General features: G+C 37.7%; 7 protein-coding genes across 7 annotated transcripts; all 7 read left to right on the top strand.

Moving 5' to 3' along the window:
* The first annotated feature begins 4,106 nt into the window (after window positions 1-4,106).
* Window positions 4,107-5,751, top strand: HOXA13 (homeobox A13). Its single transcript, XM_065399456.1, has 2 exons — window positions 4,107-4,779; window positions 5,507-5,751. Exons 1-2 carry the CDS (start codon window positions 4,107-4,109, stop codon window positions 5,749-5,751), a joined length of 918 nt encoding a protein of 305 aa, XP_065255528.1.
* A 15,072-nt stretch (window positions 5,752-20,823) lies between these two features.
* On the top strand, window positions 20,824-23,220 carry HOXA11 (homeobox A11). Its single transcript, XM_065399105.1, has 2 exons — window positions 20,824-21,511; window positions 22,988-23,220. Exons 1-2 carry the CDS (start codon window positions 20,824-20,826, stop codon window positions 23,218-23,220), a joined length of 921 nt encoding a protein of 306 aa, XP_065255177.1.
* A 9,299-nt stretch (window positions 23,221-32,519) lies between these two features.
* Window positions 32,520-34,765, top strand: HOXA10 (homeobox A10). Its single transcript, XM_065398702.1, has 2 exons — window positions 32,520-33,339; window positions 34,491-34,765. The coding sequence occupies exons 1-2, from the start codon at window positions 32,520-32,522 to the stop codon at window positions 34,763-34,765; spliced, it is 1,095 nt and encodes a 364-aa protein (XP_065254774.1).
* Window positions 34,766-41,403: 6,638 nt separating this feature from the next.
* HOXA9 (homeobox A9) lies at window positions 41,404-43,022 on the top strand. Its single transcript, XM_065398145.1, has 2 exons — window positions 41,404-41,956; window positions 42,784-43,022. Exons 1-2 carry the CDS (start codon window positions 41,404-41,406, stop codon window positions 43,020-43,022), a joined length of 792 nt encoding a protein of 263 aa, XP_065254217.1.
* Window positions 43,023-50,339: 7,317 nt separating this feature from the next.
* HOXA7 (homeobox A7) lies at window positions 50,340-52,509 on the top strand. The gene is made up of 2 exons (XM_065397703.1): window positions 50,340-50,712; window positions 51,638-52,509. The coding sequence occupies exons 1-2, from the start codon at window positions 50,340-50,342 to the stop codon at window positions 51,919-51,921; spliced, it is 657 nt and encodes a 218-aa protein (XP_065253775.1). The 3' UTR covers window positions 51,922-52,509.
* Window positions 52,510-58,662: 6,153 nt separating this feature from the next.
* On the top strand, window positions 58,663-60,480 carry HOXA6 (homeobox A6). The gene is made up of 2 exons (XM_065397891.1): window positions 58,663-59,098; window positions 60,221-60,480. Exons 1-2 carry the CDS (start codon window positions 58,663-58,665, stop codon window positions 60,478-60,480), a joined length of 696 nt encoding a protein of 231 aa, XP_065253963.1.
* Window positions 60,481-62,417: 1,937 nt separating this feature from the next.
* On the top strand, window positions 62,418-63,997 carry HOXA5 (homeobox A5). Its single transcript, XM_065397817.1, has 2 exons — window positions 62,418-62,979; window positions 63,747-63,997. Exons 1-2 carry the CDS (start codon window positions 62,418-62,420, stop codon window positions 63,995-63,997), a joined length of 813 nt encoding a protein of 270 aa, XP_065253889.1.
* Window positions 63,998-71,326: the final 7,329 nt, after the last annotated feature.

A 71,326-nucleotide genomic window follows, 5' to 3' on the forward strand; every position in this document is an offset into this window, starting at 1 on the left:
ATGTTTATCTTAATACCGAATGCGAAGAAATTATGGAAGCAGCCAGCGTTGACAGCCCTCCTCCAAATTAATGTTATGGCAGGTAAATTTCATTTGCTCATGAAAATCAAATTCGATTAAAGATCTGCTCCTACTATCATTTTACTCTTGTGTCTTCCAAGACTTCTGGTCTCTTAAAGACTGAGACAATTATTAGTTACTAACATCATCCTATACCCACAAAGTTCTTTTAGCTTGTTTAGAAGGATTTAACTGTGACTAACCGATATTTTTGGGTTAACACCCACACGTTTTCCCTTAAGATTATTAATTAGCTCTATTAAAAGGGTGGGAAATAATATTGGATTTCCGTTTAATGCGTATAGTTTCAGATTGTTTGTGGGGCGATTCTCTGAATTTTATTATGTAATAAGAAATAAAAGTATTTGTAAGTGGCCGTACCTGCGGCACTGTTGATGTCTATGTGCTACCACACAAAGGAACTCTTCTAAGGAAGCTCTTTTCCATTCGGTTTCTAGGAATTCTGTGCCTATAAATTCCCTGTTTGCAAAACATGACCTTTAGTTGAAGGTACTGTGTGTGACTTCAAGAGAAGCTGTGAGAATTTTTTAAAAGTTACCATATTTCCATTTTAGTAGCATATTTACAGTTTATTAATAATTTTTTGGTGTAAGGCCAAAATCCTGCAGTCTTTACTCAGGCAAAACTCATTGGCTTCAGTGAAAGTCTTGCCTGTATGAGCAATATAGGATGTGGCCCTGGCTAGTGACAAGGGGCAAATTCCGCTTTAATTTACATCTGCGAGTTGGTGGCGTCAATTCCGATTTACCCCGGTGTAACCGAAAGAAGACTAGATCTTCAACGAGTATTCGGCACAGCTGAAATAGAATACTGTTGCCTATAGAGATGAGGCAATGCGTCCGTTCACTAGATGAATACAATTTCTGATCAATAAAAACTGTATGGGATTGAAAAAATTCAGGGCATTATAAAATGCTATTAGTGACTACAGTGCTCACCCTTGTGCCCCCCGTAGAATTAATACTCATTTCAGAGGAAACTTCTTAGCAGATTTATTTATTTCCAAATTTATAAAGCACTGTGGAGGTTCGCCATCAAATTTCAGGAGAATACTGATACTTTACCTCTCGTTAGTATATTTCTGACTTTGCCTGATGTTAAAGGGACAATAGTTAGTAGAAGCTTTTGATTAGTCCTTCCGTTGAATATATAGGTGCATTTAAATGACCATATTACGTTTCCAATGATTGTTGTAGAGGATGGTCAAATCAAATCAACTGATTAAGGTAATAATTTAATAATTTTTGGTGGAATCAGTTGATACATCCAAATACGTTGTTTTGGGACACCAAAAGGTATTCAGTTAGCGTTAGAGAATAGTTTATATATAAGCCTGGAAATAAATTCAAACATATTATTATACCCAGTGTTCATTACAAAGTCCACTGTTTTCGAACACCATTTGTTCTGCTCGATATCTCACAGCCTTCAGACTGAACAGTTAGTTTTACTGTTTAGTTGCAGGTACTCATTAAAACATAAAAGAATTCTATTCATATAGGATGAGAATGCAAATTCTTTAAAATATAGCTGGAAATTGCTGACATCTTCCTCCTTTCTCAATGTCAATACCCCGATAAACCTGAGTGCTAGCAAAACAATTAGGTAACCAGAACAAACAGGAAAGTTCCTTTTTAGCCCGTGAATATTCTTTGATTGAGCATATACAATTAAGATGCTATTTTGAGGATTTTGAGAAGAAAAGGGGAGGGTATTATTAAATATGACTTTCATCCATGTCATTGCAAATAAAAGATGGGTGCAATTATATCATTGGGCTTATCAGCCATGATATGCATGCCCACATTTCCAGCCTACAATTTGTGTGTGTGTGTGATCATTTTAATTTAATCTCCCTTCTCCCCTTTGCACAGAGAGTTGGAACAACGCCAAGTGGGTAAACAAAAACAGCATACCGGATGCCCCCACCCTTCTTGTACAGTTTGCATCATGTCTCAAAGCTACAATTTCAAATGGCTTCTCTATAACTGTAGAAAGAGACTTGAAAACCAGAGGCAGATAGGCGGAAAAAGCTTTAAAGCTGAGCGAAAGAAGAAGGGGGGGGGGGGGGGGAGAGAGACGCTAGCTAGGGAGATTAGTGTTCTCATGGCTGCCCCTTTTAACAAATCAGACAGGGTCTTCAAGCTTTGAATGACAGTTCTCACATTGGCTAGACTACAACTTTCAACTTGACCTTGGCCTCTAGCCGTGTCTAACCCGTATGTAAAACAGTACCGTGTTTTATTATTTTTTCCCCTCGTTGCAATGCGTTTTTAAGAATGAGATCAAGAAATCAGGGGAAACAAATCTACACAAATAATGTCAGCTAAGCAATTTTTTGGGACGCCACAGGTTTCAAAGCTGTAGCCTGAATGAAAGGAAAAAATGCTGGGGAATAACTATTTGCATTTGGTCATCAAAAGGAATGCGGAAAAGATCTTACGGAATAAAATGGGAACTATTTATTGGCTACAATTGATAGAAATCGCTTAAATATTGTTAAATAACCAGACAAACGACAACAGTCCCATTCCATGCACCCAATACATACCACTCTGTGTCGGCCTTTGAAAATAGATAATCACCAAAGTGATAGTTAAACTAGCTAGCAAATCTGTTCTTTGCATTGTTCAAGGAAAAGGCAGCCCCAAAACAATGCATATTTTATAACGCTATGCTTGTAGCAAAGCATTGAAAACAATGCAGCAACGTCAATGGTTAGCACAATAGCTAATAATAGATCGCGCTGTCAGACATGCAACAATGAAACATGCAGCTAAAAATTTAGTTTTCAATCTATGAGCATCTTTGTTATTTCTGTCCATATACGTAAAGTCGAAACATATTATTTTGAAATTGCTGCATTATATTTAATTCAACTGTATATTTATAGTTCACTCACTCACTGAATAACAGTCCGACTAAAAGGGTTTATATATTAATATTTACTGTACAGCTATGTGCAAAATTTTGTTAGAAAATAAAGTGTTTTTCATTAAAAAGAAAGCGCAATTCATTTTCTAAGCATTACTTACTTTTAACATTGGCACGACAAAAATAAGCTTTAGCATAGCAACTTTTTTCCAGCAAAAAGAGGATTGTGGCCAGTAATGCACAATCTATAATCCTCGGTAATATCTTGCAGTCAGAGAAGATTCAATTAGAATTGTAGGCCCCAGGTTTTATCATCAGAATACGAAATAATACACTCAGGTTAATACTAAGATTTGGTTAACCCTTTCTCTCTCAAAACCCATGCTGCAGATCTGTATTTCTTGATCTATTTATTCTAATCCTACTTCTGATGCTTTTTTCCCCCGAAAAGAAAATTGAAATTAATTATAAACAACAACAACAGTGTAATCGAGTTTAAACGGGCAGGAAGAAAATGTGTGACATCAGACTTGTCTTCAAATAGTGTATCTATTCTGATGCTATTGCAAAGGAGAGTGTGGCCCTTAAAACATTTTCTTTTAAAGATTTAGAAACTAATATTATGTCACCGTCAGGTTAGACCACACCTGTATGAATTTAAGATGTGGAACTGAAAGATTAAAAACAAAAACCCACCAGCGGACTGATCGGCAAATAGTTGAACAGCAGAGGGCTTTGAATTTCAGTGATATTGCAAATAGCATGGAGATCATGCTGAAATTATTTCACAGAATGGACTGGGGGAAAATCACGCCTGGGGGGTGGGAGGATACCTGTTCTTCTTTGCAAGCCTTTTATTCCCCCCTGATCATGCACACTTGTGAGTGGAAAGGGGCAGCCACGGATCTGTGCCGCCCGCTGCTGGAATTCCAGCCCCTGCACGATTATTACATTATTTAATTATCTTCATTTTATTCCTCAGATGTTTATCAGCTGCTTTGCATATCACGTGGGGCCGGTCGGGCCAATGGGCTCTCGCCTGGCGCGACACTGGCGCGTCAGCTCTGGTCAAGTCTCGGAGATTTAGTATCTCTTTTTTCAGTCTTTGGGGCTTTTAAAAAAGAGCCACTAGTCTCAATGCTGATCGGGCTATGACAGCCTCCGTGCTCCTCCATCCCCGCTGGATCGAGCCTGTCATGTTCCTCTACGACAACAGCCTGGAGGAGATCAATAAGAACATGGAAGGTTTTCATGCAGGCAGCAACTTTGCGGCAGCGGCGGCGGCCAACCAGTGCCGGAATCTGATGGCTCATCCCGCATCCCTGGCCGCCCCCAGCACGGCTGCCTACACGTCGAGCGAAGCGCCAGCCTCTGGCATGGCTGAGCCAGCTGTCAAACAGTGCAGCCCCTGCTCGGCGGCCGTGCAGAGCTCCTCCGGGGCCGCCCTGCCCTATGGCTACTTTGGCAGCGGCTACTACCCCTGCCGCATGACCCATCACAACGGCATCAAGTCCTGCGCGCAGCCCGGCTCCACTTTTGCGGACAAATATATGGACACCTCGGTCTCGGGCGAAGAGTTCACTTCCCGGGCTAAGGAACTGGCTTTCTACCAGGGCTATGCCGCTGGCCCCTACCAACCCGTGCCGAGTTATTTGGATATGCCTGTGGTGCCCACAATTGGAGGTCCTGGAGAGCCCAGGCATGAGCCCTTACTCCCCATGGAGAGTTATCAGCCTTGGGCAATCACCAGTGGGTGGAATGGGCAAGTGTACTGCCCCAAAGATCAAACCCAGCCACCCCACCTCTGGAAATCCACTCTCCCGGGTAATGCACCTGCATGACTTGTGTCCTCCTGCAATCTTTTTACTGTCGCCACTATTAACCTTAGAACTAGTTAGTAGTAGTATTGTGCGCTTGCTGTTGTTTTTGCTGCCGCTGCTTTGGGTTTGGTGGTTGTGCTATAGTTTTTTAAACATTCAAGCTAACCTTAAAACTGACCCCTCCTCCCCCATCCCCTCACACACATATACTTATACTAGTTCTGGTGGTATTAATATGATCAGGAGTGACTTTGCTCCAGAATTCAAGATATGCCTGCTTGAATTACTAATGGCATTAAAAAGGGAAATAGCTGGAAAAGTCTGCTAAAAAAAAGGTATTATGCATTCACGCTTAACAAGAATTTTCCATAAATAGTGCAGCTTGCACACTTCATAAATTATTGAAACAGTGTATAATTTTTCCTAAAGTTCCTTCAGGACATGTGTGTGTGTGTGTGTGTGTGTGTGTGTGTGTGTGTGTGTGTGAGAGAGAGAGAGAGAGAGAGAGAGAGAGAGAGAGAGAGAGAGAGAGAGAGAGAATCAAGACTTTTGCAGTTGAGTGCTGTTTACTATAGAAAAAAAATCTCATATCATTAACGGTCGCTTAGTGGCCCAGCCTGTTGAGCATGGTAGAGTTAAAGTTCGCTGTAGATTTAACCTCTGTGCAATTTGAAGATGTCCTAATCATTAATAATTTTATAATGCCTACATACATGGTTTTTCTGTTCCAGACGTCGTTTCGCATCCCTCAGATGCGAGCTCGTACAGACGTGGGAGAAAGAAACGAGTGCCTTATACAAAGGTTCAATTAAAAGAACTCGAAAGGGAATATGCTACAAATAAATTCATTACCAAGGACAAACGAAGACGGATATCGGCAACCACAAATCTGTCAGAGAGACAGGTCACAATCTGGTTCCAAAACAGGAGGGTCAAAGAGAAAAAAGTTATCAACAAATTGAAGACTACCAGTTAATGGATTAAAATGGAGAAGCAGCAGTTCACAGGTTTCAGAACTATTTTTGTCCAGATTAAAATAAATAATAATAATTAAAAAAGACAATGAACCTCTTATTTCATAACAAGGGATCTGTATCTTTGGAATTATAGCATTTAAAAAAAATATTACTGTAGGAAATGGTTAAGACTGACTGTTCCCCCGAAATCCAGACCAGACAGTTTAAATGATAAACTATAGAGCCCAAATGCCCACCTCTCAAATGCTCAGTTTCAATTAAGATACACGTTTTACTGAGAATCTTGTAAGTATTTCTCTGACCTTAGTATTCTAGAACACTATTAATGGTTATAATCTGAAAGCTGGTTCAAATAAGTTCGATGTAAACATATTTTTTCTTCCATTGCAATCCAAACTGCATGTTGAATTACTGCTCAGGTAAATCATAGTGAAAATATGCAATTACTGTATGTTTAATAAATGCATTTTATGTATGAAAAGAAGGAACTAAATAAGGATTTCAGAGGCATCAGTAATGACGGAAGCTCTGTGGAGCAAATTAAAAACAATGCAAACTATTGGGGATAGAAAGGCTAATACTTGTTTCGAAATAGCTTTCTTTGAGTTATTTTTCAATAGCTGATTTTTTAGCATTCGAGCTGTTTCCTGCAAACAGTCTGACAGATATTTTCTAAAAGAACTCTACACATATTACACCTCAAATGGTCTTCAAGAATTGTTAAATAGGTAAACCCCAGTAAATTGTAAAACGTTTAACTCTTGGGTGGATACAAATACGTGAATGTTGGCATTTTGTTATAATAAAAAAGTCCTTTCCGGGGAAAAAATATCGGAGAACTCCAAACTGAAAAATACATGTTGTGTTCCCAGAAATATTTTGATTTCTATGTTCTATATTTTGATCTATAAGTAATTAGTCATTTACCTTGTTTATTGTCTGTTCTGAGGCAACATTAAGAAGTTGAGGGATTCATTTTACAGCACCTTTAAAATCCAAACAGTTATTTCAACCAGCACATTATTTTTGTTTTTATTCACTATAAGATGCTATCTTGTAAATAATAATAAAAAAAATCAGCGCACTGTGAAAATGTATTTGTGCACCCTTATTTTTTACATTTCTATTGAAAATGAAAATTCAAGACGTGTAGATAGATCTAGTAGTATTAATTCTGTTAATAAAATAGTCACTGTAACAAAACCTGAAAGAAATACTCTTTATTTTTCCATATTTACGTGCATTTCGTGAAAAAATAATGTATCTGTCTTGTAATAACGTTCTCTTCGATCACTTAAATAGTTCATATATTTTCCTGTAAATTATTTAGCTGGGGTGGGGACTCTTGATAACTAGCTTTACTAAACTATAAATGTTTCAGTCAGGTTAAAGAGTCAGGTATTTTGAATGGGGGGGGGGGGGAAGGAATGACATCAGTGTAGTGCCGGAGCCCCTGAATGAAAATGAAAAACAGTTGTTAGAAGACCCACAAATGCAGAGATGGCAGTATTTAAGGTTTATTGCTAGGACTGGATATGTCTACGAGGGAAGGTTTTGGTATTTGTTGAAGTGACAGGACTAGGAAGGCCTTAAACCTTGACCTTGACGAAAAAAGACAATTTGTGACCTTGACTTTTGACAGCTCATGAATAGTCGTCTCTAGGATTAGTAGATCAAGGGCGCCACCTGGCGTTTCCAACTCGTCTTTGTAGCGAGAGAGCTCCAGTGGAACGAAGGCTGGTCACCTGGCTCTTATTTTACACGCCTTACCTCTTTTTTGTCCAGATGGGACACACATATATAGATCATGCGTAAGAAAGAAAGTAGAACATATAATGTTGTATATGATATTTTACTTCATATCTATATTTATCGAGCTATATTATAGACTGAACCGTCGTAAAAATCAGTTTTCATCTAATCTGAGTCTAGAAGGCCATAATTTCTATTAAGAAGCTGCGTACCAGCCTTTGATTCTTGTGTATGTCTTTGCCAGTTGACAAGACTTGTGATATTCAAAGAAATGGTCTTCAATAACTTTTTTTTCCTGTCTCCCAAGGTGGTCTGCTACCCTAATTAGAATTATTGGGAAACCTTTACGGCAAATAAAAGTATCCTATACCGTGCTAACTATAGACTTCTAGGATTACAGTTCAGAAATTCAAAGGAATCTACCTCTTCACAGGTCAAAATAGAGGCCTTTCTGGAGTTTAGATCTACAAGTCTGATTTAACGCAAACCTTGGATAAGTATACAGGGCAGAAATGTCTTTTTTTCCAGGAACTTCTTGTGTCTGAGAGATTTCACTTAATACGTTTTGATATTTCAGAATACCAGCTGACTTTCTAAGAACGCAAACTTGTGTAGAAAACGTGCAGGATTTTATTTTGGTTTTTCTCGCAGGTTCCTCTAGTGTGTTAGGGGAGTGAATTTTTGTATTTTTGAAATGGTATAAGGCTAAATCACCCAACAATCCAGTAAAAAAATTAATATTTACTACGGTCACTTGTATCTCTTCAAAAGTCAGCCACTGTTACGTCACACTCAGTAAAAATATGTTAAGCTACATTTCTCTGGACTGCTAAGAAAATCATTGAGAATAAAATCATACAGTATTTCAATTACAACGTCTTATATTGACTTCTTCTTTTTTTTTTAAATAACTACATAAATAAGAAATGAAGTGAAAGTGTTCTGTCGCTAAGGGTGGGGAGAACAGGCCGAAAAGAAGAACCTGTCATTACAAAGTATCAAAGAGGTTCATTTATAATTTGCTCAAGCGGAATTATTAAAGGTCTCGGACAGTTATACTGCTGTTGTAATCCATTCGTTCGGAAGCACAGATTCGGATTGTGCAAAATTCTAATCATCTCCTGAGACGGGCTGTGGGCCCTGAACGCCGACTGAACTAAAAGGGAGTTAAGCGAGCTCAGCATCTTGTTGCATTGGGCTCTTAGGGAGATATTCTGCAGTCCTATTGATGTCCACGTGAGTTTTGCCTGAATAAGAACTGCAGGAGAGGGTGTCTATTGATGGGGACCGGGGGTAGGAGAGAACAAACATCTACTGATGCATCAATCGAATGATACTCTATACATTTTCCTAATAAACCGTGGAATGCTTATGCTTCTATACTGAAGAAAGAAAGAGAGTAATCAGAATGGCATACCATTGCATTTTGCAGGGGAACATCTGAAAGCCCAGTTCTGCTCAGTTACACCGGAGTATTTCCGGAGTAATGCCATTGACCTTCACAGGAGCTCTTCAGCTTTTCACTGGTGTAGCTGAGAGCAGAATCTCACTCTGAAGCTTAGTTGAGACATAGTTTTTAATTTGTTTTTGTAGCATTCTAAGCTGTAGTGAAAGGAAATGTAAAAGCTCTCACTATATTCTGGAATTAGTTACAATTCTGAATTCGACAGTTTCAGTGTCTAACACTTTTGATCACCGAAAATATATATGAATGTAGTAAATAAACGGTAATTATATATATATAATTTACTAGATATAGATATATAACTATATATCTATATCTAGTAAATTATATGTATATATGTATGTGTGCATATATGTATATACACGCATTATGCACTATATATATAGTTAGCGTTTATTTACTACATTCATATATATTTTCGGTGATCAAAAGTGTTAGCTTAGATCCTGAATTTGTCGAATCCAGAATATATGTATATTGGCATAGACGCAAAATGTGTCTGCACATTTTCTCGGTTTCGTTATTTATAATCGTTAGTTTGACTGAAGAAATACAGATACAAACACACGCATTTACACTCGTATGTACTCTGTATGTATATAACATACTTCAAATTACATATAATTTACACGTAATTTATATTTGTATTGCACAATTCAAGTTGCATATAATTTGCGCTTAAATATATTATACTAACAAATAGTTTAGCAAACTCTTCCAAAAGCAATAGCAGTTACATATTACCCAAGAGTAATTGTTTAAAAATGTGAATAGGTTTAATAAAATCACTTTAAAACCATTTCTAGTAACTCTTTATCAGAACTAATGAATGAAAATTTTGTTCAGATTGACTACCTATCAGCTAAATCCCCGTGCTGAAACTGGGTTACTGGATTTAAATTTCCACTGGTGTCTATATATTTTTACAGTGTACGTATTTTATAGTGTAAAAAGTGTGCAATTTCAATTGTGATGCTTACAAGGAGCAACATAACATTTTGGACCTGACCCTGCTCTCATTGAAATGCATTGCAAGTTCCCATTGACTTCAAAGGAAATAGGATAAGGTCCTCTTTCCTAACAAATAAAGGTTCCTCTCCTGCTTCCGTTTAAGTATAGAAAAATCCCACTGACTTCAGCAGGAGTGGGATTAGGCCCAAGGCGCAGACGTATAACAATAATTCAAACCAGGGTCTAGCTCTCGTGTAGTCTTATTCAGTTAATGGGAATACACCAACACCTAAAAATGGAAGGTTCGGGCCTTATTAAGAATTGTTACCACAGTAAGCATATTTAGCAACACAGAACTTGCATCTGAAGAGATGAGGTTTTTTACCCACGAAAGCTTATGCCCAAATAAATCTGTTAGTCTTTAAGGTGCCACCGGACTCCTTGTTCTTCTTTTTTAAGGCACATTACGTCCCCCATTAACTGTCCGGCAAACCACCTCCTGATTTAGGCTCCGACTCTACAAAACATACATGGGAAAGTTAATAGCTTTAGTCAGGTGAGTTCTATTGATCTTGCTGGGATTATTCACTCGAGTAAAATTATTTACTTACGTAGGGGGTTGCAGAATTGGGCCAATAACTGACCTCACGTACGGATTTAGCTTGATCCGTTGGTAATTGTTTTACTTATCAATGCGTCAACTGATTTAATAACAAATTAAGAATTAGCTGTGCTTACTGATTTATTAATTGAAGAATTCTTTAAAATTGACCGCGCTATGAGATGTAGGGAGAGGGAAATTCGCTGTACTTTACTTAATATCGAATAATCTGTCAGCAAACATGAAGAGGAATAGGTTAATGGCATGATTTTAAGACACTTCACTGATTAAGTTTTCTTCTTTTTAATTGTGAAACATATGATCGTCCGCTTTATTTTCGAATATCTATCTATCTATCTATCTATCTATCTATCTATCTATCTATCTATCTAGTCTTCTTGTGTATACATAAACACACCTATATATGCATGTGCGTGGGTGTATGTTATTTATTACCTTAATTTACCATCCAAAAGCTGTTGGCATATACATTTTCATATACAAATTGCTGTTGTATTAGATATTCCCGTCTCAGCAATCTGACGCCAACGTTCTAAAATATGTCCGTAATATGTGTTTTATAGGTAAATACATCACCAACGAAAATAATTAACAAACGCGATACACTACTTCACAAAGTACTCCCATGCACATGGGTCTGAGAAAAACATTATTTATATTCTCAACACTACCAGGAATATATTCAAATGGGGGGGGGGGGGTGTCATTGTATCTGTAATGTTTAATAGTGTTATACACATTCAGCATTTTATTTGCATACATTTAAAATAACCCAAAATAGCCTGGGAGGGTTGTTGTTGTTATTAATGTATTGTTTATTATTTATTATTATTCTTTTATATATTTTAAAATCAGAACAAATAAAAGACACCTAGAGGTTTTAACTTTCCCCCCCAGATCCCTGGAAAATGCTGTATATAGAAAAAAATGAAGGCAAGCTAATGCTTTATATTTAGAGCATTTATGGCAACAGTAATGTCAAGGTAATATTTCTGTCTCAGTGCAAAATGAAAAACATAATTAAAGATAAAAAGATTAGCGCAGCCTCATATTTTGCAATTCTTGCAGGATTCAGCAACATAAACCTTAATTCCAAGTGTCTGAATATGTTGATTTATAATCTTCTAATGCCTGACGTCCTTAGAACATTGGATTTAGAATTCCCATAGACTAGAAATGTTTTATGATATTTGATGAGGACGGAAGAGTAAAACAAATGTTTTGTATTTTTTCCACAGCAAGAGAATAAGATGGTATTTAATCTATCTCCGCCTTTAACTCCTGGCAGCAACAAAGGTGGTTTGCAACGGGAAATAAAACTTGACAGCAGCATATTTCCTAAAAGGGATTAGTTTAACGGCAAAACTATGTCTTTTTCCTCTTTCTTAAAAATACTTCCGTTTAAAATTACTGGATTTCTAAGAAATCATTTCGAAAGAAACCCACTGTGGTGCTTAAAATTGTAATGATTGGGATATAGAATTATGTCACGCTTCTATGGAAATGACTTTATTTTTTTCATGTCTGAACAAACGGTAAGTATCTAGACCGCCAAACTATAAATTTAAGTTTACAAAATGTTGCTGTCTTAAGTAAAATACACATTTCAGTGTCTGTGTAGGCAGCGTTAGCAATGAAATCAAAACAGTGCTTAATACGAAAAAGATATGCTATAAAAAGGCGGTTTGTTGTCATTGGGAACTTTTAAATGAACTTAAAATGAACTTGAAATGATGATTTGAAGAGATGTCCTTAAAGATTTTCTTGTGGTTGAATTGCAGAAAAAATATGAAGGATAGTCGTTTTCTTTCCCAAATTATACTTGTTCCCAAATAAACTACGGACCATGTTGACTGCTGACATTACAATTATTTTCTGACGGGACAGTTCCCGCAAAATGTGGGATTGGCTTGGGTGTTTTAGCCTATTGTTGCTTATTTTCTTTGAAGCCTCCTATTCTTTTCTTGCTAATTGCCCCTTTTGTAGGGATTTGGCTCATTAACTGCAGCTACGAAATGCAAATGTTCATTAACGCTCTGCGAAAACGCCCCAGTGAAAATATGGCGTGCTGAAATGCAATGGTCTTTGCCGCTCCTAGATCTGATTTCTGATTAAAGATCCCCTAAGAGAGCATCTTCCCTTCCCCCCTCTCCTCCTGCAGCGTGAAAGAAAGCGCCCTCCTCTACGTAGTAAAGGTCAAGTCCTACAACGCACAATCCACGGTCATTACTGTACTGTGACCCACGGTGTATTGGAGAGGGAACGTCAGTGTGTCCAGTGATCAAAAACTCTTGGACTTTTCCTCTAGGGCGACGGGAATACACGGAATTATACTGCAGTTAGCCTACTGCAATTACCTTGTTGTATTAGAATTTCAGTCGGAAATTTTAGCAGGACTGAGAAAAGAAATGCTTAACATGATGCATTTTCCAAGTAGGCTAGGCTGAAGTCTGTGAGAAAGCTTATGCACCTTAGCGGCTCAGTTTCTTTGCGTGCCTGGGTGCGATAAAAAACCTTTAGAGTTCCAGAAGAAATACTTTTGTGGACCAGGTGTATTGTATGTATAGGAAAGCCACTACTGAGTGGGTGTCTAGAGTGTTATCAAGAGAGGCGCGGGATCCTAGCTATTAGTCTCCGGTTTTTGATATTTGCACAAGGGAAGAAGATTTCGGACACTGGGGTAAGATTTAAATGTTTTTCCTCGATCTTGCTCAATGGTTTCCCTCTCCCTGCTGCTGATGTTGAATTCAAAACAGTGTGGGACCGGTGATTTGTACAGCAATGTCATTTGGAAGGCCTTTGAGGCGATTTTTCAGCCCACTCCTCCTCCTCTTCCCCTTCTTAACCTTCCAATCTAGCTCTCTCCCATGATATAAACAGAAGTACAGATTTTGCTTCAGAAGTTTGGGGGAATGCGTGCGGCTAATGGTGACGATCAGGCCATTTATAAAAGTATTAATTCTGATGGTCGCTTGGGGGCAAGGCTCCAACTTGCCAAAAGATGCTACGGAGCACAACATAGGTGGAAACAACAAAAGGGTTTTAGCATTAAAGAAAGATGAAAGGTGCTGGGAGTGTCAAACCCAAGATTAGAGGGTGCATGTAGTGACGGTGCTGGATAATTGGATTTGTATTTGTCTGTTTCTCTAAGAGTTTGCTCAAATGTAATTGAAAAAGAATCGGTTGAGTTTCTTTCCGAGTAATTTTTTTTCATTGTTTGCCTCTTTTTGTTATTATTTAATCTTGCAAGAGAATTAAGGAGAGGGGAAAAACCCTACAAGAATAAAGCCATCCATGGACGAATTTCCTTAATGCTCCCTTAGGATGGTTATTTAACCTGCCTGTTTTGGCCATATGTGGAATGTCCGAAAACAAATTTCCACAGGATTTTAATCATTTAAATTTAAATGAATCCGAAGTTAATTTTAATCACCTTGATTCAAACTCCCCAAGCATAGTTTGATTTGTTTAGTATATCAGAAATTCGCCGCTGTACCCAGCCTCGGTTAAAAATAATCGGAAGGCACAGTATTTTAGGCCAGTCTGTTCTTAACCTTCGGGATGCCGCTGGGTAGACATAAAAATGAATAGTTCTTAATACAAAGAAGGCTTGGATTGCTTTCAGCCGTAGCTAATGGTTGGCATATGTCTAAATATAAACAGCTTCAACAAAATAAAAATACCACATTGAATAAACAGGAAAAAGGGAACGACTAGAGATCCACATCTCAGCTCTGCTTGTTTTGTTGGAATTTGAGAAGTTTACATACGTGCATGGTATAAAATGTATTGTTGTGTTGCTAAATAGTTTCATTTATATCTATATTGATGTTTGAACCATTGCTAGACATGGGCCAGGAAAAGGAAATTGACAATACGATGGACATATTAGGATTTGTGGGGAAAATATTTGTATAAGCACCCTTGTATTTTATTTGCATAGCTAAAATACAGTACACAAAAGGAAGAAGACCTTACAGAACAATATAAAACGTGTGTGGTAAAGCTATTACATTTTACAATCCACAACTTGTGTTTTACAAATATAAGATTTAAAAAGTTACATAAGTACAGGTTACCTTTATTATAATATAGTTCTTAGAGTCCATCAGAATATGTTAATGTTCGAAGTCGTTGGTTTGACAGGCTCAGTATAATGATACTTCCTGTACCCGCCCCCTGAAACAATCCTTGATGAAGAAATGTCTTTAGGTCGGTGTGTTTCACAATTCTTGAGTAGGGCTCTCCTATACAGTTAGCAGGATGGCATAGTAGAATCTGATTTTTTTATTTATTTTTTGGTGAGTGGACAAAATATTTTTTTAAAACCCCTTATCTATCGCTGTTAATATTCAACATGCATTAGCGAAAACACTGAGTATTACACAATCGGATTTAGCTGAGAATCCAAGTGATCGACTTTTTTTTTAGGATGCTCAGCAAAATGCGGATCTCAGCCCCCAAGAATAACCAAAATAAAAAGAGTTTGTCTCGCCGTAGCGACATTTTATTGCCTATAACTTTAAAATCTTAACATTAAGAGCATATTATATATACCACAGGAATTGAACTTCGTTGTTGTAACCCTGAATTCCAATATAACAAAATAACCTTCTGTAGGAAGCAATACAATCAGCAATACAAAACTCTTTTTCTCCCAGCATGTATTTCATTGATTAACATACCTAAGGTCAAGTTCAAGGCATCACCTGTAGCAATACTTCTAAATATATGTGGGCATTGGAATGTTCTGGCGGGGTTGTTTCTGTTGTTCAGATAAACAGCATCGCAGTTCCCAGACAGCGCATCAATTGTGTAAGCAAATGGTTGTGGGTCAAATCTCTGTGGACTTTGCATCAGGAGATCACGAGTCTGTACATTTTATGTAAGGATAGAGGTAGTCTTATTGTTTTATAACTAGGTTTCTTGAAATAAATCTTGGAGATTAATGATTAATTCCACATAAAATACATCTGCATGAAAGGTGATTGGAACCTGTTTACTACAGGTGACGTTAATTATCCTAGTCATCTGTGGATATGAATATGGGTGGAACTCAGTTAAAAGTGTCTGGCTTTCTATATCAAAGGATAACAAGGGAAGAATTTTGCTTTCGCAGACACTTTAGAGCAACTGGTTTAGACACCCATCCCCTGCACCCCACATTTGTCAGAAGTCTCTTGCACCTGTATGTGGATACATGGAAATAAATTAGTTACTGTATGTTTTCATGTATTGGAAAAATATAGCTGCACAATCAAGTAGAGAAAGGAAGATATTTATGGTAACATCGACAGTCAAACAATTTCAGAAACACCTAGACGTCCAATATAACACCTCCTTATGCCCACCTTATTTTTGACCCTGCCTCGATTCTCTTACAGATGGTACACAAAAATACCATGACATTGTAGGCAAATGTATACTCTGGGTCTCGACGCTTTCCAGAAAAACACGTTTTCGGAAACAGAATAATGAGAGAAAGACTCAGCACTTAAAACGGTGCTTGTGGTATGTTATAAATAATATCTAATATTTTGGTTTAAAAGAACAGGAAAATAACATTTGAAAGAGATTATTCTATTTAGCAGAATAAATTCCTTGTTAAAAAGAGAAACACCTCTGTGTTTATATTTGTTACAGTTATCGGAATGTTGCCTTACTTTCAGTAACAGCTATTCGATATCGAGCATCATTCTAAGTGAATATGAGATATTCTTGTTAAATGCTAAAATCGTGTAGCTTTATTCATATCGTCATAAGTCTTATTTAAGTATTAAAAGAGACCACGATAAAGGAAAATCATTTTTCCAAACATTGTAACTTTAACATACAACATTTTCAATGCTAATAAAATCATGTACAATCTCCAACTTGGTAAGTAAAATTGTTTTAAAAAGCTTATTCGTCAGAATTAATTTAAGGCCGTTAAATATACCAAGACTTCAGTTGAACTGTGACTCAATTTTGTATTTACATTTGCTTTCTCTTTATATATAAATTTGCACCTCCATAATATGACTACAATTACGTAGTGCCTGGTTTTGAATAATAAAGAGACTATTCCATATCATAATTTTGGAAATGCATCTTGCTCTTTTGATAAATCCCTACTAGCTGTAATAGCAGAGGTATTAGTGTTTGAAATCCATTATCAAAATATTGTTACAATTTTTTTTCTTAAAATGTTAAAGAAATGTGTTTAGGTGAAAAACTATATTTTGGTTATTACCGTATAGCTCAGTAGTATAGTGGTCAAAAAGGAAAAGAGAAAAATAGCTGAGTAGAGAACTAGTAAATCTTAAATAATGTTTAATCCAAACAATCGTCAGGAAATTTAAACAATTACATTTAAGACAATTTTTTTCAAAGTGTTGCGACCTTATAAGCAATTTTAATTAGAAAGAAAGAAGTTATGAAGTTTTCGTTGGCCAAAATATGTTGCGTATTTCCTAATATTGCCCTACTATAATAACTGCATGTATATAGAAAGAAAAGCATACAATACCCGTATGCTGTAACAATTAATTAGTTCATAATTTTGGAGACATCAAAATTCTATCAAAAATCATGCTTATTGAAAATATGCTAATTTTCAAAAATCAATAAAGGTGTAATATTTTAGTTAACTCGTTTTACATATAAATTACACTTAGTATACACTTCTACTCTGAAACACAGGTATTCACCCTAATATTTAATATAAATTATAGTGCGATTTGTTTTTATGAAAACCCCCACAAATATAATACAAAGTGGCAACATTTTACACATTATAGAACTTGACCTTTTAAAGATACCCTATATTGTTTTTAAAAGTTCCTTCCGCACACCAGATATATACAAACTCTGGACGTGACATCCTAGCTTTGTTTATATCGCTCCAAAGTATGGATTAATTTTTCTTCGCTTTGTATAGGTAGACATGGCCCAATCTGCTCATAAAGTGTATTCACCTATTAGCGATATTTGCGTCCATTGTAAAATGTATCTAGAATGTCATGCAGCGCAGTTGCAAAGCACATAACATGATTATACACATTGCCCTTTCTCAGCCAGACGAAATAGTTGTAAAAGAGGACTGAATGCATTTTGCTTCTCAAAATGAAATGCCTTCTTTTGTTTTTGCTGTTCTCACTGAGGTTAGCAGGGGCAATGCACGGTGTTATTTGCTTTCTAAACGCGGAAGTCCCAATGACTGTATTAAAAGAGCAATTCAAAATTAGACAAAATAATAAACAGTATAATTGTGTTTAAAACAGCAACATAAAAGCAGTCTTACTGCAATTACCCAGACATTCCGGGGCTTTAAGCGTACATTATGTCTGTTTCACTTAGCAGCAAATAAAGCAGAGAACTAACTCCGCCTTGGGTGTCTGCTTATTCTTACACTAGCTGCACCCTTAAATCTTTTCAATAATCGTTTCTAATTGTTCTACAGATGTAATCATTTGTCAGGATGCATTTTGTTTTCTCCTGTGTTAAAGCATGTTCTAACAGACTAAGTACCCTACTTCTCTGGGAAAATACATAGCAAACCATCAAAACTAAGCATGTATATTCCGCATAGGCTGTGCAGTGTCCTTTAATATAATGCTAGCTGGACTTGCATTATTAATTGCGTTCTTGCCTTCATCCCATCATGATTTCCCTTTGTTTCAAATAGGCATACATGAAAACAGCAAGTCAGAGCCTTTAACTGTACGACAGAAATTGAATGTAAATAGGAGCAGGAAATAGCCACATACAAACCTTTTTTTCAGAACTGCAGCCCGTTCTATCCCCCAGGTTTGAGATTTATTTAATTAAGAGGGGACTGCAGCGATTCCAAGTAGGTGGTGTCTCCCGATTAACCGTTGGTCAGCTCTGTCATGTCTGTTCTCACACAAGCTGAAGTTGACTGCCAAAAGTGCTATAAAACCGCAGGTCAGTCTAGAACTGTTTTCGGTTCTCCTAGACGCGCCGTGTTCAATTATAGCCTTAAAAGCCCTAATACAAGTGCAAGAATTTGTTTGCCATCACACAGAGGCGGGGCGAACCTCTGCAATGGTGGCGCCTTTGTTATCTCAAAGTCGCTGAAATCCTTTATACATTCTTTTTGTCTGGAAGGGGGAAATAGATTTTAATATCAAGAATTGAAAGGGAGGGAGGAGGGAGATGAACTGTACTCAGAGAGCAAAATAGTCTCTTTAAAAAAAAAAAAAAAGCCTAAAGGGGAAACTAAATAAAGGCAAAAGTGTAGAATTAAGGAAGAAGTCTAAGCATGGATGCTGCAGAGTTCTTCTGCGGCTTAAAAACATTTTTATAATCCCCAAACGACAATGGAGTCTTCAGGTAGCACTTTGATGACATGCATATCTCTTACTTCCATCCACTTTCTGGCAAATATGTCAAGCTTGAAGATTAATTAATAATTTCAAGTTCAGCTCACAAACACTGAGGGAGCATAAAAGTTCTTGCAGCACACCAAAATAAAGAGTTCATTAAAGGGATATGTCCAGAGCATTTGATTTGTGATTCGTAACCCTTGTAAAATAAAAAAGGCATATAAACATTAATGCTAATAAATTAGTTTACTCTACTACAAAGTAATTACTTGATAATGTTGATATTTACAGCTTGAATTCAAATGTAATAGTTAACTATAATTTAGCGAAAATACATAATGGGAATATTTAGTCAGTGCACAACGTGATAAGATTTGTTATTAAGTCAGTTACGATAAGCTAAGCAATAAATAAACAAATCGATGTTGACATTTAAATACCGAAGATCTCCAAAATTTACAATAGAACTTTCCCCTGATATATAAATACTTCCACTACATTGTGGACTTAGAAAAATTCAAAATGTTGTTATTTTAATATTTTTAGTTTTCCTTCCATTGCTCGCCCAGGTCCACGGGAACAGAGATGGTGAAATATTTCCAATTTCTTAATTACACCAACTTCACAATAGTCGTTTGTGGCCTTAGTGTAATTCTGTTTTACTGTTTTGATTAAAATGAGCCAGAACCTGAATATTTCTTTTCTGATATCGATAGGAAAAATGTTTTTTTTTTCAACAGCGTAAGGTTGTTCAGGCCTCAAAAGGTGCTGGCTTATTTCTCTGTTTTCTTTGGCAAAGATCATTCGATGGGATGTGCATTTTTGTTGGCAGAGAAATACTTTTTAGTCTCTGCCCTGTACAATCCGCTTTCCACATCATCCCTTTCATGCAACACTAGTAAAAGCTTCACTACGTTTTTAAAATAGGTCTATCTAGATCTCAACGTCCAGCGATGGTCTGAAGAAAAAATAAAAGTATCTGGGTGCTGGAAGTTTGTTTCTAGGGGTTAATAGGATATAAAAATATTTTAACAAGGCTTCTGGCAATTAAACATAGAATATTTGTGAAATCGGAATAGCCCAACATCCTTTGGTTTCCCAGGTATTTAGCAGCACTGTTTAGGCAAAGAGATCAGATGCCCTCTTTACGCAGTGGTCTGGAATTTAAAGGACTTCCTAACATTGCAAATAAAGAAAGCAACGCTTTGGAGAAAAGGCAAAAAGAGAACCTTCATGATGGGAATAAAATGTTATTAAATATCTCTAGCAAAACTTGGATAAAATCGGACAGGGTATTTGAGGTTAATATGTTAAAAAGGAAAGGAAGACACTAAGCGCTTCGGAAGTGAACATGAATGCGAGCATGTAATCTATTCACCATGAAAATCAGTACAGACTTGACCCTGGCACATTCTTCCAAGCAAAACCCTGCAGGGCGACTATCTTCTGCACAAACAAAAAAATACCGACCGATTGCTTTGGGAGCATTCAATGCTAGAAATCAGATCGCAGGAAAAAACAATCATTTAATTTCTCTTGATTTTTTTGCAAATACTGTATACAAATAAAAAAGATCTCACCTAACATGTGGGAATTGCTAATTCTTTCTATTCCACAGCGACCTGGTGCAATTGGTCAAACTGATAAGTAGGAAAAAGTGTCATGCGTCTTTTTGTCCTCTAAGGGTACACAAGGCAAGCATGAGTTATATTTTAGATTACGTGCTTTTGGTGAGAATACCAAAGTGACGATCTGTTGCTTCCCTTGAGATGGCTACAAAGAAAAAAGGGCCCATACTTGCAGCTTGTCAATTTCAACATTTGGTCACATGACCAGCACCTCCCTGCTAAGGATGGGGATAGATTTCCACGTCAGCTTACGTCTCCAAATTTCTTACTTCACGGATCTGCTTCAAAGAGGCAGCTGCATTAGAGAATCATGTTAAGCTCAGCTAATGCGGAGAACCCGAGGTAGCCTAATGATGGATTTTGATGAGCGTGTTCCTTGTTCCTCTAACATGTATTTGCCAAGTTGTACTTACTACGTCTCGGGTCCTGATTTCTCCAGCCTCCCTTCTTTTTTGCCCCAGACCCCGTCTTCTCGCCCTATGACATACTCCTACTCTTCCAACCTACCCCAGGTCCAACCTGTGAGAGAAGTTACCTTCAGGGAGTATGCCATTGACCCCTCCAGTAAATGGCACCCCAGGAACAATCTACCCCACTGCTACTCAGCAGAGGAGATCATGCACAGAGACTGCCTGCCTGCCACCAACACGGCTAGCATGGGCGAGATGTTCGGCAAAAACACAGCAAACGTCTACCACCCCACCACCAACGTCTCGTCCAATTTCTATAGCACGGTGGGGAGGAACGGGGTCCTGCCCCAGGCTTTCGACCAGTTTTTCGAGACGGCGTATGGCACCACGGAAAACCTGTCCTCAGCGGACTATTCGGGAGACAAGAATGGCGAGAAAATGCCTCCGACAGCTACTGCAACTTCAAGTTCGGAAGGCGGCTGCAGCAGAGAGGCGGCAGCAGCAGCAGCAGCAGCAGAGGAGAAGGAGAGGCGGAGGAGGACAGAGAGCAGCAGCAGCCCGGAGTCATCTTCCGGCAACAATGAGGAGAAATCCAGCAGCTCCAGTACGTATAAAGGCAGCGCCCAAGCGCTTTATGAAAGGGAGTTTGAAATCTAGCGCACCACCGCTGTTAAATTTTTATATGCTGTTTTATAAGCATATAAGGTTTATGAAGGGCCTTTAGATTTCCCCCAACAAAACTTTGTTATAAAAGGCAAGATCACGTGTTTAGTGCTGAAATTGGCCGTGAAATACCCACCGGCCAATGGATGCCTTTAAAAAAAATCGTTCTCCTTCCTTTTTTTTTTTTTTTTTAAATAATAATAAAAAAGGGCTCTGTGGTCAAACTCTCGAAAATATAATAACGTTCGTTTGTGCCTGTAAAGTCACCAAAAAGGGATCCTGACTCCTTTGATATCAAGGTAATCCAGTGATTTTATAAAAGCCATGTGTTGCACCAGAAGTCTAGTTAGGGGCTGAATTCAAAGCCATCACCATTTTAACGATTGCACTAGCATAGTGTTTAGCAGATAAAGTAGCCGCCTGAACTGTAGCAATATATTAAAAGAAACAAATTAACCCAAAGCTGGCCTTTTTGTCTAAAGGAAGCCATTTTACTTAGGCATTATGGCAATTACGTGTTGCCTTCTGTCCAGCAGTCTGTTACTTACAATTGTTATTCAATCTGTCAAAGTCTGATTTGTATATGTGTTTTTTAAAAGGCAAAGCAAGTAAACAACTTTGAAAAATACCTCTACAGTGGCCTGTACCAGAAAAGGAAGTTTTTTTAAAAAAGGGATAAGACCAATATTTAATTTAAAGAGCTTTTGAACCTTGAAAACCTTCCAAACAGAACTACTCTGCGTAGTGAACTTTAAGCCTATTGTGGCAAATTGAGAGACGACATTGCTATTATAACTATATACCTGCATTTTAAAAAACAGCGGAGTCAAACAGAATGCAATGATTTAATAGCAGCCTTAGACGCAGTGCCATTTCCACTGATTAAAAAGAAAGGGGGGGGGGCAAACACATTCATGGAAATGTAAAGCCAGTATCTGTAGACAGAATAAAAACCAATTGTAATGGTCTGGAGAAAGATTGGGGTTGCAAATGTGTTTACTAACCCTGATAACATAATGTCAGCTGAAGTGAACCAGGTGATTAAAACAGAAATGTCTATGTGCAGCTGTTTGTTTAGTCTGTTACACCACGGTACCAAGCATCGCATATAGCTTTTGAAAAGTGCAGGTACAAACAATGAGGCAGGTACTCTAATTCTTGTTCTGTATTATGCCTGTCCACCTTGCCGAAGTGACACGTTGTTTGCCATCATTGCTTTTTCACATGAAGAAATGTGGGCTCTGCGTTTTCTGTACCCTTTCCCCATAGAAAGCTCGATAAGGTTAAGAGCTAGCCTGTAGAATAGGACCTAACCGTTATACCCATGGAGTAGGCAAAACACTTTACAGATTTGCCCCTTGACTGAGCTTTTCCCAGTACCAAGTTTCAAACACTTCTGCCTTTTTTCATTCCACAGGTGGACAACGTACCCGTAAAAAGAGATGTCCATACACCAAATATCAGATTAGAGAATTAGAAAGAGAATTCTTCTTCAGTGTCTATATAAACAAAGAGAAACGCCTCCAGCTTTCCCGAATGCTCAATTTGACCGACCGTCAAGTAAAAATATGGTTTCAAAACAGAAGAATGAAAGAAAAAAAAATTAACAGGGACCGATTACAATATTACTCAGCTAATCCACTACTTTAAAACTCATAGCGTTTTTCAAAATGAGATTAAATTCAGATTTCGCCCTTGACAAGGTCAAGCCACAGGGTTACATTTAAGAAGGAGGTGTGTAACTGACGGGACTATGAGACCTATGATTTTACATACATGTAAATCAACTCTGGACTTTTAATTTTTTAATTTTTGATATTTACGTATCAACTGGAATTGATTTGATGCTGACCCACATGGCATCTAGCGCCAACAGGCCAGCCACAATCTTTGTTCTGAGTGCAAAATTCATACCTCTTACCTTTACAGACACTTCCGCTCGTTCTGTTCTGGTTTCAGTAATTAAAAGTGGGAAGTGAACCTTTGCCTATTCACTGTTTAACTATTGTTGATCTTGTTCCCTTGTTTTACTGTGGAATGTGTGTGTGGAAATTACAGGTCGAGTTTACGTGCTGAGGACCACTGCAAAACAAAGCTTCGCAAAATAATATTTTTTTCCTTCGGAAGAGAATGTCTCTGTTAGAGCAGAGCTCCATGACTAATTGATTTAAATAAAAATAAATACATATTCCTTTACAAGGTCAATCAAGAAAGTTATAGTACAGACGAAGTGATGGATATAATCGTGTTTTATGGGGGGGGGGGAATGATATGAAAGACTTGATTATTTACTTTAAAAATATGTCAGGCATAAATTTGCCATATATCGTAAAGAAACAATCACTGAAAATAAAATGTTGAGCAGTTGTCATATTAGCTCTCGATTTATTTATAACAACTGTCTATACCTTGCCATCCTTTTAAAAACTAATCATGATCCCATATTTAAACGTTTAAAAGATTGCAAAAGGAATTCCAAAGTTTTAAAAGAAAAAAATAAATAGAAAACTAACCTTCTGGCTTCTGGCTCACAAACTTTCTTCAGGAAATACCTGTGGAGAACGAGAGTTTGGTTAATACCACACAACACTTAAATGTAACTTGGATTTGTACAATGCACTAACATTTGAATCACCAAACTAATTTAATCTTCTATTTCTTTAGAAGGTTGCTTGTAAGGAATTTATTCAGAAGCCGAACAATGTAAATATGGTAATTTTGTTTTCATATGTTGTTGTCTACTTTAAATGTCATGAGCTCTACTTCGTCCCTCAGGCGACATATACAAAGAATGGATAGTTGTTTGGAGTTATTTTAAACATATACATATATATATATATATATAAATATATATATTGTCCTGCAGGAACCAAAGCGAGAAAAATGCAATTTAAAAAAATATTTAAAATTCTATATCAGTTTACAAAGGATACGATATTCTATCGTTAAGGTAATTTGCTGTTGAGAGTACGTGAATGTATATTTCATACAGGAACAGTGTTTTACAAGTCTTGTAAATAAAAAAACATTACCTATTTTGTTTTAATACATTTTTTACATATGTTTTTCCTTTGGGGTGAGAGGGTGTCTTTTTTTCTCTACATGAGCAACAAATTGGTGATAATTATTTTTGAACAATCAGCTTACCAAATGGATGTAATTTCTTTTTACACAGTTCACAAAATGCAATATCTTTGTATTACATCACTGTTTTCAATATCTATCATCTATATGTATATACAGTTTTCTTTTAATATGCGAAAGTATTTGGTTGCATGTATACAATGGAACAGCGCACAAGGAAATAAAAAAATGGAAAATTTATATTTTTATTCTGGTGTTACATTACTGTGTATTGTTTTATCTAATCTAAATTTTACAATCAAAATCTGCTGTGCAAGTTACTCGCCTATTTTTTCTAATCCTTCACTATTAGCCAAAGCACAATGTTCACACTGGTGAATAAACATGCAGACCAAAGCTCATTTAAATCTAAATTTCAATGGATTAAAAAGAGAAAAAATAATGCTTTTAGTAATTCACTGTAAATATCACGCCTTTGTTCTCAGCTGTAAAATACACACAAGACGATAACTTGTTATGTTCTAGGAATTAAAAATATATTGTTTATTTCAGACCACACATGTCTGGACGAACCATTTTAAAATTATTTTTAGTATCAGTAATGTTTGGGAATATTTTATCACCATAACCTTAAAGCGAATTTTAAAATGAGCTGACGTGTGTGTAAAGGAGTGAGAACATTGTTTTCTTCGAAAAGTCTTCCATGTGTGAGTGGTGGAACTGGGCTGTATGAAATTGTCCTTGATCTCGAAGGGGGGAAAACAAAAGTTGGGAAAACAATGTCTAGATGAGACTGTGGTATGGAGAATGGCATTTTAATCTCTAATTCTTGTCCTAATCTTAATCAGGAAAAGAAAGTGCATACTGTTTTTGAATTGTTTACTGGCTTTGAACTTCTGTATTGCATTGGACATCACCCATAACCTTGAGGTGAAGGGCTAAATGGCTCTGGACCTGTGGTTGACAACCCCCACCCAGTCAGACAACGTCTCGTCAAAGGAAATGTTTTAAAAAATGAGAAAAGTAGTTTGCTTGTTTGTTTGTTTATTTGTCTAGAATGCCACAATGGTATGCAAGTTTTAAAAGAGATGGACGGAAAGATACAGAGAGAGAGAGTGAGAGAGAGAGAGAGAGAGAGAGAGAGAGAGAGAGAGAGAGAGAGAGAGAGAGAGAGAAATAGATGAATGGCAGTGAGTGTTTAGCAAGAAGCTTCCTTTCCTAGTTAAAAATTAACTGGTATTCATGGCTACTCCTGGAGGTAGTTGAGCCATGGCGTTTCTCTGGTTGGGATTTGATTTCCTAACCCAATAAAAACACATCCTCTGTGTTGCTGTGACAATGTGATTATAAAAAGTGTCCATGACTTGTTCATTTGCATATATGGAATGCCCTGCTATAAACTAAGCAGAGGGTCTACAGCAATTTCTTAGATATAGAAATTAGATCTGAATAACACTTGTCTGGACACATTCTCTAGCATCCTTTTATTAGAATAGTGAATCTGAATTCGTTAGTCAGTCACTGTTCCTCAGGTGCTCGATTGCCACAAGATGGCGTGCTTCAGATCAATGTCAAAGCCGCAGCGGGAGAAGAGAACCCCTGGAAAAAAAATCTTGGCCTTTGTTCACTTTACATTCTAGCAGCAGCACGTTAAATTATTGCACTTTCTATGCTACGGTTGGCAAAAGTAGCTTCAGTGGATTGCTTACTTGACACATGAAGTTAAACATTTCGCAAGGCATTCCTGAAAAATTTAATCCCGATTGACTTTGGTTTAGAAAAAGCATGAAGGTAAGTGCTTAGATCTGCCATATGTACAGAAATTAAAATGGAATGGGTTGTTATCAAACTAGTTCTTGGAAAGTTTGCGTGAGCTTTATTTGTTTTGTTTCAGTTAAGCATTTTGGAGGAGAACTATAGAGAGGGGAACTATTCCAAAAAGTTGGTTATTAAACTTAATACATGAAAGAATATTTAAGAGACTTTTTAAGTTTTAGTTGACTATTTTTCTTTTACTTAATAAAGTTTTGGCTAACAGTATGGAAAAATCCACGTTATGGGGATTTTTTTTTCAGAAGAATACTGTAGATTTCTTCCAATTATACAAATCGTTGCACTGGAAATATGATCAAACTTGACATTTATGTGTAGAACGCTAAGGGTCTTCAGTCAAATAGAGCTATGATAACATACACTGAAAATGACAGGTAATTTTGATGTTCTTATTGGACTTGAACCGTAGTTTGCTTATTGGTCAAAATTTTAATGGAATGGCTAGGACAATATTTGTTTAAAAACGTCACTATTCTGAGGCAAACTTTACTCTTTTCTTAGTTGCAGCTGGAAATAGATGTTGGTAAACGTATAGTTAAAGTCACTTGCACAAGGAATAAAATATTTGATTGCGTATTAAGTGAGTGTTTGAATAAGACTAACTTTAAAATATTCATTATCTATCTATCGCAGATAGAACACTGTTGCAGACGGATATAGGTCAAATATACCCATTTTCTAAGGCGTGAGTTGGGATGTAGTTGCTAACGTATCTTCAACGTGTAATTTAGCAGCTACTGTACTTCTGGTTATTCCTCCTGTTTCTTCAGTTCCACGCTTCATTATAAAGTCTGCATTTGAAAAATGTGTGGTTCTGTGAATTCACTAGTTTAGCCGCATATTTTAATACACAGGGTCCTATAGTCTGAGTACTTTGCTTTTAAATATCAGATTCAAATACAGTTAATTTAAACTTTGCTTCCTGATTGTAATACTATGCCATCGTCAAAAGAGACTAATGAAACTGGTATGCAATATTTTGCACGAAAAGATCATTTAAAACATGTTTAGAGAAATGTTGAGTGAATTGTTAAAAACCCACATGCAATCATTATAAAGTATATTTTAGATCATTATCAGAATCTATGTATTAAGAAAATATATTACATTAAAAGTACAAGAATTTTGATCTTTTTTCACTTCTGCGGATAGGTAGGCGTCAATACTTAAAAAGGCACCTCAAAATAAAGCGGGACGAATACCGAAAGCCCTTTTAGTAAATTCTATTTTACACCAGTCAGATTAGGCTTAGCATATTTGATCAAATATTTTCCTTGTTGTTCCCTTCCCCCATCCAGTACTCAAATGAATAAATCAAAGAGACCCCAGCAGTAGTTAAAGCGCCCTCTGGTTACAAATTGTTTACTGATGGTCTTGGTCATAGGACAATATTTAAAAAAAAACAAGCTTGCTTCTTACAATAACTGTTTATTATTTCACATGGTTTGGAATAGCGTGTTTTGGAGGAAAGAGTCTAAAAGAAATTCAGTATTTACTGTGCGTTAATTATTCATGGACACAATTCTATTTTGCGTGCTAATGATACCACTTCCTATACCAAGGGGAGGTTTTTCATAATGTTTTGTCACAACCTTTTCATCTAATGGTCTAAAATTGCAATTTGAGGCCAATATCTATCTAACCATCTAGCTAGCTAGCTAGCTCTCAAGCTGCCTCCACCTCGAAAAGGGATACTTATATTTTACATCAAAACTGTATTTAAAGAGAAGGTAGTCACAAAAAAGACAGTAGCTATATAACTTGAAATGTTTAATATTACTGTCTGTCCTAAATCTACATTAAAAGACAGATCTCTACGTCTGTACCGTATTAAGGGCTACATAGACATTAGAAAGCACTAGAAGGCAGCGGTCTCACAGAGGTTAGTGATTAGGTAAATCCTTAAAAATGGTTCTGGTGTAATTTTTTATACTGTATAGTAATCATAGGGGTCTATACTATGGAAAGGGCTCATCAGAGTTATGTGCAAAATACATTGCTAATCAAAATTAGTAAAACGGCACACAAAATATAAAATATATTCAGAAGATAGAAGGGCTTCAGACGGCTGGAATACAAATTAAATTGCAACCTCAATTTCAAAAAGGATAACATCCCAAGGTTCATTTTGTCCCTTATAGCGTGAAACAATTTCTAGTAAAGATAAAAATTGGTGAGCTAGTCATTTATCACCTTTCTTGGCGCAGACACGGTTTCTAAACCTCCTGATTGAAAGCCGCCTTCTTTGGATCAAATCCAGAAAGAAAAGTAAATCTGGCACACATACACGGTCCTGACAACTGACAGTTCTAATATTAAATAAGTATTCACTGACTGCATTAGTTTTTTGAGATTTATACAATGTAATCTACCTCTATATACTCATATAGGCGGCGTACACACGCCCATGACAAACTTCAGGAGGGTTTACATTTTAGTATATTGCAATTTGCCCACGTCAGAAACAAAAGCATATTTTAATTAGCATACAAAATAGCATCAGCCGATTAACAGTGTTGTACCTTTTGTTTTGTCTAGGAAATAAGAAAGAGATAAATCATTATTTAGCTTGGTGCATTTTAAAATTTCGAACCAGAGTTTGCATGAGGGTGAGCTATCCTTTTTAATTTATTTCTTTTAGTTTTTAATTTTTAGTCTAACTAATAAAAGAGTTTAACGACTCTATTAATACATCCATTACACTTTTCTTAGATTGGTAAAGTTTTATTTTGATCTTGTTGTCTGTGTATGCCATTAATTTAGATTCCCCACCAAATAACACTTTTACTTGCTTAGATGCTTTTTAAACTGTACTTGCTCATTTGTATTTACCGCCAGATGGTGTTGCTTATATAAGCAGAATTTAGAAGAAACTATTTCTCGTCCCTTGGAATAGACAATATTATTCAAAATTTCTTTAAAGTCGGGGTTAATCTTCAAGAGACACATTGTTAAGTGTTTAAAATGTAGTAGCTACACACGCTGCATGCCAAATTAGTTTAGTTTATCCAAAATTGGCCATTATCTTTTATAGTTAAGAATCAAGTGAACATTATTAGTTTTACTTCACTGGGTTTGATGATGTTAGTTACTATTTGCCTTGGCCTTGTTAGCGATTAAAGAAAGCACAGATAATACACAGCCGAGTTGAGTTCATGATCTAGACTAAGTGCTTTGACCATCAAAGCAACACTGTTCATTACTATAAACAAAACAATAAAGGGCATAGATTTCTGTTTCCTGTTGCAAGTTATAGGTGAATACCTATCCTTTGGGTTAAAGTAATCAGCATTACTAATGCTAAAAATCAATCCCTCTGTGGCAGATCTTTTGCTACAAAGGATAAAAGAAAGTATTGAGTTAAAACCTGTTTTCTTTCTTTGATTAGTCTGTGTCCTGTATTTCATCTCCCTGATTTCTTTGCCTTAGCATTTTTTAAAAAGGCAAATCCAATTATTTTTATAAAATTTGCAATCGTTTTATTTAGGCTGACAAGGATTTTACATACTTTTTCTATGATCCTTTTTCACTTTAATACAAAACTAATTTTAATTTTAAAAACTAGCTGGTTATTTTAAAAAACAGTTTTTGAAGGATTTCAAGCGTTACTCTTCTATTAGTATAATTTCTAGATTTGCAATGCATTTCTATATAATTTGGCAAATATAGAATAAACACGCCGCAAGAGCAGACTTCCCCGGTGTAAATTTTATACCTGATTTGGGTAGAGAAATGTACTTGGAACGTGGAACTAAGGGTCACATTTCATTTTATTTAGATCTGTATTTATAACGCTAAGCCTATTGATAATAACCTTCTTGTATACTAGCCAATAAACTGGTTCCTTATATGGTATTAATTTTGTTAGCAGTGATATGGCCCTCACAGGAATCTGATAAGGGTTTGTCTATCACACATTAACACATTGTGGGGTAAGTCGAGTTTGGGAAATACACACAATATTACAGCAGGAAAAGAAAAAAGTAGAGGGGTTCCGATAGGCTGTTTGATTTCCCCAGATCACTGCACTCGACCATTACGTCCTACTTGGCAGTCGTATGTAAGCAATGGTATAATGCTCATTAGATAACATTTGAAAAATAAGCAGCATTTCCATAAAGATTTTATGGGCACTGCAAAGTTGTAACAACCTCTACCAGCTCACAGCATTTCCAGCTGACAGGGAAAGAACCTTGGGAGGGCCCCTTCAGCTTAATTTGCCCATGGAAACTAACATTTGTGTCCCGCTGTTTTCTGTACGTTTCAAAATAACTTGTCTAGGGGAATGTCAAAATGTGGAAAGGAATTTCCTCGTTGTAGGCAAACACTAAAATATTAAACCACGTGAGGCTCGACAGATCAATAGATCGAGGGGAAATGTACAGAGTACAGTTGACACTGTTATTCTTGTAATATTCTCCTCGATGCTTTGAACGCCAAGGGTATGCGCTGCAGGAGTGTATGGCTGAACGCCTGCCTGTTCTGACTGACACAGTCAAGCGTGGTCAGAAACGAAGCCAAATGACCACTTTAACTGTTTCCTTGGCATTCTTATTGGTTACGGCTGGCTTTATGGCAGAGCTGGGTGCCAGAATGAGGCGAGCATTAAGATTTAATGAGCAATATTTATTTTTCAAACGGTTATTTGTACTCATCGGGAAGCCAAAGACAACCGATCCTTTGCTTCTAGGATCTGAGGATCAGCTTTGTGTTTTAAACAGAAGACCCATATGCTAAGCGGGAATGTGTCACCGAATGCTTTAAAAATATTTAAAAATCCCACGCAGCCATAGACCTTGCACAAAAGACCATGATTTCTCCAAGTCAGTTGTATGATTTTAAAATAGCATAAATGAGAGATGATATAAGTGAACCATCATCCAGCTATTTCATTACAAAGTCTATCCAACGCTCCGTCTGCATGCCTGTCTGTCTGCGCTCTGCCTAGGAGCTCCGCTACAATTACATATTGACTGTACAGCATTGTCTAATATCCCAGGATTAGTTGTTTTAGTATTTTACTGAGGAAATGGACGGTACATTTTAACAGATTCACAGTGAATGATTCAAATGAGAAAATGTAAAACATAAGTACCGATATATAAACACATAGGGAGGGTGGTATCATGTGGGAATCCATTTTCACTGTTTAGATTTGGATTCTTTCTGTGACTTCTATCTTTTCATTGGAAATGTTAACCAGATTTAGGGACAAATCCAAGGTGAACCATGGTATTAGAAGATGCAATCACAATATTCTGCCACAATGGAATTAGTTATTAATTGATTCTTCAGTACTCTAGCCAACAACTATTAATCTCTAGTACATTTCAGACTAGTTTACAGTAATTCACATTTGGTGGTGGTGTTAGTCTAGGAATAGCTAATTTCTTAATAATTTAAGGCTACAGAAGCCAGAATCCTTTATAGCGTCAAATGGTGCGTGATAAATAATAACAATTTTTTAAAAGTAGGCAATCAAATAAAATGTCACAGACCCCAGCCGTAAAAACAGAGGATTCCTGGCTTTATTAATATCATCACAAACACATGCTGTGCAACGAGGCGAGCACGCCTTACTTCCGGAAAGCACAACTGTAGGAAAAGAAGTGATAATAAAAGGTTTATTTATATCCCGCTTCATCCTAGGTAATAATAAACATCAGACTGCTCTGCTACTTTATAGCAGTGAATGTGATAATAGAAGAGTATAACGTATGCTAACACTAAAATAAGGTAGGAAATTGTTTTATACTTTTCAGTGTGCATCTGTATCTCCGCATACACGTATACCCTATATCTACCTATAGCTATCGATATGGGTAGATTTAGGTGTGCGTCTATATGGAAATAGATATTACACATTAATATACATATATATTCTAAATACAGAGGTCGACCTGAGACCAGCTCTCTGCATACGAAACCAAACTGGGAGGGGTTGCTGGTAGGGCTTGGGTTTCCATTGGCTGTAAGCATTTGCCGTGGTGCGGGGGTATCTCTAATCATATTCAGCATGTTTTGCACAAGAAATGTCAGCCAGAAAGGGCTATCGGCTCCCTTCGCCAAATTATTCCACAACAATGTCATGCTCAGAGAGCCCGGCTGCAAACTCTTTTTTGGTAGACTCCTTGATCAGCTCAGGCAGAGGGGAAGGAGGAGGAGGAGGCGGAGGAGGAGGAGGCGGCGGCTACTATCCCAACAGTAGTGTCTTTTTGCCACAGGCGTCCGATTTGTCCTATGGGTTGCAAAGCTGCGGACTTTTCCCAGTTTTGAGCAAACGCAATGAAGGTGCTGCTCAAAGCATGGTCCCCACTTCTCATCCCTACATGTCAGGGATGGAGGTCTGGCTAGAGCCCCCAAGATCCTGTCGCCTGGAAGAGCCTGAAACCCAGCAGGCTACCTCCTGCTCTTTTGCTCAAAACATTAAAGAGGAGAACTCTTACTGCCTCTATGATTCAGACAAATGTCCTAAAGGTGCAGCTGCCACAGATCTATCTACTTTTCCAAGGCTAAACGCTGAGGTCTGTCCCATGAACAACGCTAGTGGGGTTCCTGTCCCAGGCTACTTCCGCTTGTCTCAAGCTTATGGCACTTCCAAGAGCTACAATGCTGGGCAGGTTGTTGCTTCCCAGTTCACACCGCAGCCCCAAGTTCGTTTTGATGCGGCTCCATCTTTGCCTTCAGTCCCAACAGAAGCGGGGAGGACAGAGACCGAGGAGGTTTCCCCCAACACCTTGGCTTGCGTCTCCCAGAGGGAGGAAGACGCCCAGGCTTCGTCTTCGGCCGCAGAAGAACTCTCCCCAGCTCCGTCAGAAAGCAGCAAACACTCTCCTGAGAAAGAACCCATAGGTAAGCAAATAAAAGCCGTGTGAGGATGATAGTTACATCACAAATGGAAAGGAGGATTCGAGCAGCCTGGAGAGCTGGCAAGAAGCGCCGCTCAGACTGACCTTCTGAACTTTTTAATATTTGGGCGTGGGGATGTAGTAAAAAATAATGTCCATCCTATAGTTTAAATGTTAAAGCCTCCGCTCTGGGCAAACCTTAACCTGCATGCGGTTTAAACATATAGAAAAACAGAGATCCATCTTCCCAGTTGATGTGAGGGTGCCTAAGAGATAACATAGATGTTTGTAAAGCATCCAAAATAAGCAATAGGCAGTGCCAATAAATAAACCCATTAACGGGGTAAGTTATATTTTACGATCCAGAATGCTTTTCAAAATAACTGGCGCGGTGAAATGTTCTTTCTATGAACTGCTATCAAATTAGACTGATGAATGCTCCACGAATATCCTTCAGTGTCTTCAGTAGATAACAGGGCTGTTATTATTTATTATTGTGATCCCATAGGCAAAAATAAAACCCTAGTGGGCGATATTGTCAGACTTTTAAATTGCTGATCATTTTACAATTGATTTTTTTTAGATATAATACAGTTGCTCTATTAAACAAAAAAGGAAAACCAAAACCATCACCCACTCCACTAACAGACCAATATCTAAATAATAGCAACAAACACCTACAAAGGGACCTTAGTTTGTTTTTAAAACTGGGTAGAAGCTTCCTAGTTAAGCGGGAAATAAGGAGAAATAGCTCATCTTGTCTTCCATCTGCAAAACTCGCTTATAAAGTTTAAATCCGCAGTTTTTCCTGACGCAGTTTTGAAAAGAATAAACTGAACTGCAACACCAGGGTTGGGCGGGGGAGCCATTTAAAAAGCACTTCAATTAAATTAACTGACCACTGACGTATCTCTATCACTGTAGGAGCCAACCATTCTTTTCATTAGGAAAATGGAAACACAGACATTCAGTTTTAATGATCTCCCCGGGCTTTTGGGGGCTAGATTTTTAAAGGAAACGCCGGCTACTCTAAACAAGAGGCTGAGGTGCCCGCAAGGACTCCCTAATCTAGAACTGTGACCAGGGGTCGCAACTTGAGGAACCCCTTTGCCTCTGTCATCTGGTAATGTCCCTTTTTTACTTTCTTAAAACTAGGCAATTCAAAAGGAGAAAATGCAGCAAACTGGCTAACCGCAAAAAGTGGCAGAAAGAAACGATGCCCCTATACCAAGCACCAAACTCTCGAGCTGGAAAAGGAGTTTCTATTCAATATGTACCTGACTCGTGAGCGTCGCCTAGAGATCAGCCGCACAGTCCACCTAACAGACAGACAAGTTAAAATCTGGTTTCAGAACCGCAGAATGAAACTGAAGAAAATGAACAGAGAGAATAGAATTCGGGAGCTCACAGCCAACTTTAATTTTTCTTGATAAACCTATAAGCACATTTTTTATGGTTTAAAGAGCCAGTATCATTTTCCTAGGCTTTAGTAATCTGCACCTGTATGGATTAAGGATTTTATACATTCTCAGTATGTCCATAACTTCTTTATAGCTATTTCTGGGGGGGAAAGCCATAATGATGCATAAAATTCCGTGTGTGCCGCCCTTGTTCCATTACAATTCCCTTGATGTTATTTGCTTCTTTAACCTTGAAACAGAGACGTATGATTTCAAGAGCTGCAAATATATTTTTTTCCTCTTGAAAAAGTAAGCAAACCCGGTTAAAGGCGCGTTACACTTTTAAACGATAAAAGGTATATGTGGACCGTGTGTAGCTTAATAATGAATAATTGAAGCCTTGCCATAGTTCTATGTAATGGGAGCTCAACTTTTCCCCCTCCAAATGGCAGGAGTTCCAATAATTAAATGCAGGCATGCTTTAAAAGAAGGGCTTCAGGGGAACTGGTGTTAGCCTCTGTTTTCTTTTCCTTTTCCTTTAACATAACAACCAATATCTGAAGCTTTCAAATTGGCCAGGAAAATGAGACCTTTTCTCTTTAAGGATATAAAAGATCTCGTGTTGCTTATGGACTAAATTATTACACTTCCCTCTGAATTTCACCCACTCTGTCTGGTTGTAGATATTGACCATAATGTAGTTTTGCTTAAATATGTGGAATTAGTGGATTTTTGTCTATACATGACGTTACCGCTGGTAACGCATGACAAGCACACAACAATCCCCCCCTGTCTTGAGAAAAAAATAGTCCCTTTTGCTAGCTAAGTTCATTGAACATCAGAAGGACTTGCTGAGCCAAACAGCGAGGGAGAATGTGTCCGTCTATCCTTTATACTGTGAAGTTACATGCATTAAAAAGGTCAAACGTGTAGGTGCAAAAAGAAATAAAGAAGGGGAAAATATAAATACAGATATGTATAAAAGTCTATTATTATAAAAATGACGATACTGGTTTAAGCAAATGCATTCTATCATTATTATAAATGTTAGTTCTAGCTCTATCTAGTACTTACCTTAAATCGGAATAAATTAATATTGTAATGCTGCTGTGCGTGAAAAGACGATGTTTATGTTCTCATAGAAGAATAAAAGACGTGGAATGAATCCTTTTAATTTTACCTCTTTTTGTGACTGTTTATCCTCAGGTTCTACTTTATGTCTTCAAGAACTTTTACAACAGGAATAGTTGCCTAAACACCCTGCAATTACTTTAGGAATCTATTTAAATATTACCTAGACGGTCGTAATTTGTCTGGGCCATATAGCAATGGTGCAGTAAGGTTTGTCGGCTTTTGTTCAGTTTTATGACTTGCTAGTATATCTGGATTGTTGCTGTCTTGGACGAGTGGTTTCAGTTGAGTGAGGAGCTGCATAGACAGAGGAAGCAAATTACTATTTCTTGTGTGTAGCGTATTGATTTTTTTTTAAAATAAAACACCTTGAAATATGCTGATGTTTTTGACTCCAAAGGACGGTGAAAAATCTAGCTTTAGCAGATGGCTCAGAAGAAAATCATAAAGGTGAGCACATGTAAATGAGGGTATTAAGGTCTTGTTCTTCTTATCAAACAGGTCCTAGCCACTTTTACACATCTGTATCCTCTGCCTTTCTACCTGTCTGCATGTTGTCAGGCTTATTTAATATGCTTTTTCTTTCCTTGCTGCATGTTTAAGTATTAAAGAGTTTTGCACTAGGGGGAAACAAAATATAGGGCCTGAATAACGGCTACAGCTAATTCTTTCTTTCGGGGGGAGGGGCGGCGGAGATAGACTTAACCCGGGCTTATGGCGAGTCTTTAGCTTTTTATGATGTACCATTACGGCGCACGGCTTTTCTTCACTTTTTCATGTGCATGGAGAATTAGAAGAAAAACCTCACAAGAGAATATTCCCCCCCCCCCCCAACACACACATTTTAAAAAATCCTAGCCAGATTGGAGTCGGTGACCGGTGTAGGCTGTGGGGGAGCGAGGGGAGGTGGAATGTTTTGGTCACATTCTTTTATTTTTCTAGCGGGATCCTTGCGTAAGGAACACGGCTATGGGGAGCGTAATAATTAGAGCGCTGAGAACTGTTCTGTGGTTTAGGTAGTTTCATGTTGTTGGGGCTCCACCTTTCTCTCTGCAGCACGAAACTGCCTTAATTACTTCAGTTGAAATCATCACCAGGTATGATAGTGCGAGCTGGTTTACTACCGAAGAAATCTTACAGCTGAAGCTATCTGTAGGCGTCAAGTCCCAATGCCATTGTTTCCTATCAGCAACGAAGGTTCATTCACTTCCCAGTAAACATTGCAGCCAAGGGGGAAATCTTGGGGAACTCTTCAAGGTTAGCTAGTTCTTGAGTAAGCCTGCTTGCTTATGGAATTTTTAAATATATCTTGTCGTCTCCATTCAAGGTCAGGTGCGCTTTACATTCTGCTCAGCAATTGTTCTGTTTTTTTTTTTTTTTTTTTGGGCTGGATTTTTTAAATGCGTTACAATTCAATTGCGTGCCAATATTCATACACTCTGTCATCCTGAGTCCTTGCAATGTAGCGTCAATATAAGTAAGCAAAGGTAGCGACTGCAACCAGACCAGAGACGGAGTCTCATTTTTTTGTTAAGATATTTTATGTCATTGTGTCACCTTTTTTTTTTGCCTGCACACTGTTGTGTTATTTCGTGTCCATCTCAGCCTTGAGTGTATCTAAAATCTAAGTCTGCTTCTACATATGTCCAGGGATTAATCATATATTACACAAAAGGACTTTACCGGAGGTGAAGGGGTAACCAGAAGTGATTTAAAATTGGCCAAAACCCATTTCCCTATAGCTCACAAGGCCTCGGTTACGATCATTATTACAGTGTGTCCAGGCGCCGACATTCCATTGAGGCTGAATGAGCAACAGCGACCTCACTGGGCCTTGTGCAGGGGATCTAGGGCTGCCGGCTATTGTGTACATAGACCAAACAGAAATAGGAGCTGCAGCCCTTGTTTAGATCACAGGCACAACATTTATCCTTAACGTACATGATCGAGATTTCTTCTGGCTGCAAGGACTTGGGAAGTATTTGAAAATTGAATATCCTTTTTGATCATTCGTTTTTAAACTTTTCAGGGCTCATATAGGCTACAGTGAATAAAAATAGTTTGGAAACGGGATTTTCACGGATTATGTAGATGTATTATAATTAAATTCTCATAGGAAGGGATGCATTTACAAAGAAAGAGTCAAACCTTTAAATTGCAGACATATGACTCTGAGTGTATATGTCTGTATACACACTGTATGTATGACGATGTATACTTATGTGTTTGTATCTATCTATCTATCTATCTATCTATCTATCTATCTATCTATCTATCTATCTATCTATCTATCTATCTAAGTTATAGTGTGTGTACATAGGCTTGCCTCTGCTTTATTTAAAATTTTCAGTGTATAATTCTAATTTCATGAGCACTTATCTCAAGTTCTATACAAATTTCCATTTTAAAATTTCTGGAACTGGTTAGTTTTCAACTGGTTAGTTTTCTTTAAGAGGCGATCCAGCAATTCCCAGTCAATCAAGACTGAAAATTCCTACAGACTATTTATCCAAATGCCAAAGCCTATATGCAAGCTCTATAGTGCATTAATAGATAAATTGCATTTACTATTTCCCTTCAGTTAAAAATAGCAATATCCTTTCTGTTACATTGGGTTTAAAAATCGTATCTAAATTGCAGCTTTAGAGTTCTGATTATACAGGTATGGAGGACAGAACCATTTTTAAAATTACTACAGATAAACTGTTTCTCTTCTAAATACCCCGAAATACCATATACACAGACCAATTTTATATTAATTTTTCCTGGTGGTGACTAACTGTCTACGTGATTATGTTTCTTATAGTTTAAAATTATTTGTGATGCAAACTATATCAAATTAATAATTTCAATACCCTGATTATCAGAACTTAAAATTGATTAAAAAAACTCGCCATAAAAGGGAAAAAAAGAAAGGAGAACATATTGAGTGTGTTAGTCAGAAACCTGCCTGAAAATAGCGTTATTTATTATGTATTATTATTTTAACTCTAAGTGTCTTTCAGTCTCCTAATGCTCCTTTAATCCTGCAGCGAGCAATTTTCGGAATACATAGGGTGTTTAAGAATCTGCCATATTATTTTACATTCTGTCTATGTATATAAGTGTGAGCAATCAAAAATGAAACACGCTGCAGCTTCAGTACCCAAATTCTAACACAAACATCCAGGACTCCTGGAGTTAAGATTATTTTTCTTACTGGAAAAAGGAAGTTCTGCAATCACAGTTCACCCCAGTTGATTCAATAATAAATACATATGACGTGGAGTTCCGTCTTTCAGTAATAGACATAGACTTCTTTTTCTATTGCGGTATGTCAGTACATGCATGAAAAAAAAAGCTATAATGAGTACATATAACTTTATTTGCATTAAAAATGTTGTAAAAGAACGGATTGCCATTCGCTTGGGCAATCTCTAGGGGTTTTTGGTTTTTTTTTTAGGTTTTCTGACTAATGTATTAAATAATAGTTTCATATAGCTCTTGTGATTTCAAATCAGGATAGAAACTGTTGTTAAAAATTACATCTCTGTAAGCTTCCTGGTGTAGTTGTTGGGAAAAGTTGAAAAGAAACAAAAACAGAGCGCGCGCGAGAGACCAAATAGTGATGTAAAACTAATGAGAAACATATTTTTGCATGCAGAATATTCACACATGAATTTAATTATTACGCAGTTGCTCTGCCGTTTGCTGGGCTCTATGCTGAATAATATTTTTCAAATGCAGTTGACAGAGATGTTTCCCCCCTCCCATTGGTCTCTTTTTCCTTGCAACAACAGGAAATAAGCAGCACACACATAAACAGAAGAAGATAATTAAATCAATTGTCATACTTTCAAATGTTTCAGCCATTAGTTTAATTCATAACACTGGACTTGATCTGGGAGCCGTATCACTTTTTTTTTTATAGGACTGTAACCCTCCGCTTAGTTTTGATGCTGTAGTCTGTGCACAGAAGTCAAAGAACGTGCCAGCAAATACCTAGATTTGCACATAAATTTGATTAATCAGAATGTGATACAACATAATGCAAGTGCCCTTTTTACAGTACAACTGAGAAGAAGGGTGCCTTTCGGCGATGAGGAAGAGAATGTTTTCCCCCCTGCTGCTTTGGTGCATATTTAAGAATTAATCGTCTTGATAAACACTCCTCCCCCTCCTCCTCTTTCCCCTCTCTTCCTCTCTTGTTCTGGTTTAGCTCCGTTCTAGATATAATATTAGCTACATTTCAGGAAGGCAGGTCTAAAAAGCTCTTCTGTGCAAACAGACGTAAAAGTGGAAATAAATTCAAACAGCTGAAATACATTCAAACAATTTGGTGGAGAAATCAACCACTGTATTTGTTCTATTAAAGTCGATTTTACTTCACTCGCTTTAATTATACTTTTCCTGTGATAATTGTGTGTGTGTGTGTGTGTCTGAGGTGTTTTAATATAATGTAATTGGCAATGTTCCAGAAGTGCATATTCGTTCAAATTTCCTTTCACACCTTCTATTAAAAGATAGTTTCGAAATCCGGTAAATTTACCAGGAACACAGTGTTTATAGTATAATTCAAATGCATCGATTAATTCTTGTGTATCTGGCTAAATGATTTTTTTGGAGATTCTTATTGTGGTTTTAAATCTGGTGCATTCGGGATTTCGAACTGGAGTTTGTTGTCTTTAAATGTGAAAAAACAGTTGTTCAGAAAAGTCCAAGATCCAAGACTAGTTAGTGGTGTCTATACAAATACAAATTTAAATATCGATTTAAAATATTTCTATATTCCTCCTCTGGTCTGTGTGGTAAGGAGCTACTCTGTAGATTAGTTTCGGTAAGAGACTGTGATGAATTTGACTTTTCATTGCCAGCTCCAGTTAGCTCGGAACTAAACGGAACGGTATTATTTACAGTTAGTTCCCAAACTAAACACAATAGTATAATTTAACCTTTCCAAGCTCTCGTAAATTTTTACTGCTGTGAAACACAGCGATGCAAATGAATATGCTCATAGTTACTGACTTAATAACATGCCTGTGGCTCCCGAAACAATAACTCCTTATGAAATATAATAAATATATATTTAAATACAGTATACCGCAACTGCTATTTTGCTTTTTTATTACTTCAATTACTGTATAATTTTATGCGAAGGTCTCCGATCACAAGGTTTTTGCTGGGAACACGAACCACTGATGGGATGATTAATTATGATATAAAATAGTCCGCTTAAAAAGGGTAATAATACAAAATCTGATCTTTTAATCTCAGTTGGCCACAATTAAAACAAACTTTATAGTATAACTCAAATATCCCTTTGCATAAAAACATATGGCTTTGCTATAAAAATTATGACTGGAAAACACTGACCCATTAATAGCCTGCGGAGTGATTTATACTTTATTGTTCTGCTACCCTGCCATGTGACTCCGGCAACCAATGGGCTGACAGGCAGCCTTCAACTTATTAGGTGACTGTACTTCTTGCAAGGACCAAGTTGTTACATGAAATCTGCAGTTTCATAATTTCAGCAGGTCCTGCTCTGTGTTTGTTGAATGGCAATGTCGACTTCAGGGACGCTCAGCAATTATTATGTGGACTCTTTCATAATTCACGAGAGTGAAGACCTGGTGCAGTCCAGATATGCCTCTGCTCCACTGGCACCGCCAACGAGACAGCCAGCCCTGAGCGAGCACCCTGAATTCACCCCATGCAGTTTTCAGTCGAAAACTTCAGTCTTTAGCACTTCCTGGAACCCCGTTCACCCTCCGAGCGCTAATAATGTGCCCACTGTGTACCATCCATATGTGCATCATCAGGCACCAATGGCAGCGCCTGACGGCAGGTACATGCGTTCGTGGCTCGAGCCTATGCCGGGCTCATTGTCTTTCCCTGGGTTACCTTCCAGCAGGCATTACGGCATTAAACCTGAACCGCTCTCGGCCAGAAGGGGTGACTGTACCACGTTTGACACGCACACGTTGTCTCTGTCTGATTATGCTTGTGGTTCTCCTCCAGCTGATAGGGATAAGCAACCCAGCGAAGGTGCGTTCTCTGAAAACAATGGAGAAAATGAGACAAACGGAGAAAAACCACAGATTGATCCAAGTAAGTGCAACTGCAAGGGTAATGGACTTCAGGTCTCTGAGCAGGCTGCAGGGAGGTTAGCATCTTGGGCTAACTAAATGACTAGCAGTTGCCGTTGCTCGGGTGTAGTTCGATCTTAAAGGGAACTGTGCATGTCTAAACTCTTAAAACGTGAATTAGAATGCCTGAACGTCCAGGCACAACTCGGCCAGGCGTGGTTCCCCCGTGTACGTACTTTTGGGAAATCCTTAGGAAGCCTTGGCTTCTTTTGTCACGAGTATCTTGCAAGAAACAGCCCAGGGTAGTTACTGTAAGGATGAAAACAGAAACCTCTTCATTTACTTCATTTTCTTGCTGTAAATCTAACGGAACAATAGGCTCAATGTTAATGCACAAAATAATGCGTATGCAAATAAGGCGAATAAGCAACGGAGGCTTAATTGAGCCAGCTGTATAGTGACTCGCTATCTCCTTGAAACCTTACAGTGGGAACACGGGAGAAGGTCAGAATTAAAAACTGAAACGTTTTCCCGGTGACATTCTAAGCCCACTAGTCCTCCCCGGGCGGTGAGGAGGAGGGACAGTCTATTTTAAAATCACATTCTATAAACAATATCAAGGCTAGAGTAGGCGGGGGCTGGGCTTTTACCGCGTGCGATTCTATGTGACCTCTCCATGTGTCTGTATTTTGATTCCATTGTGCCTAACCATCCTGTATGTCTGCTGAAATGAAAGGAATGTCGTAAACCCTAATATCAGGCTACCTACGCTTTTAAAGTCAGGGCACCAAACTGTGGTGCGACGTGGCTTCCTCCCTCCCCTGAACTTCTCCTGCTCTTTTATTGTAGATAATCCAGCTGCAAATTGGCTGCACGCAAGATCCACTCGGAAAAAGCGCTGTCCGTACACCAAGCACCAAACGCTGGAACTGGAAAAGGAGTTTTTGTTCAATATGTATCTCACTAGGGACCGTAGATACGAAGTGGCGAGACTCCTTAATTTAACTGAGAGACAAGTGAAAATCTGGTTTCAAAACAGGAGGATGAAAATGAAGAAAATCAACAAAGACCGAGCAAAGGATGAATAATGAGGAAACACAGGTTACTTTTTTTTTTAAAGAAAATCCTCCCTCCCCCCGCTCCAACCCCACCACACAATGCGACTGTGCCCAGGCCTCGTTTTTTTGTCATGGCAAATTCTAATCGTTAATGTACCTTGTAACAGTAGCATTGAAATATCGGTTTGCCAGTGCTACTGCGGCGGTACCGTAATACTTTTAATTTTATAATAGGAAAGAAAAGGGGGGCATTAGCACGGAAGGCTGTTTATGGGCTTGTATAATTCTACCTGTTCTTCACTTACAAAGAAACAAAACAAAACAAAAAAAACTACCTTTTCGTAATGCACAACTATTTACGGACTGTAGAGTTTAGACTACGTAGTTAATTTAATTTGCCCTTTGCGCGGCAGAGAGAGGTCTGCTGTAATACTTGAACACTGTGTTTTATTGTGGTAATTATGTTTGTGACTCAACTTATGTGCTTGGGTGCTGTACCAGATGTGATTGTGAAAGCTAGAATTCAATTTGAACTCAGGTTGTTTATTATAAAAGTTGCATAGAGTATAGCTCTGTAGTGTAATAAGTCTTTTCTGTATAACTAGACAGTAAACCTTTGATTGTAATATCTATCCCCAACCTATATATAGAGATATCTATATATATATACCAATTTAAACAAACAAAAACAATAATACAAAAATCGCCGGGGTATCTAAGAATTATGGTTCTCAAACTATTACCAAGCAGGTCATTTTAGTATGAAAAGTTGATATATATAGTACTGTCATTGTCAGCTGTATATATAATCTATATATTAAGGAAAAAGTAAATAATCAGACTAGCTTAAATATTGTTTTTGCACCAGTAAGCAGTTATCAGATTTCGGAGCTATACATATATGTGAAAAGGGTAACTACCTATGGTTTACGTTTTAATTTTAATCAAATAATTTGAAGCTTATTGTAATGAAGTTTAATTTTATTGATAATAAATTATACACTATAAAAAGCTACATTTGGTTATTGTAGATTTGTATCGAATATAAAAATCTGGGAAGTTATGTTTATGCAGAACATACACTGTATATTTTGCAATAGTTACCTCATGGCCTACTGACCAAATTGTTGTGTTGAAATGATATTTAACTTTTTGCTAAATAAAATATATTGATTCTTTTATGTTTTGTGATGTTTTAACATTATTAAGAAGGCGCTCATCTGTATAACCCAACATAAAAACCAGTAGAAACTGCATGGTTAGAACAATTGTGGTAGGAATAGAAATTTATTTGATCCAGGTTAAATGCACAGATATATGAGTGCAAAACCTGTATAATAATATGTACTAATTTTCTTTGTTTAACCTACAGAGTGCATAAAAACACCCGGATACAATTATGTAATCCAGTGCTTAGAAACATAGTCAGGAAACCCTTTAAATACTATGGAGTGCATGCTTTGGAGTTAACGTATTTGAATAAAGTTTTTTTAAAAGAAGAAGACGGAAATAGTCAAAACTTTTTAGAGGGACAACAATGTAAATAGATTAGACATCTTAATTTTAGTTGGCACTGTAAATTACCCCATTATAAAATGGGCATAGCTAAACTGGCTGCAAAAGGTTTGAGAAACCCTCGCTTTGCCAATATATTAATTTTATCCCCTTCCATATATAATGTAATGTGCAAAATATGTCATTTAAAAAAGTTTTGCAAGCAGTTATTTTTCTTCTCCTTTATTTGCATCTGCAATTTTTCCTCTGAAGTGGCTTATGACACGTAAAATAAGCACATTGCGTTTTACTATCTCTAAGGGTAAAGGTTTACAGACAAGAAATGATATTATTATTTATGAAGTCTACTTTGGTCGCTGTTTTAGTCCAACTGAGAAAATGTGCCTCGCAACAAGCTAGTGCAAGGAAGCCAAATACATGAAAGAAGGTTTATTAAAGAAACTTTATTTCGGGTGAAAGTTATTTTTTTTTCCAGCTGAGCAACAAAACCAAATAGCAAAGATCGTGAGCCAGCTAAAGTTATCCCTGCTTTAGGCCGACATCTTACCGCCCAAAGAAGGAATCTTCCAAAATACGATCCAGAATGCACGTCTGCTCAAGACCAAGCAAACCATATTTGTAAATATGTAGAACAAATGCTTTGTGAGTGTATTATTTTTAAGACAAAAGTAGCCAGAACATTTATAGTCACAATTCTTGGCAGAAGATGTTGCTAGGAAAATTCAGAGCTATACAATGCAATAAAAGAAAATGACTGCTGTAACCGTTTATGGGGTGTAAAACGCTGCAGGGTTAAACACAAAATTTAGGGCGCTCGCAAGAAGCTTACAGAGGTGCAAAAGTGCGGAAGGAAAATCTTTCAGCCTCACTTCTTCTTCTTCTTCTTCTTCTTCTTTTAAAGAAATCTCTGGTAAGTTTTGATGGGTTATAATTAGTAAACGGGAAATAGTTTTGTTGCACACTCACACACAAAAAAAGACCCTAATTGATCCCTGTTCCAGTGTTTTGGGATGTTCGGGACGCCCTCTGTTGTTGCAGACAGAGGAAACTTCAAAGAATCAGCATTAAGGGTGTGTAATAAATGACGGGTCTGCAAACTGTCTGGAATTCGGCTCTTAATGAGTTTACAACTGTCCAGCCACAATTAAGATTTTCTACCAAAGCCTTTTCATTTGTTTTGTCTGGCTGTTTTAGATAAAGCGGGGGTGCGGAAATAACTACCTTTTATTAGCCTTCCTCTTCTGAAATCTAAGCTCGAAGGCGAACGTTTATCTTTAATGTATTTGTGACCGGAACATTTTGTATAATTGCTACTCTTTTGCCGAGCAGATTATTGAAGTATTCGCTGTCGGAGACGTAAACTGTTAGCAAACTGAAACGTTCTTGCATCATTTATTATTTGCAATGTCCCAAATAGAACAGCAGATGGCAGTATTATTCCATGAAAACATTCACAAACCCGCCATGAAGCATACTGCGAGAGCACTTGAAAGCTCCTAAAATGTCGACTTTATAGGAGAATAACTGGATTTGAAACAACTGATCTGATGTTAACCAAGGCCAACAGTTCTTACTCTGGGCTTATTATGAATGATGCTTCATTGAAAAATAATATAGTTAGTATTAGACTTGCTGTGCAGTAATTGAAAAGGTAAAGTTCCAGTCTCCGATTTTATCAGACGATTTATTTATTTTTAATTATCAAAGCATTAAAGCATTTCTAATTAGTTAACAAAAACCGCTGACGCCTTTATACACTATTCAATTCCCTTTTCACCTTTCCTTTTTTCAAAAATATTAGCCATTTTATCATTAACCCATTAATGTACAAGCAAACTATTCTGATTTCATTCAGGGCTCATGAGCGCTTTAATATTTCGGAGAAGCGGGGATTGAAAAAGTATTAACATAATGATTCGAATGTCATGTAGCGTTCTGTGGACGGCGGTGGTGTTTTTCATAATCAAGTCCATAACGCGATTTCACAAGACGTGGGCTTTGTATGGGGAACGAACAAAGAGTCAAACTAACTCCCAAATTCCCAAATTGCGTCTGATGAAGTGGGCATTCACCCACGAAAGCTTATGCTCTAATACTTCTGTTAGTCTGAATCTGTAAAAAGCAACAGAGGGTCCTGTGGCACCTTTAAGACTAACACGGCTACCCCTCTGTTACTTAATTCCCAAATGGAACTCTTCTTACTGAACATACGACCTAACCTTGTTCACTGAAGAAACGGCAAGGTTGCAAACTTTAATTTGAAAATTATTTACTGGCAACTGAAATTCTTCAACAGCTGTCTTTGATACAGTTAAAACATTGCTTGGGTTCCTAGCAATTTCAGCTCTGTGGGACCCGTTTAATTATATCATACAGATGCTAACCGTCCGATGAGATGTCTCTACACATTCATTCTTAAATTCTCGTGCCTCTTATTTTTATTTCCCTCGTTAATTTTAGTATTTATCCGTTTTGGTTTTGTTGACTGCGTTGTTCCTCGCTAACTGCTTTCATGGCGCAGTTTAGTGGAATTATGTTATCTTTTGTCAAATCAGTCGTGAAAACGAGAGAAAAACTAACCGAAAGAGAAATAAAGACAGGAACCCTCTAAACATGGTCGAAGATATTAGTGTTATATCTTTCAAGTTAAAGAAAACAAAGAAAACGAACCGCGCCTTAGGAGTCATCTTACTTAACTATTTTGATATATTTGATTAATATTTCTTTAAATTAAAGGCAATTTCTTGAAACCAATTCTCAGAATGAGCAAGGGATGTGGGGATTATGTTATTTTTTCCACATCACTTTAAGTATGTTAGTATTTTTAGGGTAAAATATAATTGAAATAGAACCATCGCTTTCTCAGGTTTCTAATAAGCCTATTCATATCGAATGTCTACATATATTCGTATTTTAAAATAATTATTTGATTAATTATTTTTCTTGAGCAGTAAAATTATACTGAAATGAACACGTGCTTATGTATTTCAAAGTAAGTAATAATTTGGCACGGTATGTCCCATTATCATATTGGATAAATTATAGTGGTAACATATTTTGAAACCACAGAGTAGTGTCCAGGGTCACAGTTACATCAAAATATTGCTTAACACACAACCGATAATCAGGCAGTGTTCCCAGGTTGCGTATAACTTCTGCGCACCATTTTATCACTACCTTTTCCATTCTGGGAAAAGCTCAGAATGCAATGAGACATAGTCCGGGTCTTTATTAGTAAAAAAGAAATAAATTCTAAGTTTTTTTTTAAAACATAGGAGGCTATTGTGATAGCTGAAAGCTTGCGATTTACTTGTCCACTATTTTTTTTCTTGAATGTAATAATTCACTAAAATGTAAAAGTTGCAATTTCAGAAATATGCTAAAGCACTATCCCGTGCAGTATAGAATGCAGCAGATTGACATGTTTTAGAGTCTATTCCAGAGGTAGTATTTTAAGGAGGCTTTTGTCGAATAGGTGCGGGGAAAACACTTTCCTGGGACTCCTGATGTGTCTTATTCAGTGCGAACTTGGTGTGAAATATTAATATTGTTTACAAGAGGTGACATTGGAAAGATGAAAGGAAAACAATCAAAGGTGGCGGTATCCATGTTTAATATCCTGATTACTTTTAAATATGTTTTAAGAAGCGAGACACACTTAAATGTTCTTTTTAAGGCTCCTCTATAAACTCCTGTCTTGCATTATCAATACCCAAGTCTAGACATTGGTTATGTTTGCTGTTTCTTTCTTCTTGCATCTTGGTATGTTGTCACCAGAGGAGCAATTTATTGGTCTAATGCCGTCTAATTCAGCCTCTTTGATCTTCTTAGTAGTCTTCTTGGTTGCTTCGCATTCGTTTAACTTCTTGGGCCTTTATTTCTTTCCAGAAAGTCAGTTGGGATTGTGATTCTTCGTTTTTTGTAATTAACTGTAATGCTGAGTAATATTTCTGAAACAAAATAAAGAGGAAGCTGTTTATTCAGATGCTGGCTTTAGATTGCGAATAATAACCTGGTTTGTACATGTTTAGCTGTTGACAAATATCTAGATGTAGTCACAACGTTTGCATACTCTTAACCACAAATATCTAGATGACTTCGCTTTAGTCAATTTCACTTGTTTTTCTCCGTACCCTACATGGGATTGTTGCAATATTCGCATATAAACAGTCCTCAAGCGTTTTTTTTCCCCTTAGGTTTTCAAAACGTGAACTCTAGGGTCCGTGCGAAATATCTCCAAGAACAATTTTAACTGGTGAGAAGTTCTTTGTACACAGGGCATTAAACTCTATAATTTAAAGGAGAATTTCCGGGGCAATTCCATTGTGCTTCTTCCAGTTTATGATGTGCAATATAGCAGGGCAGTAAAAGCTGTCTTTACCAGGACTCCCTGTCTGAGAGAAGGAAACCCATTTTATGATCCGTTTACAGGAAGGGTACGGTGCAGCATCCTCAATGGAAAGTCATTCTTATTGTTGGAAAGCGGAGTGTTTAGAAAATGAGGAACGTTACCCGTGATCTAAATGTAATGTTGCTGTCTCCGTCTTCGGATAGTAAGGTATGTACATTGAAAGGCAAAGAATGCATCAAACAATTAGTTAAGATCTGAAGCCCTACATGTGTGACTCCAGGACTTATCGGTTTTTAAAAGGTGTTCAGATGAGAGGTATCCTCTTTTTGCTTCAAGGGAACGGGGGAAAGCGGAATTATTCTGCTATTAGACGTAATGAATCCGTCAGGAATACAGTCGTAACAATACAGATTTAGCAACGGAGTATTATAAATAAAAAACGTGATCGATATATTAATTCACCTTTGAAATCGGAAGAGATGGACTAAGTTTCACACGCAAGGTTCGGTAATGTATGCGAGTCATTATTATAAGAGCCAAGGAGTATTAATATTCTTTCAGAACGGTTAGCTTCGTCCTTTGAGACATACTGGTTTGCAAAAGAGTTAAAAGCGGATTTCTGGAGCAACCCCATCCTGATCCATCTAGCCGAAAGCGATTAGCAGAATGTAATATAGCAATATTGTAATACATCTGTTAGCAAATTAGGGAATGCAATATATACTTATTTCACTACTGCAGAAAAATAATGCATGCGTGAGTAACAGAATTATTTAAACTTGTGTGTATGTGTGTGTGAGAGAGACACATGGTTTCAGTTTACTGCGGAGGCTTTTTAATGTGCAAGATGTGCTTTCCCCCCAAACACTAACTATTGATCAGCTGAGCACTGTAGCTTTTATTAAATAGAAAACCCTCCTACACATATTATAATATAGTTCAATGCTATGCGATCTCCACTTGAATAAAAAAAAACAGAAAGGAGAAGAAAAAAAAGACAGAAAATGAGGAGTAAACAGAGGCAGGGAGCAATATGTGTGCAGCCATACCTTGTTTTTCTAAACCAATACAGCTCTAGAATAGAGAGATCTGCGTCGCACAACGTGCGGTTTAAGTTTCATAATACAACCAAATAAATCTCTGTTTATTTTACTTACTATACTTTATAGGGATCTTACAAAATATCATCTACCATGTGGCACCCTTAACCAAAAGCCCCCTTGTCTTTAATTTGTTAGACATATATTTGATCCTCTTCCCCTTCCATTATAGGATATTGTGAGACACCCTGATCCATACCACCTGTGATGCAGGAGGAGATTGGAGGATGGGGTCATATGACTGGTCACGTGCTGGAGGCAGCTCAGTCCAAAAGAAAATGGGGTTTGGTGTAAATCTGGGGGTGTAATGTTATCATATATCACGCTACCTCGTAAAACCGACACTGAAGCCTACCGGACAACAAATCACAAGTCAAAATTATGAGTTCTTCGTATTATGTGAACGCTCTTTTTAGCAAATATACGACGGGGGCTTCTCTTTTCCAAAATGCAGAGCCTACTTCTTGCTCCTTTGCAACCAACTCTAGAAGCGGCTATGGACCAGGGGCTAGTGCTTTCACCTCCTCCATGCCTGGCTTGTACAATGTGAACAGTACCATATATCAAAACCCGTTCTCTTCCGGATACAGCCTGGGCTCAGATGCCTACAACCTGCATTGTTCCTCTTTTGATCAGAACATTCCCGTCCTCTGCAATGATCTAACCAAATCCAGCTGTGAGAAAGCGGAGGAAAGCAACCTGCACAGCCAGGCTGAGGCTAATTTCCGGATATACCCCTGGATGAGGTCTTCAGGTATGGGGAATGGAGAGGGCAAAGCTATGGCAGCCAGGCAAATGTGTAGCCGAAATTACTGTCAGCACAGCCTTTATGGTTTTAATTATAGCAGAGGCGCCATTGCGTAGAAAGCCCGTGGCATTGTATGTAAATGAGTATCATAAAACTTTTTATTGCTCAATTAATGGGTTCTATCCTCGTAAATTTATTTAAGTCAATTTGCTATGGAATTTTAGTATTACGTTTATTTGTGCGGGTTGATGTAGAAATATGGAGAGCTGGCTATGTACTCTGGGAGCCCACACGGGTAAGTGTTCCCCACCCCCACCCCAACAAAATGTACAAAAATCATATGTGGCGGAAAACGCAGAGGAAAGAGAAAAAGAGGGGCTCTAAAGAAGGGAGGAGAGACTATTTCAGAGGGGCAGGGGTGCTCTAGCTCACTGTTAGTGTGAAATGTGTCATCTGCCTTTTCTGGGGATCAGGGTCTGTATACGTGCGTAAAAAGGAAAGAGATCTGGAAAATGTGAGCTCAGTTCTTGAGTCTAATGCTAGTATGTGTCTATAATCTGATAAAAAAAGACCCTGGGACAAATAAATAAATAAATTGAAGTTTCAGACCCTGCCTTTCTTTTCCTTTGTGAAACACAAAAGTCTGGAGGACGCTGGAGAAACAGAGCCGGTTGTAAAGTTCATCCTTTAGGAAGTAAAATGTTTTTGTCTTTAATGTTTTCTCTCCACTTTGGTATATTTCAGAGAACTTAATTTGCCATGGTTGAGTTGGGCATGCTGTCTGAGAGAAATGCCTTTGTTAGGGGCGGGGGAATAAAGGAAGAGGATTTACTCCAGTTGCTTGGATGGCTGTTTGTAAATACCAACTTTCCATCGAACTGATTATCTTCAGGTTTCTGGCTAACTTCTGTGCCTGTTTGCCTGCTTTCAGGTCCAGATAGGAAGCGAGGTCGGCAGACGTACACCCGCTACCAGACCCTGGAGCTGGAGAAAGAATTCCACTTTAACCGCTATCTGACTCGCAGGCGGAGAATAGAGATCGCCCATGCTCTGTGCCTAACTGAAAGGCAGATCAAAATCTGGTTCCAAAACAGGAGGATGAAATGGAAGAAAGAGCATAAAGAAGAGAGCTCCAGCACTCCAGCGACCAACGAGAACACGTCAGCAACAGCGTCTGTGGAGAAAGTGGAAGAAGAGGAGGAAGAAGACGAGTAAAGCTCCCATTTGATGAAGCAATCTCTAGTATTATGTATGCACGTGACAGTTGTAAAAGCTCTCTTTAAAAAAAGACTTACTGTTTTATTTTAAAAATTCTGTTCCCTTTAATGAACATCTTGAAACCGAGCATTTTCAAACATTAAAAGGTCCCCTGATTTGTCTTCCAGTCCCCACCTCCCCAAACCTCCCACATTTCCTGTCCAACTTATTTGGAATCTCTCATAAGATTATCCTAATCATTTTATTTTCGTTTGCCCAAATCTTGGTGTATTTTGCATGGTTACATTTGCGTGAGAGAACTGCTACTTGCACATGCAGAAAAACGTTAACTTCCAGCATAACTACCTGACTCAATTAGTCCCAATCAGTTGTTAAAGGGTAAGTGCATTAGGGTCACATAAAAAAACTACCTAATTTAGAATAAATAGTTCTGCACTTCCTGTTTCCTTTTATTTCAAAGGATCACAACAAACAGGCAACATTAAACAGCAAGTGAAAAAAATCCTGTAAAAATAATGAAACAGAAACCACTACATCCTACAACAATTATTTGTACTACCTATTTTCCAGACTACCTATTTCTCGCTCCGCCTACCTATCTTCTAAACTATACTGTATTTTATTAATCAAAAGAAGATAACATACTAATGTGAATTGCAGAATGCTTTTAGAAACTTAAGTGTAGTCCTTTGAAAAGCAGGCATCAATAGCTTTGGTATATAATTTGGTACCGAAAATGCTGAATATATTTAAATTGAAAAAATAATATATTTATTCCAATGCAATTATAAATGAAAACCATATGCTGCAATATATCTTTCTTCTCAATCCTTTACTATTCCGAGTGAAGAAGAAAACACATACTAATATTGTACAAAGCGCTTTAATATCTTCTGTTGGCTTCTACCTTTTGAAGTACATTGTTATAGGCCGTTTTGTTTTCTAAGCTCATCCTACCTAATATAGCGGAAAATGTTCTTTAAAAAGTGAATTAAGACGACCAGGTTAGCGCCTCTCAAAAATCTTTTTGTCCTGATTTCAGAATGTGTTAATATGTAATACCGTGAATTTTCCTACAATAGAAAATACTGTATATTTAAACGAAATTTTTGTCATTTATATTGTCTTGAAATCATTTGTAAGATCACGTCATAAACTGGGAAGTCTGTAATTAAACTGGTAACTTTGTAGCATGGTGTATTGTTAAGAACTCTGTATAAATCCTTCATGAAGGTTTGGCTAAAGTTTATTCATAAATTGTATGTTACAATGTGTTTCGATGTGTTCATTGTGAACATTTGGATATGCCGTGTCAGTATTGGCAGTGGAGAAAAAATGTAAGTGAGCTCTCTTTGGAAGTGATACCGTGTTCAAATATCTCCCACGATAAATGTTTTATGTTACACAGGAAATAAATATGCTTGTTGACAATGAATTGTGTTTCTTTATTAGGGAACAGTTCAAAAGAAGCATAAAATTTACAAGGCCAAATAAAGAATTTAGATCAAATATATCATTTTTATCCGCAATCAAAAACAAAAAATTCATAGGTGATGAATTGTTAGGAATCAGTCAATTTCTCTATCTAGATTTTTCACCTGAGTTGATTAATTAAGCAGAGATCATTCCTTAAACAAGAAGCTCCTATGTGCTTCAGTGAAATTTTTAAAATCACAGTAGACGAAACCTGCCTATACCCAGGCGGAAATCCGCGTTAGCGGAATAATATTTGATTATAGACGCAAACTGCAGTTCAAAATGTTGAAGATCAAGTCAGGTGTGTGTCTGCGTGTCAGTCATATTAGGGCAATAGGAAATATGTAAAATCAAGACAAATAACCTAACCGAACCGCCTATATTTAAAAATATTCTCTCTGCCCATTATTACAACACGTAAAGCAGATACCGTATTTTAATATGGAATTTAAAAAGATCATGCATGAAATTCTCTTCAGAGGGCAAGAAAAATATAAATATAATGATACCATCATCTGCAGAGTAGTTCCCTAGCTCTGCTGTGTTCAGTTACTGGTAAATGCACTAATTGCAATTTTAATAAAATTAGAACAAACTCTAGGTCTTTTAAAACTCCAGGTCTGCCTCTCTGGTAAGATGGCGCCTCTCTAAGACCTGCCTCTTCTTAGTGATGAGGAAAAGGCCATAAATCCGTTGTTGTTTATGAAAATTTACAACTTTGCAATACAACTTTATGAGTTGCTCGGTTTTTCCATTGGTCGCTGTCGGTCATGTGGATGGTAACCGTGAACATGAACTTTTTTATAATTTCCCTTGCGAGAATAGAGCTGCATTCTTTTGCTCAGCTCTGTCCTGCTTCGGATCTCTCTGGCTTTCAATCCCCCATTTCATTTGTTCTTTGTAAGGCAATAGTGAACAAAGTGTATGGAGGTTCAGCATAAGCAGCCGCCTAGAACACAGATCCTGGATGGCAATTTCCAATTCCTCCGCTGGAAGGTGTGGCATATTGGATTCAAAGCACTGGAGTGGCAGATTTTCAACTTGCAACCTGGCTAATTTCCTGCTTCTTCTGGCACCAAAAGGAGGGCGATTCGTCTCCTGTGCAGCCAAAGCGACAGCTGTCAAAGTAGCAGGGGCTCCTGCGAGCCAGAACCTAAAGGTGAGAAACGTATATAACACTACCATAAGCAGGGTAACATTATTTTAATACCCATATATACCTATATGGGACCCATCTATATATAATAGATATAGTAGACATGAATTGATACCAATTGAAGGATTATCAGTCGAATATTTAGCTTATTTATATTTAACCAGTGCATGCAAAAATACAAGCATTTGTTATTAGCAAGGCTGAGGTGTAATTTTAATAAAGGTATTTTAAAAAGATTTACTATCACATTCAGATTTGTATTATTATTATTTTAGAATTCAAATTTACAAAATCATATCGAGTTTCTTTGCCCAAGAAAATGTATTATTTTTGTTTCCCAGCATTAGCAAATTAATTTGTGTTAATTGCAACTTAGAATTTTTAAAAAAATACACTTACAATTTCAGAAAGAGACCAATCGGCATAATATCTTCTCATTCCGTAAAATTTCCAGGAGAGAGAAAGGATATTTCTGTAACAGCAGAATAGAGGAAATATGTGCATAGGTTGCTTTATCAAATGAATCATTGTATACAGTATAACTGTGTCACGTCATGTGTTGATCGGAGCTTGAACAATATTACAGACATTTTTCTAAATACGTAGTTTATGGATGAATATCTAAGGCTCGATTTTAAGCAATCAGTCCTACATCAGATTCTGAAATGAAGCTTTTTCGATGTCAATTGAAGAAAATAAGAGGTACTGTGTCAATTTAATTATGATTTTGAAAAAATGGAACACGGGTTGTGTGTGTGTGTGGGGGGGGACGGAAACAGATCTGGACATGGATTATTTTAGTAAGGTATTGGCATCATAACGTGTCTTTCACCGAGCTGGCGTTGCTTCCTATGTTTGTGTTCTGGAAACCGCGGCATTGGTTCAGGGTTCTGCTTCTGTAATATCTTTATATTCATTACAGTAATTAAGAATGAGCTGTGAGTGCTTTAGATGTTAACACCGGTGTTGTTTGTGTTCTCCGGGCTGATAAAGAATTACATTTGCATTGCATTGCAGTATCTGCTTGACTGCAACTGCAGTGAGTGTCGGGTTATTTATGGCGGAGCGATAGACTCTCAGTGCTGCCACTGTGTGGCGGAAACCAGGCGATCCAAAGGCAGCAGCAAGTAAAAGGCTAATTGTCTGCAATCCTCTTGGAGAAATCCTAAAAATTCGGCCTACCTAGGGAAACCATTCAAACTCCACCAGGCATGGGCTATTTCTACAGGGCTGGGTTTTTTATATATTTTTTAAAACTTTGATGTGTGTCGAATGTAAAATGTCCCAGTGCGAATTGGTTTGATGGGATAAGATTGAGGCTGCCCAGTGAGGTTACTAATACGAGTTCAATCTAAACAATGATTTGGATTGCAAGAACTGTTTGGATTATAGGCTATTAGTTAAAGGTTGCTTTCTATTGCGCCTCTGAACATGAGAAGGATTTGTAAGTGGATTTAGATAGTATGTGAAGGAGGGAGGGTTAAACTCAAGAGGGTAACTGCCCCTGCACCTGTACTCTAGCGTTGTTTGAGTTATGGAGTCTGTTGGCTGAAAGAAAGAAAGAAAGAAAGAAAGAAAGAAAGAAAGAAAGAAAGAAAGAAAGAATAACCCGCGTCTTGTTAAAGTGCTAATCACGTTTTTTTCAACTGTGTGCTGACATTTTTTCATAATTTAAAGAAAATGGGAGGAGCAGGACTACTTACGTTATTACAGTTGCAGAAGTGCAGTGGGGAGCTTTTCAGTATTCACTTTTCGAAGATAAGTGTTTATATAAAGCTGCTATTAAACCTATCTGGCTGGGAACGCTCACGGTAAAGCTTTATGGTGGCAGGTTTTTTTATTTTTGTTTTTTTGAATAATGAATGTAACTGAAATCACGATTGCCATGCAAATTGTTTAGCTGTTACTACAAATGCTGTAACCATAACAAATGTGTACTTTCATTTATTTTGAGGTTTAGTGCGGCGGAAGCAACTGAGAAATGTTTTCATTTGTTATGCTGAGACATTAGAGATTTTGACTTTGGCTAGAACAAGAACCGCAAATTAAGATTCCTGGGCAAATCATTTCCCTCCCACCCCTTTAAACAAAGATAATATCAATCTGAAACCGACATAATAAAACTTAAATATTTATAAACCTCTCATTTTTTCGCGATGAATCCAGTGCGTCTTCAAAGAAAAGACCTTCTGACCACAACTTTTTTAAAAGAAGTATGGACGTTGGATTTTTGTATTCACCGAATCTTAATTTTCATGGCACGTTTCCGGTCTAGCCTCTGCTGAAAAATTTCACATTTTTAAAAACCTCATTTGTATTCATTATTTTTCCCCACACATAGTACAAATTCTTCAGGACAGGGATTCTTTTGAGTAGCTACACATAATGTTTAGCTGTTATCTCAATGCATATAATTTTTAGTCTACCAGATGTGTATATAGATTAGAGTCGGAGAAGAGAATAGGGGGAAAAATAAAAATGGAAGGTAATCAACATCTCATTGTGAAAGTCCAACGGAGAACGCTAACAATACCAACTATTGTGGAGAGATGTTTTAACTCACTACTGTTTTATAGGTACCGTAATCATCCTCCGGAAATGAGACACGGAACCTTCCAACAACAACAAAACTCACGTTTCCAAAGCTAGTTTAGGTGCTATAGGAAACAGAGTTAGTACAAACTCCAGCACGTTTAAAAATCGGCTGTTCAGTCTGTTGTCATAGTCACGTATTATGAGTAAACACAGCTTGGAAGGAATAATCTCCTTGTTATTTTTAGGAACTGCTGGAGTAGGCTGAATTAAAAGCCATTATGTGCATTTCATCAGCACTGCTACTGCTTCTGCCCTGGGCCAAGAATTGTATGTCCGTCCTGGGGTAACTGCCAAGTTGAACAGTACACGTTAAGACGTTTGTTAAAACATCAGTGAACACAAATGATTAGAAACAACAGCGAAACCGTTTTGCCTCTGCACACACGTTAGCGTGGCTATTTTCATTAGGTATAATTCTACCGCTACAATTTTAAAATCGTCGTTTCAGATACAGCAAAATACACTTTTTGGATGTAAAGAAAACAAACGTGTAACTTTCTCTGAACACATCTTTTCCGGGAGCTCTGGAAACCTGTTCCAACCTCTGCCAGCGACTCCCTTTGAAACACACATCTAAATAAATAAACAAACAAACCTAGGAGGCCACCATTTCCTGTCCGAGCCATAATCTCCACTTTCATTATCTGAGTGTTCATTAATGCACGCGATTCCCTTCAATAAACAACGGAGAATATGGCTCAATCCGAACACAAAGGCTGGATTCTGAACTGGGGCGAAGAAGATGCTTGGTGCTCAAGCTCGGGAGGGAAATATTCTTTGGGGGCTTTCAGTATATTTAGTTGAATAAAATTATTTTCTTTGCACGGTGTTAAGAAACCAGATATTTGTTTACAAAGTCGGCCAGCTCAGATGCCATCGCTGATTCATTCCCCTTCCACAGATTTTAATTGCTCCAAAGTTTTCAGTTCTAACATCAATCATTCTCTACCTTTCATATAGGAATATAGAAAGGACTGGGGTAGTCCAGCCCCCCGGGGTGGGGAGCGAGGGGGAGGGGAGTTCGCTGTGTGATGATTTGCATATCTTCCAGAGTGGAGATCCTAACTTTGGAGAGCTGCCCCTTTTTTTCCAGCTGCCACGGGGCACTGCCCCGGGGGCGCTCGCGGCCGCCGCTTGCCGCATTCTTTTACGCTTTGCAGTTTATTTTTTTACAGTAACACCCTCTAGTCCTTCCCCTCCCCCCAACATGTCCCACCTCCCACGTTCCCTTAGCCACATTAAAGGTGGTGTGTGTGTGCGTGTTGCCATCCATCTGTCGGGTGTGCGGGCTCGGGGTTGTTTGTAACTTTGCTGGCTCGGTCGCTGCGGGTCCCAGGGGAGCGGGCTCCACGTTGCTCTCCCATTGGCCGCCGAGCCGTCAGCTGGTGCTATTTGCTGCTGTCGCTTTTGGCGCTCGGCCATCCAGAAACAAACCAGTTCGATGACTACTAATAGTTATAGCCAGATGTACTAATACACAACAAATCACAGTCCTGGAGAGGGGAGAGCAAATGAGTTCCTATTTTGTGAATCCCACTTTCCCTGGGAGCCTGCCTAATGGCCAGGACTCTTTCCTCGGGCAAATCCCCCTTTATCCAGCTGGCTATGATGCTCTGAGGCATTTCCCAGCATCTTATGGGGCAACAAGCCTGCAGGACAAGACCTACACCTCACCTTGTTTTTACCAACAGTCCAACACGGTCATTACTTGCAATCGGGCATCCTATGAGTATGGAGCCTCGTGTTTTTATTCTGACAAGGACATAAGTAGCGCCTCTCCCTCCGGCAGTGGCAAGCAGAGGGGACACGGGGACTATCTGCACTTTTCTCCTGATCAACCATACAAATCCGACAGTGTGCAAAGCAAAATTTTAAATGAGGAAGGCAGCGACCGGAAGTACACGAGCCCTGTTTATCCCTGGATGCAGCGGATGAACTCCTGCGCTGGTAAGTCATTTGAATGCAATAGAGAGAGAGAGAGAGAGAGAGACAGACAGAGAGAGAGAGAGAGAGAGAAGTTTCTTTGAGAAAGACTTTCAGAAAGGGCGTCCAAACTGTCGGAGAGGAATGACTCCTGCGAGGTAATGTGTAACACGAAACCTTTCCAGGTTATTCCAGCCCTGGCACATTGGCAGCCTTAAAGCAGTTTAGGAACAATCTGCTCCAAACTTGGCTGACTTGGTGCAGTTCCTTAGTAATAACTGAAAAATAGGCATTCACAAATTACTAATAACCATCCCTCCTCGAAGAAACCTCTTCGCTCCTTCAGTGTCAAAGACTGATGTAAGGAACATGCTCCCTGTACTGCCTACCCCCATTTATTTGTAGGACCCACCCAAGCCCATTAGTATACAAATATTGATTATCGAAAGCACGTTTTCGGACAATGTGTGCACATTTACAAATCACCTCGAATTTTGTCTCACTTAAAGTGAAGTTTACACAACAGGACTGTTTGGGATGGGAGCAAATGGCACTTGTTTGAATAAGCACACTGCCTTGTTTACTTCAACTGTTTCAAAAAATAAAATCTCCCCTTACCTTCCCCCGGGTTATTTCTTGAAAGGTAGGATTATGACTTATATTTATTTGAAAAGTTTAACTTTTAAAGACATTTCTTATTTTGAAGAGCCCTTTTGCGTTTGAATGCACCATATCCAGGAGCAAATGCCAGGGGCTGTTCTAGGAACTTTAGCTGCTTCTATGAGCTTTAATTATGATCATACTTAATTATAGTTCTGCTATAGTTATAGTAACTATTATAGTTGTATACATACGCACACATATTTGTATATCTCACACACAAGTATGTATATATAAAAGTTCTAAATATTTCTCGTTCATTGGTAAATGCTTGTCCCAATGTGTATCAGAATTATACCTTCAAATATGATAATGATGCTCTTCATCATTTAGAAATGTTTAATCAAGAAAACTTCTGAAAATCAGAGTAGACACCCCTTATGTGATTGCCTCTGCAAGAGGAGGCGCAATGCAACTGACCACTATTTCTTAACTTGAAATCATTGGGCCTTGTTCAATGCGACAATTTTGTCTTTACTTTTACAGGTACAGTGTATGGAACACATGGGAGACGGGGGAGGCAAACTTACACCAGATACCAAACGCTAGAGTTAGAAAAGGAATTTCATTTTAACAGATACTTAACCAGAAGACGACGGATTGAGATTGCAAACGCTCTCTGCCTTACTGAACGACAAATTAAAATATGGTTTCAAAACAGGCGAATGAAATGGAAAAAGGAAAACAAACTCATACATTCCACAGAGCCCAGCGGCGAAGAAACAGAGGAAAAGTCAGGGGAGTAGAGTAATGCTTAATAAAAGTTACCAGGCCTTTTCCTTTTTCGCGGTTTTTTTTTCCTTGTGTTCCTTCTGCTACTAAAATCCTATAGGTTTTTCACAGTCTGTTGACTCCCAAAGGCTTGATTAAAATATATACATTTGCAATCAACTGTGAATTTATTTAAAAATAGAAGTATTTGATTTAGAGCTATGTAGTGTATATGGTCACCTTTTCAAAGCCTAGATAGCCTTGCTTAAAGTAATTCAGAAAAAAACTAGATTATAATTATAAATATTTTAAATTGAGCATCTATGTCTGTATGAATGTCTCTGATACGACCGTATGGCTGTAGGCAACAGATAAGTGAGTAGATTTTTGTAATTGGAAACGTTCATATTGTGGAATGACGTCTGATTTAGAAAATCCTGGTTTGATGTCTTTACTAATCCTGGGCGTCTTGTTCTACTGTGTTTGGGATTTTAGGGTCTCTAGAAAAAAAAGTTTTACACGTGTATAAGAGATTTAATTAGCACAGAGAAGGTAACGGCATTTTAAAAAAATCGATTTACAAATCCCGACTATTAACTTCCATTAAAATCGAGGATGAATCGCAGGGAGATTTTAAAATGCCCAGAGCTGATTCCACTAAATTGAACAAAATCTGCGCTAGTATTAAAGAAAAAACTATGCGTTAAACTTTACAACGGGGAAAGAAAAGGTTTTGAGGCGGGCAGATTTCTGCGGCTCCTGATGTGGCGCTGATAGTAAAGAAAGCTTTCATTGAGCAACGAGGGGGTTTTAATCATGCAGTACGATTGTGCTAGTTTCAAAAAATTAAAAATCAATGGTCTGTAATGTTAAATCGTGGCTCTTCTTTCTATCTTTATTTACTTTCGAAATTCCTAGCACAGAAGACTAAATAGATAATAGATAGAAACTAGCTTCTAAATTGATTCCAAATAGAGTTCTCTTTCACTGAGTAAAATACATGCAGTCAAAATATTTACTAATAGATACGTATATGTGTGTGTGAATGTGCGTACAGTACACACAAAGACCCCTTTATTCGGAAGGAGAAGCAATTTGGGCTACCGCTCTGAATAGTTCCAAATCGCGAAAATATTAATGTCAAATGACCGCCACAACATTATATTTATCTGAGAAAAAGTCGCCGACCATAAAATTATATAGAATTTGACCCCAGTTGGAAAACTACTATACGATATTTATTTTTAATAGGTACCTGCCTTTTAAAATCGGCAGTACAGCTTTTCTTAAGCGCCTGCAAAACAGGACTGTAATTGTTGCCAGTGTGTGAGGATTTATATTTTTCAATAGGTTTAAATAAGCATCACTCTAAAAAGAGATCGAAGTTATTTCTGTATTTAAAAATCTATAGCAGAACAGAAGAGGAAGGAATTAAAGAATAAAAGAAAGCTATTGAAAATAAAAGCAAATGTTTTCCCCAAACTCCTGCATTATTGCTGGTTTTGTGATTTGCAGCCGATAGCCCGTTACAATTGGTACATACTAATGGAACTGTGAGAGAAATGCAATAATTTTGCTATAATGGGCTGTAACCTCGAGTCGACCCCAGCCTTGCAGACCCTGGCTGGAAGCGTGAAGATCTAACTAGTCTCCAGAGGGTGGCGCAAGAGTCCGACTGACAATCAGGAGCTGGAAGCGGGAGCGCGCCTTGGGCGCGCGCGCCAACCCTCCAGCATCCACCCAACTCCCCCATTAGTGCACGAGTTTACCTCTAGAGGTCATCAGGCAGGATTTACGACTGGACAACAAAAGCACGTGATTTGAAGTCGTACCCCATATTTGGGTGCCTACGTAGGAGGGAACCAAGTACATGTCCCAGTCATTTCCATAATTCATCATAAATTGTGCAAGGGTGCTATAGACGCACAAAACGACCAAGAGCCACAAATCAAGCACACATATCAAAAAACAAATGAGCTCTTATTTTGTAAACTCATTTTGCGGTCGCTATCCAAATGGCCCGGACTACCAGTTACATAATTATGGAGATCATAGTTCCGTGAGCGAGCAATACAGGGATTCAGCGAGCATGCATTCCAGCAGGTACGGGTACGGCTACAATGGCATGGATCTCAGCGTTGGGCGCTCAGCTTCCAACCACTTTGGTGCCAATGAAAGATCTCGCAATTACCCAGCCACTACCGCCTCTGCGTCGACAGAGCCCAGGTATAACCAACCTGCAACGTCTTCACATTCGCCTCCACCTGACCCTCTGCCCTGTACCGCCGTGGCCACTTCGCCTGTCAGCGACAGTCATCACGGGGTGAAAAACTCCATAGCTAACTCTACCAGCACTTCGTCCAATTCCAGCAGCAGCACTCACATAAGCAGAGAGGGGGTTGGCACGTCGTCTGGCACTGAGGATGACACCCCAGCAAGCAGCGACCAGGCAAGTGCCCAGAATGACCAAAGCACAGCTCAGCCTTCACAGCCCCAGATCTACCCCTGGATGCGAAAACTGCACATAAGTCATGGTAAAGCGTACCCTGCTTTTCTTTAAAGAGGCTTTAATGTAAAATGCGTGGTGGCTGGGTGGATGTGTGTGTGTAGCTTGATCAGACCCCTGTGCTTGCACGGTGGGGAACGACAGTTTCGTAGGCACGTTAAAAATGTAAATGTAGCAACTCTAACTCAACAAAGTCTGCACAACTCGGGGAGCAGAGATGTATCTGAAGTGGGAAAATGTGAATAGTGCTTGTCACGGTGTGTAATTTATTATGAGGACTGTCCAGCGGAACAGCGTTACTAATTATATATAAAAAAAGAGTTTAGCAAAACAGTGAGTGAGGGTGGGAGTTTGCACTGGTGGGAAGTCAGAAAAAATCCTAAGGGTGAGGACCGAGGGGCATGGAAAGGCTATGTGGTTGCCTTCTGCTCTGTAATTAAAAAATATATATATATATACCTTCCATGCCCCTTCTAATTATGAAACAGGAATGATTTTGTTAGTTACAAAGCATTCTAAAAGTAAATCTCGTGACAGATCTGAATGCCCTTGCTTTGCTCTCCTATCTCTGAAATCCAATCTAGCCTCAGATCCACAATGCATTGATCAGCTTAGCTCAGAATTCTGTTGGTTTACTCTTCTAAAAATGTCTACAGAAAAGGGGATACTTGTTGAGCATTTATCCAAAACAAAAACAGGACCAAGAATAACTGTACTACTGATGCTCTGGGCTGCTTTAGAAAATACAGGAGCAGGTCGCTGGGAGAGACTAAATCATTCACTTTTCTGTTACAGACAACATAGGGGGACCAGAAGGAAAAAGGGCTCGGACTGCTTATACCCGATATCAAACCCTGGAGCTGGAAAAAGAATTTCACTTCAATAGATACCTGACCCGCAGAAGAAGGATTGAAATAGCACATGCTCTTTGCCTCTCAGAGAGACAAATAAAGATCTGGTTCCAAAACAGGAGAATGAAATGGAAAAAGGATAATAAGCTGAAAAGCATGAGCATGGCAGCTGCAGGAGGGGCTTTTCGTCCTTAAGAAATTGATCAATTAAAAAGTACTGAGCAGTATTAGTTGACCCTGCGCATAATGTCAGTACTAAGTTGACTTTCTAAAACTTCCTTGTGTTACTTCTGTGAAGAAACCTTGTTCTTGTCGCCCTAATTCATCTTTTAATCATGAGCCTGTTTCTTACCATTATATCGCGTGTATAAGTAGATCTGCTTCCCCTACATTTCTTTGTCTTGAATGGCTTTGTCTTGAAAATTTAGATGTTTTAACTTATTTATATGAAGCGAGCTGTGTTACTTGAAGTAACTGTAAAAAAGAGAGAGAAACCCCCTCCTTTAGTACAAATGTTATGTGTTGCACTCAATTTGCTTAACTGTGCATGTGTGTTTAAGTGTTAATAACTGTATAGCTCCAAGCTGTTAAAATATTTTTATTCAAACTACCTATATAATTCTTGTGTAATTAATGCTGTTGTAGAGGTGAAATGATGAAATACAACTGAACTTGTCCTACGTGTAGTGAATAGTGAATCTGTGACGAAAACTGTGATTCCAAGCAGTATGTCCTTGCTGTGCCTTTGTATGACTCTTTGCACGAACTCCTAGAAGTGGCTCTTATTAAGCGCAGCATCAGTAATGTATGTTTTTGTGAACAAAGTTACAAATATAGTCAAAGTCTGGCTGTTTGAGCAAACTGTGATCAGCTTTTTTTTTTTTTTTTTTTGTATTTGTTTTTTAAAAAAACTGACTGGAAACAAACAGACAAAAATAAATAAATAAACTTTCTATTGTAAGTTTTCGTGATCTGATTTTGAAGCTGTACTTCCTGATTTGCTGATTTTTTTTTCTTAAACGGTGCAGATTTTTGTAACATTTTATCTGGATAGGACCTTATGCTACACTTTTCAAATGATACAAGTGCAATTATCCGACACCAATCCTTTTAATTGAAAGTTTGACCATAAGTTCCTCCTTAATGGTTTCTCGTTAGGTGGAAAGCTGCATTGCAGAACCACAATCAACACTCTCTGTGGGTGAATAAACTGGTAGCTGGTTGGTGATTGTTGAAAAACATGTGCTTTGTTAAAAGACACTCCCAACCCCAGAGCGTGTTTACCTTGCTATATAATTACTCGTGTGGTTTAATTAAGTATATTTGCAGGACAGCCACATCAGAGATCTTTGCGTCTATAAGCAATACCCTATAGCCACCTTCCCGCTTTTCACCCTTTAAAGATATTTGTTTTTTTCTCTACAATTAGTTTTCTATAAATGTAATGTTACTTACCCCATCAGAGCTTGAATGGTTAACTCTTCAGAGCTTCTAAGAGCAACTAGAGATTTGCACATTTACTGACTGGTTACACTGATGCCTTCCCTTAAAAGTTATAAAACAGTAAACTTTATAAGCCCCAGTTCCGGCTATATGACATTTGGGTGCCAAATGAATAGGGTTTTGTCTATGAATTAGATCGTAAAATCATCCATAGCACAGACAGATAGGCTCACTGGCTATAAAAAGTCACGTGGTGCCATTAAAGTAAGTTTTATGGTTTTGGGGAGTTGACATCCAACATTATATACCACATAACATATAATCTCGCTGACGCTGGACTTCATTTGACTCTTTTGCAGGCTACGTGTGCCTCCTGGTCATTCAAATTGTCAGTTTTAGGTACAGAAGTATCCAAATCACAAGTTCTCAGTGTTCTATGAAAAATGGCTCCTTACAAGTCAAGGTAAGTTTTATGCACAAGTTCCTTAAAGTTTATTTGTACAGTGGAGAACTGGACTCTTTCTGGCTCGATCCTTCCAGGACTGTCACATTGAATTCAGAAATGCAGAATAATCTACTAAGGATACAGGTTTCGTTGAAAAGTTTTCCCCTCTCTGATTCTAACATTCAGCAGCTAGCTCTATATTTTAACAATCAAATCAAAGTAAACCACAATAAGCGTCTTTGGCAGAGATGGATTTTGAGGCCTAACTTTAATTACTTTGACTACTGCAGAAGATAATTACTTCCTTTGCTCCATAGACTTTCCAGTTTGGAAAGGTTTTGTTTAGCAAAGAGTAGATACTGCAGCGAATTTTTTAAAGGGAATTACATGGGTTGATATTATTTGAGAAGTGTCTTATAGAGGCATGATAACCTGTAGGCGTGCCGATGTGGTCGTAATCTTTGGATTGGAAAATATTTTGCACACCAAAGCAAGCATAGATTGAATGTTCGTGTTTAGGATTCCTCTTTACTGCTCTGTGTTATATAGATAGCTATATCTATATGACTGTGTATCCATATCTGTATACGTGGTATGTGCGGTCACTCATAGCCACTTACAACTTTGTTATACCTTTTTCCAGAGACAGTATACATTTTTTGTATTTCCGCTGTTTTTTTCTAAGGAAACACATTGACTGTAACTTGTAACGTTAATACAAGCTACTACAGGTCACAATGCTGTAAATTATGAAATACAGACCAGGTTATAGACAATTGTAAATAACCCCGTCTCTATATAGCTACAGATATTATTGGCTAGCAATTGTGAGGTAGGCCCCAGCTGCGTGTTTACTTCAACATTCTTTTTATTTAAGTAGACTATTCTCACCAGAGTGTGATTACTCAGCAGTAAACTTTATGGCCGGATTTAACTTTAGTCTTTGAATTTTCAGGGGCTGAATGAAAGGGCGAAAAAAACTTTCACTTTCTCTCCGTCTCTCTCCTTCTTTGTAGAACTAGAGCCAGATCCTGAAAATACTTACTCACAAGATCATTGCTTAGGTGAGTAGTCTCACTGAACCCATTAGGACTATTGGGGTGATGACTACTCAGTTGAGTAAAGGTTTGAAGGATTAGGCCCAGAGAATGTAAATACAAATTTTGACATCTATCTATCTATCTATCTATCTATCTATCTATCTATCTATCTATCTATCTATCTATCTATCTATCTATCTATGGTTTGGTCATTTTGGAGTACACCAGACTCAACAGAGTTCTCTAAAACTGCAGTACAATGATGTTGTTTTTCCTGACATGTCATAAATTCGAGATTAAAGAAGAACGGAGTTGTTTGTCACTAGATGATTTCTGGCTTTATTTTGTTAGATTCCTTTCTCTTTGAGTATTGTTAATTTTCGTAATATACGATAGCTGAAACTATTATTAAAATGGCAGAAAGGTGTTAGAGTTCAGGAGAATTATGAAGATTATTATTTGCACCTTTATAACATAATACCTCCGCAAGGTCTAAGAATGAAATAGAAAATTCATTCTACCTTTGTTTTATTTTTTTCAAATAATCAAGGGTATACATTGATAAAACACTATCATATATTCAAGGTTAACCCCTCGAGCTACTCCAAAAGATATGGTAGGTTTACAAACTTTTAATATTTTGAGTTCATTCCCAACATAAGATAAAAAGTTTTAGATACTTTTGTGTTTTAGTAGTATCTTTCTATGAACACTAGATAATGACATTTGCTTATCATTCCTATAATAAAATGGAAAAGAGGTAGACTTTAAAAGTGCATTCTTTATTGCACTTTATAGCCAAAGTACAAGCTAGAATAATTCCCATAACAAACAGCTGGCAGTTTCATGGTACACAAATATAACAGATTCAATATTAGGAATACAGCAAAGTTATATTTGATAGGAATACATTTAATTATATGTCATAATACCCAGGCAGTGTTTAATGGCAAAAATCATACATAGACTAGTTTAAAAGTTTTGACTTCTTTCATATATTGGTAGTTTTCTGAAGAAAAAGCCCTTATTTCTGCTATTTCATAGATTAAAACTAAAGATAATCGTTTGAATATCTCAGTTTCTTAGCTCCATTGTGAGAACTGGATATTCACTATAGGGCAAATGTACTTAAATTCTTTTTAAGGGACCTTAATGTCATCTGAGGTTGTGAATTGTCAGTGAAGGAAGTAAATAATTTGCTACCAACATGAAATTCTTTGAATTTTAGCTTCTTAAGCATGCTAAAGATGAGATACAGTGTGGACATGTTTGGGTATTGTGAAAATATCCCAATATTTACAGATACATTCAGTAAGGAACTACGAGACTCACTCTTGAGACACAAAATAAAGTTGATTGAAAAATTACTACAACTTTAAAGTATTTCTAGCCTTGAATCACCCTCTCAAAGTTATGACAGCTAGAATCCTCTTAAAACAGAAATGCGTTAAAGATTTTATAATCCAGACTGGAACGGAAAACTCAGATACCTTCAAAACGCAAAACTCCAAAAACCTTTCACAGATCCTAACTGTCTTCTGAGGGGAAGTGGCTGGTTCCTTCGTAGAGAATGATCATTTGGAATCAATATTTAGTTCTTTTCTGTGCATATTATTTTTCTACGGTATTTTTGGACTCAGTGCACCTGAGTTTATTCTACTGAAATCATCGCAAGTGGTGGTCTACTTGGTATTAAAATACAATTTACTAACTTCTCTGAAAGAAATACGTTAGTGTAGTGTGTCGTGTCTCAGCATAAGGCCAATTGAAGTTTAGGCAACCCGTTTGTGCGTATACCTAGTAATTTATAAGTCTTGACTTTCACTAAACTATAACATGTCTTGTGAAAGGCAAATAATTTTAGGTTGATAGATTTGTCTGAGCCCTACACACGTACTAATTATTAAACATAGCGAAATTACTATTCTCCCATTTCCTTACGTTTAGTAAGGGTGTGTCTGTAGAAGGGTGAGAATACAAATGTTTTCTGTCTGCTCTATGGGAAATTGACTGTAACAGATTCATATGGCTGATCATGATTTTCGATTTCAAATCGTACGTACTGGAGGAATGTATTTTCCCGTCACAGCTAATACAGATATAATAAATTAAATACATACATAAACCTTCTGACCAAGATAAGAAATCTCTTTCCCCCTTATCTTTTTCTCTCTTTTAGGCTTCAGATAGACACAATTCAGTGTCTGAGTTTTTATGAATAGTACAAAGATATGACTCCTACAGTAGCCTGCTTATATTTGAAAGAATTCTCCTTTATAAATGAAAGCATCCTCGCTAATATTTCTGAGGAAAACAAACACTCATGTACCATCTTAGTCATATGTATATATAGCTGCATCTGTACACCATACCACATAAGACATACAGAATGTACAAGATTTGCAAAGGTTTCCCTTTACAGTGCACATACGGACTCTGTCCTATATCCAAAAAAATGTCTTTTCAATAATAATATTTGTTATGAAGGTTATTGGGTAATTATTGCAATTTTGTGAAACAGTCCTTGCTTGAGGTGAAGTCTGTCTCTGGATAACAAATGGCAACCCTTGCAGTTCACTGCCAGGTTAAGTAAATGCAGAAAAGATAAATCTGCACACCCTAGGAATCACCAGCAGAGCTCGCTTTAGACCAAGTTCACAGTCAACTCGTTTGCCTAGACAAGGCTTCACAAACAATTAGAGTTTCTTTATTTTTAAATAAAGGCGAAATGACTAAGTACTTAGCAACATAGAGCCATCTTTCCCCCAGTGCTATACAGTACATTCTTTCCGACTCCATGCCCAGAACTTACCAGACTTTCACCTGCAATTGTAACCATATAGCGTCTTTCAGTTAATCTAGTCCCTCCAACGCTGGCGAAAGAGTTTGCAAACTGATTTAACAGCACTTTACAATGGTGAGAGATTTTTTTTAAAATCCAGTTTTCTCAAAACAAACAAACAACAACAAAAACCCCAACAATAACAACAACACAAAAAAAACCCCACACTTAAAAAACAGGGGGAAAACAGCAGAACCATTGAAACAAACAGTCCAAGTCTCTTGCTCCTAAAAGACGCTGCATAGCTTTTGTATATCTTTGTGGTTAGGGCGTTACAACTGCAGGTCAAAAAGTTGAGGGTCAAAAGTTTACGTTTTGCACCACTCTTAGTCATCCGCCCAGACAGAGTTTGATGTCAATGTTATAGTCGAGATCTTGACTATCAGCACAAAAGATAAAATAGCTTTGAGTTAAGCGTGTATCACAGTATGGACTCCAGGTGAACTCTAGTGGTTGAATGACCTCAATTACCGAGGAAAGGATAGAAAATTCCTCTTTTCAAGAGTAATACATGTTGTATTTCATCTTGAATTATCAGCCACATTTGAGTCTGAATATCTCTGGCTCAGATGCACCAGGTAAACATGAATGTTACTCCAGAACACCAAAACGCGTTCATAGCTGTATTCTTCAATACCATGGTCAGGTAACAAAATGTTTCACACTCCTTAATATAATAGCCTCCTTGAGAGGCTTAATGTAAAGACTTTTCACTTTTCAAAATGTCAGGAACTTAAGACATGAGCAGATCTATTAACATGTGTATCGATCCTAGCAGCGTCTTGTTTTTACTATAATTTCTGTAGTGAGCACTAAACTGTACTTAATAAGGACATATTGTAGGTAATACTTTCAGGTTATATTTTTAGTCCGAAGGTGAAAATCTAAAATTCAGAATTACGGGGCGATTTGTGATACTAACAGATTATTCTGCAAAAAAAACCTGACGGCGCTATACAGTTCCATAATTTCAGGGCTATCAAAGCTTTCTGGAACTACTCTCAGACATAAATTGATAGTTAAACAAGTATCAAGGTATTTTTAAGCTGATTATTTTTGGGGTAAAGAGCACTTTCCAAATTGTTGAGAATTGTTCTTGTCTTTAAGACTGTGACAGTGTTGAAGATTTAGCTCTGAAGTTAAGTATGTCAATAAAAAGCAACACACAGTATTACACAGAGAAATTGGGAAGGTAATTATAAACCAAATATACAGTGTAGCACATAAATACAGGTCGAAATTATATTGAAGCAGTGCTTTGTTTAAGAGGGAAAGTTTATCCAAAATATTCAGATGTAAAAGGTCTGGGGAATGGGGGGGGGGGTTTATAATGAGGAATTCAGTTGGGAAAAAGTACCTCATCTATATCCATGTTTAGCTGAATTAAGAAAAACAGGCATGGATTATACGATATTCCTAGTTATTTGGATACAAATTAATTATTTGTCAGTGATACTGGTGGATCATTGCAGAAAGCAGGAGTTGTTGAAAATAAATTGTGAGCTGTTTGATTTCAAATCATTGAGAGATATTATTGGAGATTATGCCTACATCGCTTGTATATGACAGCGGTGTGGAAATATATAAATAGCATTACACACCGTGTATACATTGTTCATCAAATACTGTTGTTGCCAACTTGTAATAAGATAGTCAGATTGCATATTTTGGGTTAAAAAGAACGTTTCCCCCACTTGAGATATTATAGATTACTTTATACTGTTAGATCATTTGTTTATTGAGAAAAGGAAAGT

The sequence above is a fragment of the Emys orbicularis genome, chromosome 2, assembly GCF_028017835.1.
Source record: "Emys orbicularis isolate rEmyOrb1 chromosome 2, rEmyOrb1.hap1, whole genome shotgun sequence".
In the NCBI taxonomy this organism is placed as follows: Eukaryota; Metazoa; Chordata; order Testudines; family Emydidae; genus Emys; species Emys orbicularis.

What these genes read in the sequence shown, in the direction of transcription:
- HOXA13 (XM_065399456.1), top strand. Translation starts at nt 4,107, where the DNA reads ATGACAGCCTCCGTGCTCCTCCATCCCCGCTGGATCGAGCCTGTCATG. An exon ending in CTGGAAATCCACTCTCCCGG is followed by an intron (nt 4,780 to 5,506) that starts GTAATGCACCTG and finishes TTTCTGTTCCAG; the next exon opens with ACGTCGTTTCGCATCCCTCA.
- HOXA11 (XM_065399105.1), top strand. Translation starts at nt 20,824, where the DNA reads ATGCGGAGAACCCGAGGTAGCCTAATGATGGATTTTGATGAGCGTGTT. An exon ending in GGAGAAATCCAGCAGCTCCA is followed by an intron (nt 21,512 to 22,987) that starts GTACGTATAAAG and finishes TTCATTCCACAG; the next exon opens with GTGGACAACGTACCCGTAAA.
- HOXA10 (XM_065398702.1), top strand. Translation starts at nt 32,520, where the DNA reads ATGTCAGCCAGAAAGGGCTATCGGCTCCCTTCGCCAAATTATTCCACA. An exon ending in TCCTGAGAAAGAACCCATAG is followed by an intron (nt 33,340 to 34,490) that starts GTAAGCAAATAA and finishes TCTTAAAACTAG; the next exon opens with GCAATTCAAAAGGAGAAAAT.
- HOXA9 (XM_065398145.1), top strand. Translation starts at nt 41,404, where the DNA reads ATGGCAATGTCGACTTCAGGGACGCTCAGCAATTATTATGTGGACTCT. An exon ending in AAAACCACAGATTGATCCAA is followed by an intron (nt 41,957 to 42,783) that starts GTAAGTGCAACT and finishes CTTTTATTGTAG; the next exon opens with ATAATCCAGCTGCAAATTGG.
- HOXA7 (XM_065397703.1), top strand. Translation starts at nt 50,340, where the DNA reads ATGAGTTCTTCGTATTATGTGAACGCTCTTTTTAGCAAATATACGACG. An exon ending in CCCCTGGATGAGGTCTTCAG is followed by an intron (nt 50,713 to 51,637) that starts GTATGGGGAATG and finishes GCCTGCTTTCAG; the next exon opens with GTCCAGATAGGAAGCGAGGT.
- HOXA6 (XM_065397891.1), top strand. Translation starts at nt 58,663, where the DNA reads ATGAGTTCCTATTTTGTGAATCCCACTTTCCCTGGGAGCCTGCCTAAT. An exon ending in GCGGATGAACTCCTGCGCTG is followed by an intron (nt 59,099 to 60,220) that starts GTAAGTCATTTG and finishes TTACTTTTACAG; the next exon opens with GTACAGTGTATGGAACACAT.
- HOXA5 (XM_065397817.1), top strand. Translation starts at nt 62,418, where the DNA reads ATGAGCTCTTATTTTGTAAACTCATTTTGCGGTCGCTATCCAAATGGC. An exon ending in AAAACTGCACATAAGTCATG is followed by an intron (nt 62,980 to 63,746) that starts GTAAAGCGTACC and finishes TTTCTGTTACAG; the next exon opens with ACAACATAGGGGGACCAGAA.